This window comes from Melanerpes formicivorus, unplaced genomic scaffold (genome assembly GCF_026170545.1).
Source record: "Melanerpes formicivorus ecotype bairdi unplaced genomic scaffold, bMelFor1.0.p_v2 SCAF_40, whole genome shotgun sequence".
NCBI lineage: Eukaryota > Metazoa > Chordata > Aves > Piciformes > Picidae > Melanerpes > Melanerpes formicivorus.
In genome coordinates, this window is record NW_027142392.1 from 1,539,963 (window position 1) to 1,611,255 (window position 71,293).

The window sequence follows — 71,293 nt, forward strand, 5'->3', positions numbered from 1 at the left end:
CCCCTGCTATGGGCAGGGACCCTTCACACTAGATCAGATTGCCCAGAGCCCCATCCAGCCTGGCCTTAAAAACCCCCAGGCATGGGGCTTTACCACCTCCCTGGGCTACCTCTTCCAGTGTCTCATCACCCTCATGGTGAAGAACTTCTTCCTAACATCCAATTTGAATCTACCCACTTCTAGTTTTGCTCAGTTGCCCCTAGTCCTACCACTGCCTGACATCCTAAAAAGCCCCTCCCAGCTCTCTTTTAGGCCCCCTTAAGATACTGGAAGGGCACACAACATGTCTTCCAAGAGGTTTTTCTTGTCCATGATAAAAAAAAACAACATGCAACTCATAGAAGTACATTTAAAAAATACTTTCTAATCTTAAGTGCACTTCTAAGTTCCACTGATGCCAGGCAGGTATGATCAGAGTATTTCTTTGTTTGTGGAACATCCATGGAGATACATACAGTGAATGTAGCAGGAACATGGGGCCACAATGGTGTTAGACTGGTGAGAAAATAGACTTGCAGTGTTAAATGGATATCAGGGGGAGGAAAAAACCCAACAAGTTAAAAGTCATTGTAAAAATCTGTTTTACCATGGAAATAGTTTTTCAATATCTAAAGCAGAAGAAATTATGTCTCTGGCAGTGCTTGTTGAGAAGTGACCATGAAACTGCAGGCCAAGAAGAAAAAGAAACATCTGTGGCTTGGCTTGGTTTACAGAGCCATGCAAGGGAAAAAAAATGCATACTTTTACCCTCTGTGCTGACTGTGACTGTAGGAGATTACAACCCACAGGCAAAGGGGTTTCTTAGGAATGTTAATTCAAGTCCCGTTCAAAAGGAGCAAGAGGGCCAAAGACCTTTAAATGCAATCATTCCTGTTTCCCCAGGGCCAGGCTAAAGGGCTAAAGTAGCTACTATACGTTGGCAGGAGCTGTCCTGGAGAGAAGCTTTCCTCTCAGCTCAGTTATAGTAGGATTTGGGTAAGCTCTTGTCTATAGTCATGTCCATAAGCCACTCTCTGCACTCAGAGGTGAATGCAATGGCTTCAGGGGTAACAGATGTGGAGAGAAAGCTCAGTGTTAACCGGGCAGTGCAGCATGGGAGTGGCTGTGTGAGTGACAGAGAAGGGGTCTGATACTGGGAGAGGATCAGGGCAGGTCTGCACAAAAAGACTGGAGACAAGGTCCCTTCCAACCCCTAAGATACTGTGACTCTGTGGTTTTGTGAGAGCGAATGTACCTCAAGGTGGGAATTCTTGACCTGCACCTAGTGCCCTTGGTTTATCCTAGTGGGAAGTCTGACAACTTCCTACATGTTAAGCATAGCCTACAGGTTGTTTTACATGGTCTGCTCTGAGAGTGAACTTTTTGGTCATTAAAAGCATACCTTCAGTAGAGTATTATTATGCAGTCAGATAGAGTCGGGAGAGTTCATCTGCTTTAGACAGTATGGCTTGAGGCCCTGCACACAGAAGGGAGGGGGGCAATTAGAAGAGATAGACAAAACTTGCATTCACCTCCTCCATCCCTTATCAGTAAACTGCCTCTGGATTTCAGGCACTCCTCAATGAAAGTTATAATCACAGTGAGTTTTTAATTTATTTAATGACTTGGCCTTTTTCTGAGAAACAAACCTTTGGTTTTGTCTCCGAACTCCTTATTAACTGCTTCTCTTATGCAAATATGCATCTCTCAGGAGTACTGGTCCCTTCCACCCATGTCAGACTGTGAACTTTCTCTAACCCAGCCCTTCCCATTCACAAAAATGCCTCTTTAACCTGAGTTACAAAGCAGTTGACCTTTCCACCTCCACATCCCTCATTCATATGCAAATCTTCCAAGATATCTACACTACACAGGCCATCTTAATGAGTGAATAAAAAGAGCAGTCAGATTTAACTACTTACTAATAACAGGCTTTGAAACTCCTCAACATCTGAAATGTGTTTTAGTGAGCACAGTACTTTGGGCACCTCTGCCTCTTGCAGTGACTAGGCATACAGGGAACCGGGATGTCAGGCAGTAATCCTCACCTCACTAGGTAAAAACTTTGTGGTGAAGACATACAGGACTGTGACGAATATTCCTTCTATAGAAGTAAGCTTTAAAAAACCCATGAAATAGAGCATCCCAATCCCTTTGTGCTCATGTTCTGTAAACTTTGTCCCTTGGTGCAATAAAGAAGCTCAAGACTGTAATTATCTTTAGTTTCGTTGCAGTCTCCCCAGATGAAGAGCTATGGAGAGTGCAACCCTGTCTTCTGAGCAGAAGGCACACCTTGAAGTTTTCTGTGGTGTCAGGCTTAATGGACCTCTAACACTGATGCTTTTGGAAAGACTTTTGGGAACTGCCTGAGAGGGTACAGCAAAGGGCTACAAAGATGATTAGGGGACTTTCTTCTTATGAAGAAAGGCTGAGGAACTTGGGGCTTTTTAGCCTGGAGATAAGAAGACTGAAGAGAGATCTTATCAATACTTATAAATACTTCAAGGGTGGGTGTGAGGATGATGGGGCCAGTCTTTTTTTCACGTGGTGCCCAGCAACAGGACATGAGGTAACGGGCACAAACTTGCACATAGGGAGTTCCATCTAAACATGAGGAAGAACTTCTTTATGTTGAGGGTGGTGGAGCACTGGAGGAGGTAGAGAGATGAGAACACCAGAGAAATGGCAGAGTCTCCATCTCTGGAGTCATTCAAAAGACACCTGGATGTGTACCTGCATAACCTGCTCTAGGTGAACCTGCTCTGGCAGAGGGGTTGGACTAGAAGACCTCCAGAGGTCACTTCCAACCTGTGTGATTCTGTGAAAGGGCTTTTTTGCTTCACTGCCATAACTCTCTGATAAGCATTTTCTTCTCAAAAAGGCATCTCAAGGTGGCTGTGTTTTGTGAGTATGATACACTTGCTTTGCACAGACATAAATAATAACAATGGTAGAAAAGCAGGGACAAAGCTACTCTGGTTTAAGTAATATCAAATTTGCTGCATTGAGTTTCCCTACAATACATCCCAGAGCCATCTTAGAGAAAATGATAACATTAAATAGGCCAGCAAATAGCATTAGTTCTCCTTTTGACATCTGATATTTGGTGATACCATATGTTGATCCCACTTGTTTCCTCCATCTAAATTACCGTTTTCCCCCACTGCTGCTTTTGCAGAGGACAAGAGATCTTAGTTCAGTGGCTACTTGCATTTGTTCTGCCAGGCTCTGTTTTCTGCAATGGCATCATTATATGTCTCATTAAATAGTGAAGGTCAAGCCAGCAACCAAGATCTCCTGTATGTGGCTCCCTGTGGGTGGCTAAATAAATGAAGATGTCAATAAATATTTGATACCTTCTGAGAGATGAGAAGTAGTTTCTTTGTTCTTAAAGAAGATCCTAAGGCAGCACAAACTTTTAGGGAAGCAGCCATCCCATAAGATAGGTTGAAAAGGTCAGGTCTTGAAAACTGATTCTACAACACTGGAAGAGAATGTTTTTGTTCCTGTGATTTGCAATTCATGATTCATGAAGTAATCTTACTCTGACAGGAGCATTTCTTTTTGTCTGCAGAGGCAAGATTTCCCCACCATTCATGGTCTTGCATGTCTGACCATCAGATCCTTGTAATGCTCATCTTAATGAGTAATGCATGCAAAGAGTGGCAGACCTTTCTGCAACTAAAATCCCTGAAAAGATAAGTTGTAACATGGCAATCAGTTATCTGGGTAATCTCTTGCCTTGAGGGAAGTCTTGGGGAGCAGGGACCTGGCAAAATCACCTCTTTGTTAGCCTGTGAGAGGTTTTTCTTTGAGTAGGAGCTACTGTAAGAGATTCTCTTTGGAGCCATTTGGGACTATCTTGCTGTGTTAAATCAACTGTGCACCAAAGGAGTGAAATGGCAGTATGCAGCCATCTGTTTGTTGGGTTTTTTTTTCTGGGGAGGCATTCCACCATTGTGCCCCAGGATACTTTGTCCAGTCTTGTAGATCAGATCTCATAGATCACTGTAGTTCTGGTCCCAGCCCCAGACTACAGAATGATTTAGTTTATACTGTGTGGTGAGCTTTGAAACAGAGCTCTCTGACATCTGCTTCTGTTCTGTCTGATAGTTGGTGGCAAGGGATGGCCCATACTATGTGTTTGAGAAGCTCAGATAGAATCCAGCCTTGGTAGTGACTGCCTAAAACAATTTTGAGGTCAATAAAAAGAGTAATTAAAACTCCAGACTGGGAATGCAGGAACTCCTAAAGTGTAAATTATGCAACACATGCAAGAAGACATGAAACAACATTTCAAAAGATCTGAAGCACGTTCATATAAATGCCCAATAGGAAAAGCTGCAGCTATTTAGAGCCCTTTCAGTGTGTTCAAGCTAAAACCTGTAGTGTTGTTCCTTTCCTTCCATGATTATTCCTTTTCTGGAGGTAGACATTTTTGTGTTGATTTAGGTAAGGTTTACAGTTACGTGGTGAGCTACAGTAGAAAGGATGGACATGTATGTGCTAAATCAGAGAAGAAAAGTTGATTGGTAGTATCACAAAATGTAGGTATTCAGTAACTGTCACTTTTGGTAAATGAATATAAGACTGAGTGTTATTCTCTTGAAAATTGCAGTAGCAGCTGTTTCATTCTGAACATGAGTGCAACCCATCACTACAACACTGCAGCTCCTCTCACTCCTGTGAGAGTTTTCTATCCCAATGGAACACGGAGCTGGCGTTTTAGTTTCCACTGTGTGGTATCCTATATTGCATAGAATTACATAGAATAAACCAGGTTGGAAGAGACCTTCAAGATCATCGTGTCCAACCCATCAACCAATCCAACCCACCTAACAACTAACCCATGGCACCAAGCACGCCATCAAGTCTCCTCCTGAACACCTCCAATGACAGTGACTCCACCCTCTGCAGAGCCTCTCTACCCTCCAGCAGATCAACTCCTGCCCCCAGCTTGGAGTCGTCAGCAAATTTACTGATGGTGGACTCAACGCCCTCATCCAGATCATCAATAAAGATGTTAAAGAGCACAGGGCCCAGCACTGATCCCTGGGGCACGCCACTAGTGACTGGCAGCCAGCTGGCTGTGGCACCATTCACCACCACTCCCTGGGCTCGGCCCTCCAGCCAGTTCCTAATCCAATACAGTGTGCTCCCGTCCAAGCCATAGGCTGACAGCTTGGCCAGGAGTTTGCTATGGAGGATGGTGTCAAAGTCCTTGCTGAGGTCCAAGTAGACCACATCCACAGGCCTCCCCACATCCACCAGGTGGGTCACCTGATCATAGAAGATCAGCTTCAGGAAATATTGCATGAACCTCCATCTGACAAAACCAAAGTGAAATATTAGCATGATCAAACTAATAAGCACTTTCACTGTCATGGGTAAATGGATTCCAGAAAATCCACTGCAAGCTATTGATACTTTTGTTTATAACTGCACCAAAATGGCTCCAGAGGTTTTATACTTATTGATTTCACCCATAATCAGAATATCTGCTTTGTTTTAAGCATCCAAAGAACATCCCTTTTTCTTGCTCTAAAAAAAAACCCAGATGAAATCATTAAGATCATTTTAGAGCTGATTGCCTGGTCTGGCTTTATCATTTTTTAAAGCAGACATTGAAGCCCCATTCAATAGTTTCTGGTTTGGAGTCTAACTTGCAAAAACATTATCAGAGGGAAAAACCTCTCTAATTTAAGTTTACTACTACACTGAGCAAATACTGCTAGGCAGGTCTTACTCAGCCTGATGGTTGATTAGAATAATTAGAATAAACCAAACCAGGTTGGAAGAGACCTTCAAGATCATCGTGTCCAACCCATCAACCAATCCAACCCACCCAAACAGCTAACCCATGGCACCAAGTACCCCATCAAGTCTCCTCCTGAACACCTTCAATGACGGTGACTCCACCACCTCCCCGGGCAGCCCATTCCAATGGGCAATCACTCTTTCTGTATAGAACTTCTTCACGTTTCTAAGTCTACATTCTGAGAGTCATTTGTACCACTGCTGCATATGAAAGGTAAAGAGAAATACAAGCAAATACAGGCTGATGGACCCTGGTTGAGGCTTTTTGGGGTTTGGTTTGTGAGTTGGTTTGTTGGGGTGTTTTTTTTCCTGTAGCAAAATAAAGCAAATCTTTGGCAGCATACCTGAGATTTTTAATGATTTCTCTAGTGATATATTTCTGAAAAATTGCTACTCAACTTTAGGTCTTGGAGAGTGAATGAACTGAAGTTGTTTCGCAGCCTCCCTGTCGTGTAGGTTCCAAAAAAGAACTCTCTGCAAAACTAAAGGAGGCTGAATCACAAGCAATACCAGGCAGCCTGTAACAGACCTTTAGAAGTGAGCGATGCCTTGTACCATTTGCCAAGCAGTGGGGAAAGTGTGAAGATGACTGGGATGATTCAGTGCCCTTTTAAAAGCCCCTGCATGCCTCATCATGTTCCATTTTATAGAGAGCAATTTAACCCCACCACAGCTTTTTGCTACGTTCAGATGAAAACCTGGAAACTGGTGTGACGTTAGAGTAGTACTTGTGGAAGGTACTAGACCTAATCTTGGAAACCTTCAGTCTCCATGAAGTCTGAATGGTATGTGGGGGGAAAGGGTATGGCAAGAAACTGATTTTATGTGCACCTCATGAAAGCAGGAGGTAAACCTCTCTCCATGTTTATGAAGGGTGAAGGCACAAGCGTACTTACTCTAATGAATGCTTGAGTAGAATCTCACTCCCTCTCCTACCCCAGGAATTGTTATCATAGGTATGAATTAATGTTGAATTTCCTACAGTGATTAGAATAAACCTTTATTAGAATAACCTTTATTAGAATAAACCAAACCAGGTTGGAACAGACCTTCAAGATCATCGTGTCCAACCCATCAACCAATCCAACCCACCCAAACAGCTAACCCATGGCACCCAGCACCCCATCAAGTCTCCTTCTGAACACCTCCAATGACGGCGACTCCACCACCTCCCCGGGCAACCCATTCCAATGGGCAATCACTCTTTCTGTATAGAACTTCTTCCTAACATCCAACCTGAACCTCCCCTGGTGCAGCCTGAGACTGTGTCCTCTTGTTCTGGTACTGGGTGCCTGGGAGAAGAGACCATCATCAGCCTGTCTACAACCTCCCTTCAGGTAGTTGTAGAGAGTGATAAGGTCACCCCTGAGTCTCCTCTTCTCCAGGCTGAGCAACCCCAGCTCCCTCAGCCTCTCCTCATAGGGCTTGTGTTCCAAACCCCTCACCAACTTTGTTGCTCTTCTCTGGACTTGTTCCAGCAAGTCAACATCCTTCCTAAACTGAGTGGCCCAGAACTGGACACAGTACTCGAGGTGTGGCCTAACCAGTGATGCAGAAGGGATTTCAAAACAGTAAGATGAGAAAAAAATATGCTTGCTATTGCCTGTTTGGGCAACAAATGCTATTTGCTCTCATCTTACTGTTTTTCCTGTTTTGATAACAACTTTCAGCAAGTGCTACAAGACTCCATTGCTTATGACCAAGCCCCAGTATAGCAGTTACTCCAGCCCTAAAAGCTTCTAAAAGACAGATAAAAGACATAAGAAGTATGGTAAAAAGTAGCTAGTTACTTTAAATGATAAATTACCTGTTTTGTTATCAGCATAACACACTGGGCAATGCAGTGCTGTCTGGATTAAAAGAAACCCTGAGAGCACATTAAGGTCCTTTGTACTTTTATTCCTGATTTCTGGGATGAACTGCTTCAAATACTGAACTGCTGAAAGTTAATGTCTTGAGTTTTCCAGAATGTTGATAATGTTTTATTTTCATGCCCAAGAAGAATAATCTCTGGGTAGAAAATTTCCTGTCAGCTACCTTGAGAAAGTAATGCAGTTACTGCCATCTCTTTCTCTTTGGCTGGTTCCTCTGTGCTCAGTATGCTGTGTGCAAGAGCTTTTACTGTACAACTGACATGTTTAAATATCTCTATTTATATCCCTCTAGTGTATGTTATTTTTCTGTTGCTTTCAGTGTGATGATGAAACTGTGGCCTAGCCAATAATAAGCCCAGATGTGAAACTTGAAGCTGATAAATAGAGACAAAAAGTATAACACCCCTGTGCAGTTTATAAACTCCACCTTTTCTTCAGCACGTGCTTATCGGTGACCACTTGAAATATTTCAGCATGGGAAAGGATTAGGAATGATACTGCTACAGAGTCCAACTAGAAGAAGCCATTCAGTTTGAGCAGATGGCAGAATTTTCACTGGGTGCTCTGACTCTGTTGAAAAAAACCCCAAAAGGATAAGGACCATGGCTCGTGGCACTTCATCATCCCTGAAATGAAACAAACAGCATATAAACATTGATAGAAGACTGCCTGGTGTGTGATTATAGCTGTTAGTGTCCCTAGAGTGTAGCACTTATCAGAGGCTGTGGTTGCTTCAGTTCCAGGGTCTGTCTTTATGGGCTAGAAATAATCTCAAAGTTTCATAGTTTCATAGTTTCATAGTTTCATTCAGGGTTGGAAGGGACCACAAGGATCATCTAGTTCCAACCCCCCTGCCATGGGCAGGGACACCCCACACTAGATCAGGCTGGACAGAGCCTCATCCAGCCTGCTCTTAAACACCCCCAGGGACGGGGCCTCGACCACCTCCCTGGACAACCCATTCCAGGGTTTCACCACTCTCATGGTGAAGAACCTCCTCCTCACATCTAGCCTGAATCTCCCCACCTCCAGCTTCATTCCATTCCCCCTAGTCCTATCACTATCTGAGATCCTGAGAAGTCCTTCCCCAGCCTTCCTGTAGGCCCCCTTCAGATACTGGAAGGCCACAATTAGGTCACCTGGGAGCCTTCTCTTCTGCAGACTGAACAGCCCCAACTCCCTCAGTCTGTCCTCATAGGAGAGGTGCTCCAGCCCTCTGATCATCCTTGTGGCCCTTCTCTGGACACGTTCCAGCACCTCCACATCCCTCTTGTAATAGGGGCTCCAGAACTGGACACAGTACTCCAGGTGGGGTCTCACCAGGGCTGAGTAGAGGGGGAGGATCACCTCCCTCGACCTGCTAGCCACACTTCTCCTGATGCAGCCCAGGATCTGATTGGCTTTGCAGGCTGCAAGTGCACATTGAGAGCTCATGTTGAGCTTTTTGTCCACCAGCACCCCCAAGTCTCTCTCCTCACGGCTACCCTCCAGCCAGTCACTGCCCAGCCTGTATTTGTGCCTGGGATTGCCTCGACCCAGATGCAGGACCCTGCACTTGCTCTTATTGAACTTCATGAGGTTGGCCTGTGCCCACCTCTCCAGCCTGTCAAGGTCCCTGTGGATGGCCTCCCTTCCCTCCAGCCTGTCTGCTGCACCACACAGCTTGGTGTCATCAGCAAACTTGCTGAGGGTGCACTCAATGCCACTGTCCATGTCACCCACAAAGATGTTGAATAAGACAGGTCCCAGGACTGATCCCTGAGGGACTCCGCTTGTCACTGGCCTCCACTGGGACATGGAGCCATTGACAGCCACTCTTTGGGTGCGGCCATCAAGCCAGTTCCTTATCCATCTAGTGGTCCACCCATCAAACCCATGTGTCACCAGTTTGGAGACCAGGATGTGGTGCGGGACAGTGTCGAAGGCTTTGCTCAGGTCCAGGTAAATGACATCAGTTGCTCGCCCCTCATCTATTAATCATCTATTAATCAAGTTAATCATCTTCTTCCACAGTGCCCAATTATGTTGCATACAACAATACATAATACAAGTGTTCTCGTGCTTACGCTATCTGGGCTACATTTCTCTCATGGCCATTTTGCTGTCAGTGAATTGAACAGAGATTTTCTCCATCCAGAACAACTAAGAACAAAATGTCAGGTAAATCTACTCTTGCCTGCCACAGGCTTGGGAAATTGCTTTGAAGTGACTGCAGATTATTGTTTTTCCATTTGGTTTTGGTTTTGTCTTGATGCTGTGACACTAGGAAGAGATTTAACCAGATGATCTGGAGGTAGGACTCACAGGTGACCAGTACAGGCAGGTGAGAAAAGGCACTGATGGCTGACAGTCATTGATAGCACAGATCCTGCCAAAACACCAGCAAGAGTTACACAGCAGACACAGAGCCACCACCACAAAAATGGAGTTTAAGAAGTATGCATTTTCTGGGCCACGTTTTGAAGCCCAAAGCCACTACAAATGGCTTTCTGTGAAGGAATTCTGTGGCACTGGTCTAGTTTATGGTCATGAGAAAAAGCTTAACAGTGGTGTGCAATGAAACCCTACAGAACTCATAACTGGGGGAAGGGCTAAATAAAGGACCTTTGCCTGAGACATGGGAACAGAGGTAGAAAGAGTCTAATTTGGTCATAGCATTATTGCTTGGTGAAATTCCATTGCAACAAATCCCTAATGCACGCCAGGTTTTGCTGATAAATCTATTTTTATTAACACAGAAAATGAAATTATCCCAAGGCCCTGGAGATATCCCCTCAAAGCTCTATATACACGTACAGCATTTTCAGATTCACTGAAAGAAAAATAGCATGGGCATATCTGGAACACTCTCTTGCCTAGCTTCATCCTGCAGTGATTAATTACAGTTGCATTCCATTCCCTTGGATCAGAGGATTTATAACAGAAATACCATGCAGTGTGCCACTTCTGTCAGCTCTGCCTATCCAGACTGGGCTTGCTGCAGCAGGTTTTGCTTGCATCTTAGAATGCCTTGCAAGAGATGACGCTGTTGAGGATATTTTCAACCTTACAAGTTTGCAGAGATCTTGAGTCATAGTCTTCCCAGCAGAAAGGCCCTGTGGTGCAAAGGTGGTTACTTCAGCAGACACTGCATGAGCAGTCTAACTCAGGTTCACTTGACTGTTCAAAGAACCAAAAGCCCTCATTCTCTCAAGCAGGTCTCTATTGATCTTGCAGTCAGTAGCTCATTTCTGACTGTTGAGAAGTATGAATAGTCTTATAGTTAATGTATGAGCCTTGGTTTTTATTTCTGATTGCACAGAGTGAGACTTAGGAGACCATTTTTATTTCCTCCATTGTAAAACACAGGTAATAGTTTGCTGTTGCAAATATTTTGGTTTTATCCATGCTGCTGTCCAGAGCACTTAAGAAAACAGAAAACCACAGCAAAACAGACAGGAAAATCATCATCTGCTAACCATGACAAAGGAGCAAGTTGCAGTCTCTCAGGTGCTCAGCTTGTGGGTTATCCCTACATTGCTTTGGCAATAGCTTTTTTCTTGTCACAGGGTGCAACCTGTTTCCCAGTTCCCAGGTTCTGTGGTTTTGGGATCACAGTATCACAGTAAAACTAAGGTTGGAGAGACCTCAAGGATCATCGAGTCCAACCTGTCACCACAGACCTCATGACTAGAATAGGGATAGGGGACATGAGATGGGTATCTATACCTAAACTACCTGGTAGGTTGAGATCACTGAACTGGGGTCTGAACTGAGAATGGTGGTAAGTGCTGGGGGCTGTGGGAGTTGTGAACATGAAGGTTATTGCATGGTACCTGCAGTAAGGTGCATGGAGGAAAGCCTCAGTGGTACTGAATCAATTCTGCACATGGATTTCAGTGCCAGAAGGACCAAAGCATTGAGAAAGGCCTGAAAAGTGTGACAGTGATCTGTCTCTGGAGCACCTCACTTTCCTCATGGAACGTTGACACACAGTCAGCTTTAGATATGTCTCACAACTTTTTCCTGCTAAATCAAAAGGAAGATAGGGTTTTCAGTCTGTAAGAGGGTGTCACTGAAGGTTGTGCATGCCAATACAGTTTTCCCTTGATGACATTTTGCAGTGCTGACAGCATTCACAGATTCTTTTTAGTTGAAAAATGACATATGTAAGAATCACTTCTTTAAATGAACTCGGGGTTTTTCCTCATCTTAGGAGAAAATCCTCCTGGGATTAAAAAGAATGCAAAGGTCCTAATTTTATTTTTATATTTGATTAATTTTCTTTCTTTGCATTTACTTGTGTGCCTTTAGCATTCTTTACTTGGGATGTTAGAACCAACTGTAGGTCAAAATCCTCGACTTGCTTAGCAGACATCACTGTGAACACACTTTAATAACACTGGGGCTCCATGGAGGCATAAATGCCCTGCACTGCAGAAATAACAGGCTTAGTCCTTTTCCTTTCGTTTTCTAGGCTCTGCTTTCACAGTAGCACAAGTTTTAACAAAGCATTAAATCTTCTTAGCTGGCAGAACAAACAGACAACAGATTTCAAAAGTGGATGGAAGAAGTGAAGTAACTTTTTAATAAACCCATAATTATTCAGGTCACATGGTATGCATGGAGATCCTACCTATTGCTCTCAAGATCCTGCTACCTTGAAGTTAGGCTCTTAAAGTCATTCCTGAATCATTCTTTAAATGCAGATTAGATTTGCTGTCTTAGCTAATCAAGCTTGCAAGTGCCGAATTTCCTAAGAGTCTGGTGTCATTAGCTCTTCAGTCACTGGTAATGCAATGGCTAGGAGTGATGCCTGGAGAACAGGAGGCTCAGGGGTGACCTCATTGCTGTCTACAACTACCTGAAGGGTGTTTGTAGCCAGGAAGGGGTTGGTCTCTTCTCCCAGGCAACCAGCACCAGAACAAGGGGACACAGACTCAAGCTGCGCCAGGGGATGTTTAGGCTTGAGGTGAGGAGAAAGTTCTTCACTGAGAGAGTTGTTAGCCATTGGAATGTGCTGCCCAGGGAGGTGGTGGAGTCACCGTCCCTGGAGGTGTTCAAGAGGGGATTGGACATGGCACTTGGTGCCATGGTCTAGTCCTGAGGTCTGTGGTGACAGGTTGGACTTGATGATCTTTGAGATCTCTTCCAACCTTTGTGATACTGTGATGTCTGCATATGGCCTGCTTTTTGCTTGGCTCCCTGTCCCTCTTGGGCAATTAGCTTCATTTGAGTCCTTGAAATATCTTTTAATAAAGCTTTTTTTTTTTTTCCCAGTCCCAGTGGGACTCTCTAGTTCCTATAAGCAAAACTCTTAGCAATTGTGTGGTGTCTGAAATGCATGGTATTTTTTTGCTGGGGTAGACATATGGCCCACTTTCCCCCTATTGTTAGTAGTGAATGCTTCAAAAGGCGCAGTTTTGAACACGGTGCAAAGGGCTGAAGACAAAGATAAAGCAACTAACTAACCTGAGAGAAAATTCCTGTTTGGCTTGATGTGGATTATTTGTTTTGAGTGATAATTGGTATGTTGGTTTCCTATTTCATAGCCTCTCTAAGACAAAGGGACTCAGAATGAGAAAAATAAACACTTTTTCAAAGGTTTATCTTACTAGGTTGGACTCAATGATCTTTGAGGTCTCTTCCAACCTTAGTGATACTGTGAAGAAAGAAAGGCTTTTCTGTCTCATGAATTGGGGTTAACTTTCATCAACATGGCCAGATCTATTGCAGCAGTTACATATTAGACCCAGGGTCTGACAAAAGCATTATTCATACATTTTGTTATTGTTATGCAACTTTATTAAACACAGTAAGGTGGTCCTCATTACACTAACATAATTACTACTCCAAATGAAAATCATCTCAATATTCCACAAGCTTAGACTTTTTTGTCTTCCTGTCTGCCATTTTTCTTTCTGACAGGCAAAGATATTTTCACAGTCGCCTCTTTTCCTTTAACCTAGATAGCTGCTCAGTGCCTGCAGAATCCTCTGAGAATTAAGAATGGATTTTTGTGTTGGAAGGATCTGACATTTCCATTCACCTGGAGGCTTTACAAGGATTAGATAACTAGATGAAAATAGAACTTTACTCAACAGAAATTAAGATCCTGTAAATGACTGAAGAGTACGGTCAGCTTTCTTCACAGGAAAAGTCCCACCAGCCCAGCCCACTCCCATTCAAACAGAAGCCATCTCTGGAGTGACAAAGGGAGAAAGAGAGTTCAGTAAGGCTACACCTAACCCATTACCTGCTAGTCTGTGGGCTTGTGAGACATTAGGAGGGTCAAGGTCCTAGTATGGAGGTTGAAGCTGTGCAGAAACAATGTGTTACACAGCGCTTCATTGGGGCCCTCTTTGTTGATTCTTATGGGACACTCTGACAACCTTGGAAAGTGGGAGCTTGCACCATTCATGGCTTTCTTGTCCTTTAGCCACTAGAATGGTTATCAACTTAAAGCAAGGAGTGAAAGGACTGAAAATAGCCCTCCATGCATGTGCAGAGCATGAAGGAATAGCGCAGTCCTTGTTTGGCACTCACATCTTTGGAGAACCTTTGTGAAGCGGCAGGACAAACAAAGAACCTTTCCTCTAGCCACCTTCTAGGCTAGAGGTAATTCCTCCATCCTATCCTCTTTCCCACTGTTCCTCAGGATAAATCTCTAAGCTGAAATCCAAAGGAACAGGATACCTGACCCTTTGGGTATTCAGCCTCCTAAGTTCACTCCACATGGAAGGAGAATGACTTTTCCTGAGTGTAGCAAGACAATTGAGCTTTGATTGATGGATGGGTAACTCCTGTCTTTGGTTAGTCACATCAGAGCTTTCATGAGCAGGCCCGATTTTTTTGCCATGTTTTACATTTACATTACACCATATGTGATGTGACAAGTTCTCTTCCAGAGAGGAGTACATCAGGAAACAGACCCAACATAGGAAATGTAGACCAGAAGGTAATGTTTAAGAAGTCACAGCAGGGGCATTTTACTCACTCTGGGACTATTGTATTTTCCATCTGTAGACTTTACCATTTATTGAGTGCTCATTTATGCCTCTAAAAACCCTTTAAAATCCTTCCATTTCAAAATGCTGTCTGGGTATGATTTTCACCACTAGTCAGAAAGTGTTTAAGAGAGTCTGATGCACTTCTACAGAGAGTAGGAGGAAAGGATGTTTAGCACCCTCTTTTAAGCTGATCTGCAGAATGCTGTGCTTTGAAACATCTCCCAGGAACAGATTCTGAGTGAGGATGGCAGGTTTTTTTCAAGCTTGTTTTTATCTTTCCCCCCACCCCACCCCCTGCAAATGTTGTCCTTGCTTTCTGTAATATTTCTGTCCTTTTGGGGGCTATGTTTATTAATCATTAACATTATCAAAAGCCATATTCACTGCAAGCATCTAGAGGCACTTTGGGTTTGATTTTTGATTCAAGGAATATTTTATGTAAGACTGTCATTTGAGACTAATGCAATTAGACTATTTATAGAGACCTTTGGAAGAAACACCATTAATAAAGTGGTGAAGAGGTGCATCATCCCAATCACAATATTCTGATGTGAATATCATCCTATTAAATAGTCTGACTTTTTTCTTCTTGCATCAAGTGCAAGTCAGCTAGTTGAAGAGAAATTTAGAAAGAGGAAAGAGTAAGTTAGTCCCTGACCTTGGAATAACTCCAAAAAAGTATTCTGCTGCTACACAGTTTTGCAAAACCAGGACCACTGGTTATCCTTCCTCCTTGCTTGGGAAAGGACTCTCTACTTCCACTTCCCTGCTTAGGTGCAAGGGAAGAGGCTCAGCTATGGAGCAGAGTGGGAGAGAAGATCCCATGAGCTCTTAGGCTAGCCTGCCTTTTCCTCTCTTTGCTGAGGGGGACACAACAGCAAAGAGGATCGTTCTCTGGTCATGGGTTCCACTTCTTACACTGAGGAAACCTGCAGATGGGTTCTCTCACCTTACCAGAGTGAGCTCAACCTTTGGACCTAGCCTTTGGGGTAGTAGATCAGTGTCCAGAAGAGAGGGACTAGCTCTGCTTTCTGTGAAACCTTGGCTTGGCTGGCATGCCTCTCAGAGACACCCTTTGTGTAGCGCCATGGAGAAAGATTTCTGTCTGTGTTATCCCTGCTCAAAAGCACCCAAGTGTCTCGCAAGCTCCTTTTCCCTGTTTGATCCTGGGGCTTTCCAGACAGAAGGTGGCCAGAAGCTTGCTGCAAATTTTCTAGGTCCTTGAATACTGGGTGGTGTTACAAGACTCATTAAAACCTACCCTTCAGGTAAAAATACATAGTATCCACTTGTGTGCTCTAAATGCTTATTTATTGCATATTGTCCTGTGCTTTTCTTATCTGCTTCAGGGTGTGAACTCCAAAGAGCACACACTGCCTGTTGTTGTAGATATAAGCAGTGCCACATACCACACAGGATTATAAAAACAGGGCTTAGAGATTGCACCTTTCAACATGTCCTGAGGATATCTTTTTATTGTTAATATGCTGCAGTGTAGTGACAACCTCGCCAGACAAAAGGGACTCTGTTCTGGGATTAGGAGCAACACAGCTACACTATGTTAACACCAAGCCCTCATGAGAATCTGTGTCTGCGACCTCTGGCTACATAGTTATGTTGCTTTGAGTTCTAAAGCGATCATCCTGAAGACCTCAATGTTGGATGAACATGAGAGCTTGGGGAATCACTGTAATCCACACTGAGGTGAGGATGAACCTAAAATGTCTTTAGTTTGTGGCTTGGATGAAAACCAGCAAGACTTTTGTCTAAAATTTGTCATGGATCCCTCAAAAGCTTTGTTGTGTTACCACTCACTGTTTCATGGGGAGCCATGATGGTTTCAAACACTTGCCTGCTGCAGTCATACCTTTAGCAAGTTGGTGGCTGGGGAGTCTCACAGCCTGGGGGAATCATTCGATGGTATGAAGGCAGTGCAGCCCTTTGCTATCATACTGAAAGAGGAAGCAGGACAGCAGTGGAGTGTCCAGTTGCCAAGTAGACTTAAAATATATCAAACAGTGTAAGCAACTGTCACCAGGTGCTACGTGACTGCATGAGATGCTGTGGTTTGGAAGAGGAAGTGGCTGATGTTATAGGGTCCATGAGAATTTTCCAGTAAAGCCATGGCCTGTCCTTTCATCACTGCTTGTTTCCATGATACTAGATGTGACACAGCTGTTGCTTGCAGGGCTTGCTTTGATGAATCAGAAAATCCTGAAGCTGTCATTTAGTGAGGGATACTCTTCCATAAACTATCTGCCCTTCTATAAATATTGCTGACTCCATGCAGGGCATTACTATCTTATCTCCCAGGGAACATCTCTAATCACAGCCTGCACGCCCATGTCAATCTAGGACACTGCCAACCCTTCGAAATAGCACTGGAGAAATCATAAAATGTTCTAACACATGGAGCTGGCAGGCAAGTGCGAGACAGGATCACAAACTGTGCAAAATGAACAGTTTGTAAATGAACAGGCTTCCCTCTTCTCTCCCACCAAAGTGCTGGATGAGTGTTTGATGATTTCAAATCACCACACTAGCCTTCTTTCTTGCCTTTTTGTTTCTTTTTTTCCTTCTAAACAAATTTTCCTTGAATCAAGACCACCTCCTCAAAATAACACAGGTACCTGCAGCAACTCATCTTCTGTTCTATGATCAAAGTGGTATCTTTTTTTCCTTTCTCTTTTAATGCTATGTGTCCATGAACAGTTTTCCAGTTGAAACAGGCTGTGAGTGTGATGTTGGAATGGGTGCTGCTCTACTTCTCCTATGGAACAATTACAAGACCTAATTATAACCTCTTCGTACAAACAAATAGGAGCACAGAGGTCAGGAAGAACAACTGGATGGTTCTAATCACCTTTATCTTAATCTAACTCACCGTTCAGGAAACAGAATAATAATGCCAAGGAAACTTTTGTTAGAATGGAATGGAATGGAATGGAATGGAATGGAATGGAATGGAATGGAATGGAATGGAATAGACCAGGTTGGAAGAAACCTTCAAGATCATCGTGTCCAACCTATCATCCAACACCACCTAATCAACTAAACTATGTAACCAAGCACCCTGTCAAGTCTCCTCCTGAACACCTCCAGTGATGGCAACTCCACCACCTCCCCGGGCAGTCCATTCCAATGGGCAATCACTCTCTCTGTGTAAAACTTCCTCCTGACCTCCAGCCTGAACCTCCCCTGGCGCACCCTGAGACTGTGTCCTCTTGTTCTGGTGCTGGCTGCCTGGGAGAAGAGACCAACCTCTGCCTGTCTACAACCCCTCTTCAGGTAGTTGTAGAGAGCAATAAGGTCACCCCTGAGTCTCCTCTTCTCCAGGCTAAGCAACCCCAGCTCCCTCAGCCTCTCCTCATAGGGCTTGTGTTCCAAGCCCCTCATCAACTTTGTTGCCCTTCTCTGGACACGCTCCAGCAAGTCAATTTTTTGGGTTGGCCTTCACACAAACATCTTCTTTGAAAAAAAGCAATCCCTTGCACAAGCATCTAACTGCACAACATGGATGTGTGGTACGACCATGTACCTTTTCATGCTGAAGGAGGCTTCTTTCTATGTGGATTTGGGGCAGCTGAGTTTGTTCACTTAAAAAGAAAGCCAAAAAAAGGGAACAGTGTTCCCTGCTAGACCACACAGGTAAGACAGAGTAAGGCTCTTCCTGTACACCATGTATATGATTTATGAATGCCAGCTTGCAGTGTGTGGCTAAATACAAAAGCACTTCTTATGCAGCAGAAGCAAACATATGGCGCTGGCACCGTTCCAGGTAAACAGGCTCCTGCAAACAAGATAAATATATGACTGATGTTGGTTGTCTTTGCTGTTATGTATAATTGATGGAAGCAACTTTGAAGTGCAATGGTGTATGATACATAAAACTTTTTGTTGTGGCAGTGGTTAGGTTTTTACTCTAGCTGTTAGGCAGAGGTTCACATTCTTTGTCACATACCAGCTTGGACGCTATTTAAGCTGTACAGGTACCAATGCAACTACCACTTCTCAAAAGGTCTTAACACTCAGGAGGGTATCATAGCTGTAAACACATGTTTAAAAACTGAAAAGCTGGTGCTCCTATATTTGATTTTTTAGGGTTGGGAGTTCTGTAACATTTAGTCATTATACAAAGAGTAGGGTTGCTATCTTTGAGAGCCGGAAAAAGCTTAGTGTTTGTGACCGCTAGCAAGCACTTTGCTTCAGTTTCACCACAAGGAGCCTGCTTGCTGAAATAAATTAGCCATAGGTCTCAAATGACATCTGGGCATGGTCCTCAGCAACAAGGTCTAGGAAGCCCTGCTTGAGCTGAATCATTGAACCAGATGACCTCCAGAGATCCCTTCCCTCTTTAGCCATCCTTTGATGGTGAGTTTCCTCACTACTGAAGCAAGTCATGTGTCTCACATCTATAATTCCCGTTTTATAGAGATGTAACCTCCATGATATTGTTTAGAGGGCAAAACTCTAGCACTCAGGCCCGTGGGTGACAATTACTAGCCAGAGGAGTATTCAAACCACTCAGTGTGAAGAACCTGTTGCAGAGGAGGCAAGTAACTTTGTAGGTCCATTCAGAGAAGATTGAACTTGCAGCAGATGACCTGGGGCAGGAGAACATTGTTTTCCTCTTCTGGTTTGCAGCTTGTATTTTTTTTCTGTTTGGTGTGTAGAGGGGTGTTTTAAATGGGGAAAGCTTTTCAAAAGAGGAGCCCTGACAAGAGTTTTACATTGCTCAAAATTAAGACCTCCTTCTGCTGTTTATCAGAGAGCTAGTTAGAGTCCTAACATATCCATATAAAGGTGTGAGAGACTAATAAGTTTGTCTCTCTTGGTGTACTCAACAAAGATAAAATCACTTGCTGTTTGCCCAGACAATATGTATTGGGCAGAGCCACTAATGACTCTTGGAAGGTGCAAAGATAACATTGCTCACTGGGCCACAGCTGGCCTACAACAATGACCCAGCCATTCATATGCCTTCAGGGCAAGATAATCTCCACCCATCAAGTACCCTGGGCAGGGTGACACAATGGTTTTTACCACCTGTTTCCTGATGTGTAAGGAATGTGGGGGGGCTTGTAGACAGGGGAGACGGAGATCCACACTCCCCATCCAAAATCTTACCCAAACACACAGCAATACACAGAAAGATTTCTGGGGAAGCGATACCTGGATATTTACCTAAGGATTATTTCCTGCCCCTGGAATTCCTGAGGGACAATATTTGAATACATACCTAAGGACTAAAAACTGTATAAAAGACTTGAGCAACTACTGGTTTGTAGAGAGGAACAGAGGAGGAAAACGGGGAGAAAAACGGAGATGAAGGAAAACACAGGAGACGGGCCAGGCCGCTGAGAAGGGAAAGCCAGGACAATGCTGCTGCGGAGAAAAGAAGCTGCAGAGAGGACCACAGCTCTTCTCCAGCCAAAGCCTCAGCACCCTTTCTCTAGAGACCCAGGCTGCCCAGAGGAGCCTCAGCACCGTTCCTGTACCAACCCAACATCTCCCCAGAGGATCACAGCTCTTCTCCAGCAAAAGCCTCAGCACCATTTCTCTACAAACCCAACATCTCCTGCAGCACCTTTCCTCCACAGACTTTAACTGTCTTGGGGGGGATGAGGGGTGTGGTAATATAATTCCTTTCCTCTTCTCTCTCTCTCTTCTCTCTCTCCTTCTCTATTTTCTCCCTCTCCCCTTCTTATGTCCACTTTATTTATGTAATAAATAGTCTAGCTGTTGATACTTTGACCTCGTTTGTGCCTCTAATTTCACAACATGGGAATGTTCTAAAAGAACTTGAGTCTCTTTCCCTCTCCGGACCGAGACAAAAGGTTTGCACCTATTTTCAGTGCCATTAAAACCAATACCCAATATCCTTTGTTTAGTAAATATGTTTAATGTGCAACAACGACAACAGAATGATGGCTTCTTCCCTGGATTAAAACAACAGCATAGAAGCAAAAAAATATAACTATAGATTTATTAGAGAACTTATCTAAAATACAATATTATTTGACTCTTTAAATTAGAGCATATATTATTTCAATGAAAAGATCCTTTGCATTATTTCTATGGTCATCAGAACTTTTGAAGGTAATACTTAACTGAGAACATGGTCAATTAAAAAAAGTCCAGCACTACCATTAAGACAAAAAAATCAAGGTTGTTGAGAGCATGGGTAAAAATGTAAAACAGTCTTAAAAATATTTACATGTCAGTTTCTTAAAATCTAAAAAGTCTAATTCTCAATATTAATTTTGCTTTACTTTCTGAAAATACCTGTGTTTTTTTTCTCTCCTATATCATCTCTAGATTCTATATTCCTGTGCTTTTCACAAAGCTTCAAGTTACTGTTAGTTATGTGTACTAGCACACCAGTGGATGAGGTTTCTTAAAAATGGCTTATTTCACTATCACCTTATCCTCCCCCAAGTAGCCAATGCAGCCACACCAAAGTGTCAGTTGCAGTAATAGTCACCAAACTACACACAGCCACCACCCCCCCTGCACTCCCCCCCCATATGCATCTCCCAACCCCACACCTTAAGAAGCCTTTTTCCTATTTGGCCAAGAGCCTTTCACATTTCATTAGCTGGCATTTTAGATGCAGAGCAAAAGAAGGAATAGATCTGGGAGACGAGATGTTGCCAGGGCACACACGGCAAAGGTCTGATTTGTGCTTAGCAAAGGGGCTTCTCACAAACACAGCAATTTCTAATCACACTCAACGCTGAGGTTACTGGAAGGAAGCTCTGACTTCTCTGCTCTTCAAAGGCTGACATGGGCGCCAGTTGTCCACCATATGGCACACAGGCTCATTCTCAGCGTTGAAGCAAAGGCCACGGAGTTTGCACATCTGTGGAGAAAGGCACAAACATCCTCAAATGCATACACTTCTTCTTTCAGCAGCACTATTTGAATTGTACACCTTGGGCCTGAGTCAGAGGTCCAACTCAAAGTTTTGATAGTGCTCATGGTCTAGATCACCCATGCATCTCTTGCATTTCATCCACACCAATTCCTGCCCCTGACACAGGCACTTCTGTCCACAAAGTATCCTAGCAAGAGCTAAGAAAGCACAGAAAATAAGGATCTAGGCACACATTTTCTATGAGCTCAGTGCATCTTGATCAAGACCTGAACTGAAATCCTTTCAGAATCCTTTGCAAGAGCTTTGGCTCTTTTGGAAGGTGGATTCTTCTTACCCATGGGTCAAACTAAAGCAGACAAATTCATTCAAGGTTTCTCAGTCTTCAGACACTGTGAGAGGGAAAGCTGTTCCACATCAGTAGGAGCATACTGGAAAGTTTTAGTGCTTGTTCCTAATGTAAAATTGGTGTTTGCACAAACAGTAATAAAAGCACCTTGATGTCTAAACGGGCATCCCCAAAACCAGTAGAAAGACTGTGCCAAAATAATAACCCACCCCAAATGGGATTTCACAAGGACAAACTGCTGACAAATATCTGGAGGGGGGATTCAGGATTTCACACACACTAAGCTGCAGGCCAGGTTGTATCTCATTCAGTGGGGAAGGCCCCAGGTATTGACCAGCCCAGGAGAGGACTTTGCCTTCAGAACCAACCAGAACAACGTTCAGAAGTCAACCTCTGCCAGGAACTTGCGTCACCACAGTAAATGATAATGTCCTCATTACACCCTGTGTAACATCCAGCCATTTTCTGTCTTTGGAAAAATCAACTTCAATCCAGTGTCAATAATCTCCTTTATGGTTTCTTGTTTTGATCAGTTTTGGAATGAAAAGGCAAGCTGCCACACACAGTGGAAATGCCAGTGGTAATAAGGTGGGGGAGGGGGAAGGATGGGAAAAACAAGTGGTGTCTTTTACCACTAATAGGTGGTTAAAGTATGTGTAGTAGGAAAAACAACTGTTTTAGTCAATGGGCTCCTGTCCTTTGATAAAACTGTATTTGCAAACCCTAGGCTATCAAGAGCAATACCAGGAGTTTAGAACAAGTAAACAGTGTCAGCTTTAATGCTCCCTTGCAGTTTATTAATGGTAATCCTGATTATAATGATTGTTTCCAATAGTTCATCCTTGCCATTTACTCTATCTTTTATTGTGTTAAGTCCCACAGCAGCTCAGTTGCACATTTTTCACACCAGCTGATTAAACCCCTTAGAATTATGTGTATATTGTTAGCATGTCTACCATTGATGAAAGGGATTTAAGAGTTTGAAGGGTAAACTAACGCCCTTCAGGGTTAGCTTTTTTATTTATAGGGTCTAGATTCTATTTATGTCTCCCAAGCACACAGATGGTGAACCCCAGGATGGAATCTTGCCTCTGTCTAATTTCATTAATGGATGGTGCAGAAAGCTAGAGCCAGGAGTGATTTAATCTGCACGAGCTCCTTCCTCCTAGGAGGACTCTATCCACCACAGGCTGCTGAACAGAATAAAGGGTTTTTTTTCCAGCCAGCAGACTTCTGGAATCTGCAAGTTTTCCCTCTTCCAAACAAGGCAGTTTTGTTAGGATTGTCACAGTTCTGTATGGGATTTCCCAGTCTGTTCTGAGCTAAATAGAAGTTATAAAAATGAGCTCGAGCTCTAAGTTCTGGCAATGCAGGGAGAGCAACAAACTGATTATGGCTCTACAGTGTGACTCCGGGGATGCGGCAGGCATGCTCTCCAGATGCTTGGTAGATGGAGTATCTTCAGGGCAAGTATACCCAGATAGGTGATGTACACACACAGCAAACCTGCTGATGCTCACAACACATGCTAGACTAACTCTGCACTTGCAAACAGTCCTTTTAAGCGTGCTGCAATCATCCCAGGCCTTTACCACATAGCAGCTCTAATCATGCATCTGGAAAGGCTGATTAAGTTTTTTAAACACACCCAATTTTCCCTGGACTGAGTTCAAATGAGTGCAGCTTTATGTTTTACAGCAGGCTCTACTTCTACACACAGAGGCAGAGCCCTGGCAGAAAGGGCTAACCACTTCTGACAGACATTCTTGACATGTGATGCTACTCGAGATGCTGAATAGCTGTGCAGTAACATAAACTGCCACTTCAAAGATCACCTGGAGGGCTGAATTGAAACATTCAGTTTGACTCCAGTACACATCTACTGGCACTATTCACCGCAGACTCACCTGCTCAGGGCTCACAGTGATGGGCTCCTTCAGAACATGCCAGACCACACATTCCAGCAGTGGGGGAGTGGTCAGTGAACCAGGGTATGTCCAGTAGTCTCTGCATGCAGGAAGCAGTCCAGTGGGGTCAAAGTTTGTGAAAGAAGCTTGCTTTCCCTACAATAAAGGAAGATGGTGAGCTAGCATCAGGGGAGAGACCACATACACACATTGAGTTTGCAATAGTAAAACCTCCTAGGAGAAAACCTGTGTTTGGAGAAAAGTAGAAATAGGGTTTGGCATGAAGTGTTGAGGGTCTCCTACAGCAGATTTGGGATTAAAGATTTTCAGCAATATATTTTTTATGTTATGAAACTTTTAAGGCATTTGTTTCTCATATCCAATGTTTAATTTATGTTCCTGCTCCTAGCAGTATGATTTGACCTTGCTTGAAGGAACAATGAGATTTCAGATGCCATGTACACTGATGGCACTAGAAATTCAGAACCTGGGAGACATGTTGGACAGTCCCTTGTAGTAAATGGCAGCAACCATTTACCTCAGATGGAGTCTGCTGACACAGATGACTTCATTCTTTACCTTTCCTGTCCACATTTCTCACTGGCACATGCTTTTACCCCTATGAAGGTACCTAGTTACTCAGTAAGTACTTTTAGTTCCTCATTACTCAGCACATGCTTCAGATAATATTTAAAGTACAGAAAAGGTGGTTGTTTTTTTTCCACTAGGAGTTACAAACAGCCTCACCAAAGTTCTTGTTTGGACTCTCTAGAAACAACTAAGAGAAACATGCCCTCTTAGAGGAAGGACATTCATCCCACAGATGAGGGGAAGTGCCTTTTGCATCTGCCTCCACTGACTAGGAAGGATACCTCGAAGGGTAGGTTACATTAGGAAGATGAATCTTACCCTACAGGTTTATAATGCAGCTAAAAGACAGAGAAATGTAGTCACAGAGATGCAAAGTGATCAGTGTCCATCATTCCCTGCTCTCTACCACAGCTTCATGAAAACCTCTCTTGCATTTAGAATTACAAGACCAGTGCTGGCAGCAGAAAGGGTTTCTTTGACTTTTGTACATGCAAGAGACTGGGTTGAAGTAAAACAAAATAATCTACATCCTGAAGAATACAGCACAACACAGTTGTGACTGGTGTCAGCCACCACAGACAGCAACTATTACCTTGGTTTGAATGGAGCTGAGAGCATCCACAACTTTCTGTATTTCAGGCTTGGCATTTCCTACCTGTAACACAAAGCATATGGGAAGAACAGAACCATGCACTCTTCATGATACCTTTAGCTTTCTCTTGCTGGTCTAAGGAAACATTTCCCCAGCACCATTTCATCACGTAACAGGAGTATTACAGCAAAAATGACTGGAACTGTCTCTGCAAAATCATGCCAGTAGGCAGTCAGCAAATAGTGGGTCAGCCAAGGACACTGGGCAGAATCAAGTTATTTTCATTCACAATGTGTGGATTTATTTTTTGACTTGAGCTGTTCTCTTTTCATAGATGTCACCCTCATAATAAAACACAGCGAGGCCAGGACACAGTGCACGGTGCTGGGGCACAGTCACCTTCCCCAACTAGCTGTGAAGACAATTCAATGAAGACAAAACGTCTTGGATGTTTAACAATGACAAGAAAAGGAAAAGAGGTGTTAGTCAGGCTGATCCTCTTACAGATTCATGCACACATGGGCTGGCCAGTTCAGCACATGGCCTTTCACTGAGAGGAGTTACGGCACCATCACTGTCATGATGAAGGGAAGACTACTGCTCTAGGGCTGCCACCATGATGGATGGCAGTCATACCCCAGGGCTAGGTTACAATTTTTATATGCAGAGAAAGCCAAGAATTTGGAGCACCATCTAGTTAGCTAGATGGTCAGACACTATAGCATAATGCTGCCTTGGTTTATATTCTAGCCTCTTAGGCCCCCCTACAACACAACGAACACACACAGAGGAAACATTTTAACTAACCTTCATGAAGATGCCCACCACAGCCAAACCATCAGGATGTTTCACAGCTTCAGCAAATTTGCCATATTTTACATTCCAGTGAACAATATGGAGCTAGAAGCAAGAAAACAAGAAGCACTATGAAAAACGTGTTCTACCCGCAATGGTGTACAAATGAGGATGCAGGGAAGCAATGCATTACATTTTAAAAGCAGCTGGGGTTCTACTGCTGAGATTTGAAAACCTCTGAAGACAATGAAGAAGTTGCAGCATCATTCATCTACTCTCAAATTTCATTTATGCAGCGAGATTTCTGCCATGTATTTTACTTCTCACTCTTACTCTCAGAGGAGTGCTAAGTGCAAACTGTGGCTCTATCGCTCTGCTTTTAGTCTGGTGAAACTCTTGTTACCTTCACCATGAGTGTTTCCTGCATGCAGCCTGCAGGATTTTGATGTAGTAGTTTAATGCTGTATATCCTGGAGTTCTTAACACTGAAACACGGGATTTTCAGCATCAGAAGCAGCAGAGCAGACACATTAACTACAGATTTGCCCTGCAATCTAGACAGTTTTTAAAGGAGAGTCCTGTCCTTTTCTGGAAACCTGCTGAAAAGAGCATTAAATGACTCTCCAGCTTACATTAACCAGCATGTTGCTTTCTTTTTCTTTTCCTAGTTATTTCTAACTTAAGTTCATCTGGCTGTTTCCCCACATCTGCAAGTTAAGTTGAGCAAGTGATGATGTCACTGTGAACAGATGCAAAGCAATACCAAGTTTCCCAGAGAAGACCAAAGGTACTTCTCTCATGAAAAAGTGGAAAGTCAATGAATTTGTGGGACCACTACTTTTTGTCTGTCAATGCAAATCACAGCTATGTTCAGTCAATGTGTATTGATGAAAATGTGTCCTTAAAAAAAGTCTGCCACAGTATTGTGAGGAAGATTACCAGACAGGGAACAAAGAAAGGTGGGATGCGCGGAACTAAAGTCACTTCATGCCTGTAGTGAAACTGTAATAGTCTTAAGTGCCTGTACACTGCCCTGGTTAGGCCACACCTCATGTACTGTGTCCAGTTCTGGGCCCCTCATTTTAGGAAGGAGGTTGACTTGCTGGAGCGAGTCCAGAGAAGGGCAACAAAGTTGGTGAGGGGCTTGGAACACAGCCCTGTGAGGAGAGACTGAGGGAGCTGGGGTTGCTTAGCCTGAAGAAGAGGAGACTCAGGGGTGACCTTACTGCTCTCTACAACTACCTGAAGGGGGTTGTAGACAGGCAGAGGTTGGCCTCTTCTCCCAGGCAGCCAGCACCAGAACAAGAGGACACAGTCTCAGGCTGCACCAGGGGAGGTTCAGGCTGGAGGTCAGGAGGGAGTTTTACACAGAGAGAGTGATTGCCCATTGGAATGGGCTGCCCGGGGAGGTGGTGGAGTCACCATCGCTGGAGGTGTTCAGGAGGAGACTTGACAGGGTGCTTGGTTGCATGGGTTAATTTATTAGGTGGTGTTGGATGATAGGTTGGATGCAATGATCTTGAAGGTTTCTTCCAACCTGGTCTGGTCTGGTCTGGTCTGGTCTATTCTATTCTATTCTATTCTATTCTATTCTATGGGATATCTGGAGTCTTGAAGATACTGCAGAGAGTGCCTGCTCTCACTTTGCTACCTGCACTCTTTCCAGGTTCTTTGCTGTCAAAAGGGTTTGCTCCAGAATGCTTCTGTTCTTTCTACAAATGTTTCTTGATGTTAAAAATTGAGGCCAGGAAAAGGAGATGCAGGAGTATGGAGGTGCTGCATTCCAGTTCTTCATAATTTTCAGGAAAGCAGGGAAAAATAATTAGGGATAGTTAACACTGGGTCTTCTGCTTCTGTAGGCTCTTTGACATCAAGTAGATATTAAAAACCAAAAACTGCAAGAGTCCTCAAATTCTAATCCCTGCTCTTGCAAGGAGCGGGTCCTGCAGTAGCACTGTACCAAAATCTTCTCTGTTAATCTCCACCACCTCTTGCCCTATGAAGATCAGTACAAAAGCTGCTACTGTGGTGGGTCATTAAAAAAACCAACCCAAAACCAACTTCTTCTACACAAAAGACTGAGGAAAGTAAACCAAGACTTACCTCTGCATCGTATTTCACACCATCCACAGTGTGCTCAGATCCCTGGCCATCACAGGATCCCCAGTGAATGTGAAACTGGGCCAGCCTGTAGGCTCCATCCAGTGCTCCTCCTTGCAGCACTGCAAAGCAAAGAGCCTCTGTTAGTATCTCCCACACTGAGTTACTGAGTCTCACTTTGAACTGGAAAATCCATCTCAAGTCTTCCAAGTTCATCACTCTGCATGCTGCCATGCTTCCCCAGGCTCTCCTCAATGGTATATTGCTGCAATACACCAAAATCCATAATAAATGTATAAAAATGTGACTTTACAGTGAGCATCTCATCAGCAATTTAACAGGCATGCCAATATTAGAGGTGACGAGGGGAGAGCTAAGAATGCAACTTTTCTGTCACCAAATACATTTTAAAAGGCCAAGAAAGAATAGCCTTTGCAAGAGGCTCAGAGAGTTTTTGTAAGGAAGTGCAATTGAAGACAAAAATCATCTTTCACTTGCTAATGTACTTCTGTCCCTTCACTTTAGCCATGTAGACCTTAATCCTGCAAATCCCATGGCAGATTGGATTGAGTGAAATGCTTTAGGTTCCAAATTAAACACCTGCTAGCCTTGGGTTGCAAAGTGAAGTGCTAGGCACAGTGTGTGAATTCAGGTCTCTTGTCCCTCTCAGCCCTCAAGAATGAGTTTTAAAAATGGGGGGTGCCTGCAGAAGCAGATTTTTTTATGGTTAAACTAGAGATTGGAAATGAGGCATTTACTTTACCCCACCTGGAGTACTGTGTCCAGTTCTGGAGCCCCTATTACAAGAGGGATATGGAGGTGCTGGAACGTGTCCAGAGAAGGGCTCCAAGGATGATTAGAGGGCTGGAGCACCTCTCCTATGAGGACAGACTGAAGGAGTTGGGGCTGTTCAGTCTGGAGAAGAGAAGGCTCCGAAGTGACCTAATTGTGGCCTTCCAGTATCTGAGGGGGGCCTACAGGAAGGCTGGGGAGGGACTTCTCAGGATCTCAGGTAGTGATAGGACTAGGGGCAATAGAATGAAGCTGGAGGTGGGGAGATTCAGGGTGGATGTGAGGAGGAGGTTCTTCACCATGAGAGTGGTGAAGCCCTGGAATGGGTTGTCCAGGGAGGTGGTCGAGGCCCCGTCCCTGGAGGTGTTTAAGAGCAGGCTGGATGAGGCTCTGGCCAGCCTGATCTAGTGTGGGGTGTCCCTGTCCATGGCAGGGGGGTTGGAACTAGCTGATCCTTGTGGTCCCTTCCAACCCTGACTGATACTATGATACTTCTGCTCTCCCCTGGCTGAGATCATTCCTGCTATGGGACTGCTGTAAGTGGAGAGCTCAGCCACACATTCAATTATACAGCAGCAAATTCCCCTGAGCACCCTTATTCTGCCTGCTGGTTTTAACTGTGTACTTAAAACTGTGACCAATCACCATCACGATATGCAGGATCAAGCCCCGTTGCTGCAGAATGTTCAAGGCACAGAATGTCTCCTCTAGTGCAGCAGAAAGCACAGAACAGTAACAAATAGTTCTATTAAATAGAGCTCTTTATCCAAGTTATTAGAGCACGGTTTCACACTGCTTTGTGGGTTGGGTTTTTTTCCTGCCAAGTGCCTCAAATTCATAATGAAACCTCTGAGGTGTTAATATTTATTTAAAAATATTTTAAAGTGTAATTTGAAGAGTTTTATGTCTTAGAGATCAATTTCTCTAGATATACATAGAAATATATATAGTAAAGTGACAGAAGAGTGTTGACATCAGGTAGTACATGTAAGTGTGCTCTGTGCATGTGGCACAAACAGAATGGTTCTGGGGAGTAAAGATGCTTCCCTCTCAGTCTGTAGTTAGTCTAGACACCATCACAGAACGTGCATGTGTAACAACACACATCAAAGGCAGATAGGAAATGGTCACTGTCTGTTCAGGTTCGAATACTCCTGATTAGATGCAAGCATGGGCAACGTGGACACTTTGCAATCGGGTGAGGAGGATTTGACTAAAAAGAACCAAACCACCAGGATTACATGAAAATTAAGATATAAACCACATGAATTTCCACTGTGTGCCTTACACATGCAAAATTTGGGTTCAGTGGACAAATTCAGCAGTTGTCTGGGGCTCTTTTGGTAAACATATTTAGAAGTCTCACAACATGTATTTCTATTTGTGTTCCACTGCAGTCTTTGTCATTTCAATACTGTAGCCAACGCTGAACAGCCAACAGACCAAGACTTGCCCTACCTATTGCCAAGCTCTGTGATACAAAGAATGGCTACTTAAATAATTAAACAGGAACATATCTTATTCTACTGTTATGTTTCTCCCATGTGCTTAGCTGCCAAGAAGCATGACCGGTTCAAGCACAGGACTACAAATCAGAGTACTTTTTCCAGGCTGGTGACTGTAAACGTGCAGTAGTTCCTTTGGAAAATGAAGTAATCAGTTGCTGTGCCTTCACAGAAGCAAAATCACTTAATCCACACAGTATCATGTTTCATTTAAGGAATAAGATGCCATGGAGTTGCAGTGTTTCAGTTCCTTTGCCTGATGGACTTGCTGCTTGTTGCAGGTACAAATGGACTGAGGTTCCACCATTCCTGCACCTCAGAAAGCACTAGCACAGCACAGGTTAATCTGCCATTATTAACCAATGGAAAGCATGCTGAAAAGCAGAACCATGCAATCTCCTTAAACCCACTTGAAGTGTTATTTGCCTATGCCAAGTTTGCTATAGTCTCACGAAACTCAAAAAGAAAAATCTCTTAATAGTTTTTGCTTACTTTTCTCATTCTGTGGTTCTCAAATCCAGCACTAGCTTATTTTGACTCACAGCAGAGCATTCAAAGAAAGTAATAATTAGATTAGTGTAAATGAATACAAATTCAGTAGGCTTAATTACAGAACAGCCCTTCTTGGTTTAGCTTACACGAGGCCTTTTTGGGTTTTTTTAACATTTCTCACCCTTTCCAAAGATGCAAAATTAAACTTAAAAGGCAAAGTAAAAATATTAGAGCTTCATTCTTTTCCAGAATAAGAATGTTTTAAACCATAAATAAATGCTACCAGCTTTTGCATCACCAAGTTCATCAAGAATCACTTACTCTCTGGGAACTTCCCCATCCTTGTCCTATGTGATGTGAAAAATCAATTCAGGCCACACTGACAATGAAGTCCAACCTTCCCATCCCCCCCCCCCCTTTTTTTTTTTCTATTTTCTGAGGGGTAGGGAAGTCTTGTTCCATATTTCAGCATCTGATTGATCATTACCTCCCTTCCTCTTGAAATTACTAGTAGTGAAAAGCATCCTGGATATACACCTGTGGTCCCTTTCATTACACAGCACAGCTTCAGATGCAGGCTGAAGACAGCACAAGCCAACCTGGAAAGGACATTTTCTTACAGATTCAACCTACTCAACACAATCTGTGTCACAACCTGGTCTCCATGTAGATGTGTAATAGCCCAAGAGGTGACAGCCTCAATATTTCAGTTATTTGAAATGTTAAGAGTGAGACAAATTTTCACCTACTTTGCTTAGACTACAAAACAGTAACTTCTTCTGCCCTTTACTGGAGAAGCTGTACTAGTAACATCCAGCAACTCTGCTGCAGTGCTATTAAATCATCTCATAACACTTTCTAAATTAGGTGAATGCAAGTCTTAGCAGTGCTAATTTGGAAAAGTCAAATAACCCCATGAACTGTTCCATTTATGTCTGTGGCATTTCTTACATGAAGGAGGTCAACTCAGTTTGTCTCCATTACACTTTCTTAGGACATTTGGCAACACACAAAAATCAAAAGAGCATTCTGCTGGATCTGGGTCAGCTGTTTACTGAGGCCACACAACATACTGTCCTATTTAAAGGCAAGTCACTGGGCAGTTGCCCTTCCCATGAAGAAGAGAACAGCTTTGTCAAAACTACTGTGGGCCTCTTCATACCTTTTTTCAGGAAGTGGCAGCATGCACAACTGTGAATTTTTGCAGGAAGACTGTGGAATTACTGTTATTTAGTTACCTCCTACAGGATGTTCTTTCTACACAGAACAGGGCACTAATAAATCTCACAAAGGCAATAAACCTGTCAAAGAAGTGATCGAAATGGCTGAACTACAAGATAGTTTCATCAGTTAGAGTGAATTCCTCCCTGTCATACAAATTGGTGTGGTAAGAAAAATACTACTCTAACATTTGTACTGAAAAAAATGCAGAATGAGAGAGTGGTCTTTAAATGCAAATTGCAGACAGCAAAGCTCCTTCCAGGAACTGAAATAATGGGTCCTCTACAGCACAACAAAAGTCCAAAGCTCCACATCTAGGGTATTTAGTTCAAATTGAGACTCCACCAAACAAAAATCCCAGCAGGCAGCAGGACATTTCAACCATTTACTTTTGATGACAGGCCTCTTGCACACTTATTGCTTTGGCATACAGAAAGCCACAGTTTCTTCATCAGTCCATGGCAGATGTGCACATGTATGTGAAGTTGTCAGGTAGATGGTTATGTAAATACCTGCACAGTCTATACATTAATGTTTTGTAAGCTTTCATGTATGCACAGACATCTGTATGACAGAAAATAGGCCTGAGATGGATACAGATGAAGCATTACTTGATAAATGCAATCTTGAGCATCATGCACTATTAATGGCACAAAAGAGGCTCTTACGAGGATGCTCAGGGATTAGCCTTGTGTTCTTATGCAAGGATGGGCTTCCCTGCCTGACAGACTGCAAAGTTCAGATAGGGTGAACTGTCACTTGTGTGAAACATGGAGTGCAGAGCACCACATTTTGTGAGATGTTTCCTTCTTTATGTTATCTCTTTCGGACATTCCTCCTAGGACACCGTATCATGACAGGCAAGAGAGCAAGACAGCACGCAAGCTTCCAACTGTAGGCATCACACTCGCAGAAAACATCTGTAATGAGGTTCAGCAAAAACTACAGAATTGGTATCTCAAGAAAAAAACCCACTCTTGCTAGAGGGCTAGCCTGATAAGGCAACAAGGATGTTCCACAGAGATAGATCAGAATGAATCGGGTGCCAAAATATAGAAGGTCTGCAGACATTGGTATCGACAGCAGGTCACTGATTCTGACTCACCTCAGTTGAACTATTTCATTCAGACTGGCTAGCAGCCAGAGACAAAGTAATTTAGGTTCTTAATTTTGCTCCCACTCCCTGGAATCAGTCTTTATCTCTCATGCAGTCTTCTAAAAGGAGATTCTCTGATAGTTAGTTATAAGGTGCTACACCGAATCCCCGATCAGCCTTCAGTCCTCATGTTTCACACCATGTGACAATGGCTTTGTAAGAACGGAGCTGGAAGCATGAAAATGCTCTTAAAAAGCAACAACTGATTTAATTTCTGATTATAACAGCTATAATACTAATCTCAGTGACTGCTTACAGTACTGAAAAGTGTTCATACCATGTTGAGATCTAATGAGGGATGAAGAAACATAAGATGTGAGTATTGCCTCTAAGTACACAGCAGTCCCTTGTGCCTCTAAGTGAATTAACACATCTATCAGCTGGGTAGAGACGTCACGGCGACATTTGGCACACAGCTTCATTAATCTTAAACTATTCCAAGTGGTCCTAGCTGATAACAGCTGACTAGGTGCTCCTGGTGTTGCACTAGAAGTGCCTCTAGTGGAAGAATTTGGAAGAAGGGGAGGAAGTTGCCATGATTCTTAAATGCACAATCCATGTCAAATTTCTGCTCAGAATTTGCATGTTAAAAGGGGGAAAAAAAAGGAATCTGATCGAAGTGAAGAAAGGCATTTTGGGCTCTGCAAAGAAACGAAGGCCTGACATGTGCAGGACTGATCTCACGCCCTCTCATCTTCCTTTTCTGTTCCTGGAAGCACTAGAGCTTTTCTTGTTATTTGTTTACATACTTTACAGCTTCTGATGATCCCGGTTCACAAAAGACTTAATGATCCTATAGGACCCTGACTAGTCAAACCGTGCACAGCAGTACTTGTGGCACATGAGCAGCTGTCCGAGTACAGCCATCAATTCTCCAATTTAGGATTCTGAACGGTCAATAAATATGTCTAGTGTAGGCTATAATGCATTGTGGACCTTCAATCCATGACTGGATGCTGAGAACATGCAATATTATTCTGGCATAACTAGTATTAAATCTTTGGAACTGGGAAATCTAAAAATAGACCAGTGGCAGTGACTTTGATAAAGTGCTGTGCCTTAAAGGCAGCAGACATGCTTTTTTTCTTCCTCCACTTACCAGCTGAGGTGGAAGCGTAGGAAAAAAGCAACAGGGGCACAACTTTCAGCAGTAACTCAGTGCCAGCCAAGCAGTGCTAACGTGCTGGCTCTTGACTAACCCAGTGTAACAAAAAGATAGGTTTGTTTATAGTGAGTCAGAACTCCAGGCAGCTGAAGCATCCTCATTAATATTTACAGTTATAGGAAGCAGTTGTATATTACAACTACTGTAGTTGTATATTACAACTAGTGGAAGTCTCCCAAGGGGTGCTAGTATCAAGGCTGATGCAGGATTTAATTTCCTTGGGTCTCCTCATAATTCTGAAGTTCTACTATGATTTAGTATTTGCAAAACTGTCAATTTTACTTGGGACTCTCTCCTGGATTTCACTACTATCTCTACCTCAGTGGCAAGAAACGAAAAAATTAGGAGCCTTGACCACAAGCAAAAATTACCAGTACCTTCAGTATCACAGTATAACTTAGGTTGGAAAGGACCTCGAGGATCATCGAGTCCAACCTATCAACACAGACCCCATGACTAGACCATGGCACCAAGTGCCACATCCAATCTCCTTTTGAACACCTCCAGGGACAACGACTCAACCACCTCACTGGGCAGCCCGTTCCAAGGACGAATGACTTGCTCGGTGAAGAACTTCCTCCTCACCTCAAGTCTAAACCTCCCCTGGTGCAGCTTGAGATTGTGTCCCCTTGTTCTTGTGCTGGTTGCCTGGGAGAAGAGACCCCTTCCTGGCTACAATCACCTTTCAGGTAGTTGTAGAGGGCAATGAGGTCACCCTTGAGCCTCCTCTTCTCCAGGCTAAACAAACCCAGCTCCCTCAGCCTCTCCTCATAGGGCTTGTGTTCAAGGCCTCAAGGTCTCTAGAGCCTTAGACCACAGCTGCAATTCACTTCTGTCAGGTTGTATAGGTAAATGGTATTTTAATATTCTGTTCTAGAATAAATTAATTGCCAATTGACTTCTTCCTTTTTATAAGCTTGGGCACACAACCAGAAAATACAGAACACAGTGCCAGCTGCTGTGAGCCTTTCTCCTGTGAATTTCAGATTTTTAGGTGAATTTTGAAGTTTTCCTGGAAACTACATGGAGAACACATTATTAGTATGTCACAAAAATCCTCCTTTGGGCTTTTGAGGTTTCCTTGAACAAAGTCACTTCCTGTGGTTTTACGGCCCTGAGAAGTCGCTGTCTAATTCTGTCTTTTAAAGTGACACATGTCCTTACAGCAGACTAGAAAATGTTTAATATGATAAAATAAGTACCATTAACATGATGCTCCTTTACTATAAAGGTCCTAAAAGGAGGGGAGTTCAATTTAACACATATCAGCACCATTTACTTACTCACGTGGAAAGCTCCGGACCCAGGACACCAGAGTGGATGAAGCTGAATTTGCAGTTTTGTTCCTAGTGCCATTTTTCTCATAATGTATTTTTGCCTTTACTTAAAATTGTAGAAATCTCTAAAGAGGAATGCTTACAGAGACTTGCACTTTCACTATTGTTAAAAGACAGTGGACATGAGAACTAAGAAAGCAACTCCAAGAACTGAAGAAAAAGAGACTAAGTAGAACTGGAAGAGGAAGTTCACTGTTCATTTTCCACATACAAGTCCAAGAAAACATTCCAAAAGACTACAAGGCAACACGACAGAAGGTACAAGGATATCTAAGAGGAAATAAAGAGAGCTTCAATAAACAAAAGATGTTCATAAATAAGGCAATGCTGGCTTATGAGTTTCCTTTCCATACTCCATTTCTATCAACCAGAAACTGTATAAAATGAAGGGGATTCACTTTAGAAACCGACTGAGTCTTTATAAGTGTACTCTGGAATGCAACAGCTGTCACACAATCCAAGAAATTCAAGAGCTGTACCACAAGGAATGAAATTGAATATTTTGGGGGCATTTGCTTAGGATGAAAATTTTTCTAAGCCTGGTTAGTAATATCTAGGCATATGAAAAAAAAACAAACCAAAAAACAAACCAAGACCAAAAAAGAAAGCAAAACAAAGCCAGGTTCTAGATCTATAACAAAGATTTTAACATCACTTCTTTGCTAAAACATTGAAAAGGAAAAGAATGTATAGGTCATAGGTAGAATTATAACATGAAGCAAGAGTTATGTCTATGAAGCTCCACCTGAGAGCTTCTGAAGAGCAGAGAACATCTGTGAAGATGTATCAGTCGCAGAAATTGCATATAGATATTTGTTGCTTAAGCAACAAATAAGCAAAGCTTTTCTTCTAGATCCTTACTATACTACAAGTATATAAGTGGGGTATCATTAAGAATTCCTACCTTTAATTTTCACTTTTTCACAGGAAAACCAGAAGCTTTACACTACATACTCTTGCATGCACTCACGTAACAAGTACCGATTTAAGGGGAAGAGCCTTTTACTTGGAGGGAAAATATTTTACATCAAAATTTTGCCTATTCTGACATCTACTTCTTGTTTCTTGTGATCAATATTACCTCTTTTCTGAATCAAAGCAGTAACAGTTACATTCAAAGAGCTTTATGCAAATGTGCATTTTACCTTTCTTACCTATTTTTACTACAAAATTACCTGCGGTTTTTATTGCAAGATCTCATTTTGCATACTGCAGAGACACAGTCAAGCAGACATTAACACCTAGAACTGTTGCTCAATTTACTTCACTGTCATTAGTGATGAGTCTGAAAATTCTTCATGAATGGATCTCCTTCTTTGCATGCAATTACATCTTGAAGATTATTCACAAACAATCTTATGACCTCATTTTGTGCCTAGGGCCAGAGACAACTCATTACTGTATATAGGGCATCATTGAGAAGCAAGCAATCCAACCCATGGGAAGTGCTCACATGGTTTTGTTCCATTATCTTCTGTGAAACTACCAGCACCTCGCATCATCTCACAGAGTTTCTCTCTGTGACTGTTGCATGCTAACCAAGAACTTGGTTACAGTTAATTTCAGATTCAGAAATAGGCGTGCACCAAGCACAGTCAAGTCAAAGACAGCTCTATTTTGTGTAAGGAAAAGTAGGTTACCTAGTTAACTGCATACAAATGAAGCCATTAAGTATGCTGCCAGGTAGATTCTATGCACTCTAATTCTCAACAGGAAGTGTGATACTGAAGGATCCACCATTACCTGTCTTCATAGACATCTGTTTAATGTCTTTTCTAAAGAATAATCAGTTTCTGATTCACTAATAGAGCTAGTGAGAATATTCCTACTTGCAACTCCTATCCTCCCACTCTGAAAGCTGTGTCACTGCTTATCTGTCAGAGGATCCCTGCCACAGATGTTCTGGTTCTGCGCTGACTTTCCTCATAAAAACCATTCTTCCTACAGACATTTCTTTAGATTTCTATATGTTCCTGCCATTTTTTCCTCCCAAGTTTCCAAATACAATCTAATTTTTTACAGTCTTTTCAAGTTTATGCACACACAAAGTGAAGACATAATAGTTTTGCTACACTGTAAAGACTCAAACCTGTTTCCTTTCGGCTCAATGAAAGCAGAGTGAAAACACAATCCCCTTATTTGCATTCTGAATCATTTACCTTATTCCCCAATGGTGCTGTTAAAATGAATGTTCATTCAACTCCTTTAGTTCCTCAGTGCTTCAGAAAAATCATAGGATTGTTTAGATTGGAAAAGACCTTTAAGATCTTCAAGTCCAACCTTGCAAACACTAATGGGGATGCTCTACGTGAATTATACACAGACCTATGTGTATTTATACACCAGTGAACTCCTAAGGCTGACCCTTAATACTCCTCAGTATAAAGACTACAATTAAAACACAATGCTAACAGTCTGTTATGCTGTTCTCTTACATTACCTGCAAACCCCTCTCATTTTCAGCAGGCACAAACCACTTGTTTTCAGTACCATTCCCTAAACTGCGCTGCCAGCAAAACTCTTGGGGAAAACAGAGCACTAGCTGAAACACGTTAAATCAGACAGCATCTAGAGATGGCAGTGACTTATGATGGGACTGGTTTTGCTATCCCAGTTAAAAACTAAAGGCACATTTCTTGTAGCACAGTGATGAATTCTGCAAATTCACCCAGATGAAGAACTACAATTAAAGATAACCTACAAAGACTTGCAGCTTGGATTCCATGTGCCCATCGCTGCGACCATTCCTTCCCACAAGGATTACTAGAAGGTCTGCAGGATTCAGCACCCAATTTCACCACAGTACAATGAACAGGGAGATGCTGTGGAACGACTGCCTGCTAGCAAACTTGGGAGGAATGTGTCACATGCATAATCTTCATCTAGAAAGCCCTGTGTCAAGAAATGTCAGGTGTAATACTTGTTTAAATGACAAAAGAACGAAAGAGGTATTTTCTAATCATTCCTCTGTTTCTGTACTAACCTGGGAGAATATTGGCTTCTGAAATATGAAATAATATTTTGATAACTAAAGAAACTATTTCCAAACTATTTCCACTTCAAGTTCTCAACTGTAATCCTTTGTTATTCTAAGGCTGATTTCTTCCTGCGATGTATTTTGCCTCTTATTTTAACCATTTGGTCGGTAGCTCCTGATGAGGTTTGCCTGAAATCGTTCTTGTCAAAGAATTGTATTTTCTTTTCCTCTCCACAGCTGAGCCCTTATCCAAGTCCTTCTGATTAAAAATAAAGCAATTCACTTTCTGGAGTTTAGAGCAGGGCAGCTCGAAACTGCCCAGATACATTTAGTTTGTTCTAACAGGAGCTCAGATTCCTGCTAGCCTAGAGGAGCCGTGTAGGATGCCGGATCCTTCGGGGCTGAGTCCTGATGCTCCCTTAGCCACAACACTTGGGTATTTCTCTGTCTTTAAGAAAACCCTATGGCCTCAGTAGACAGCAGCGTTAGTAGTAGTTTCTCCCATCTCCAACCCTGCACATGAAGATGAGGTCTCACCTGACTTGTCAGAAGAATCATCAAACTCCACGTTGAAAGAGTGCCCGTTGTTGACGATGTTCCTGGCCGTGCCGGCATCATAACTGAAGCTCAGCGGCTTCAGACCGGGGTCGTACTTGGCGGACTTGCTACTAATGTCGATGGGGGACTGGCGCTCGCCGTTGGCGATGGGGAAGTGTTCGTGCCAGTGCGCGGGTCCTGCAAGACAGCGCGGAGCAGCTTGGTGGGAAGAGACACGAAGCTCGGGGGATACCAGTGACAACCCTAGCTTTGGCAACCGGGATGTTTAACACCAGCATCAGCCGCTACTCTCTGTGCAAGCTGCCAGTGCTGGCAACACAGGCGCCGAGGGGAGATCCCACCTGAGGACCAAGGCAGCGACCCGGCAGCCCATGAACCTCGGAGGCTGAGATTGTACTGGGGCGTCCTTCCAGAGTCCACCCCGTTCCCCCTCTTCCTTGCGCCACTCCCGAAGCAAAGGAATGACGGTAGGGACGCAGGAGATGCTCCAGCACACGGCGCCCGGCGCGCTGCTCGGGCGCAGGTGGCATCTCAAGGTTAAAAGGGGGAAAAATGCTCTAGCCAGCTCATTCCCGCTCCGGACAAAGACTCGGTGCGACGCGCGGCGCGGACGACCCGGGCACTGCTTTGGGGGACCTGCCGGCAGGTGGCCCGCACCGTGCCGCACCGGAGCCCCTCACGCCCCAGGCACTCACCATCGTGGCTGCCGTACCCCCAGTGGTGGGACATGGTTCGCGGCCCGGCTCTGTCCGCGGAGGCAGTCGCAGCGCCGTGGCCCCGGCTGCCTCTCAGGGGCTTTTATAGGCTCCCGCCAACTCCATGCCCTTCTCCGCGGCCGAAGAAAGGGGAGGGGAGCGCGGACGGAGGCGGAGGGAGACTCCGCTGGGGGCGGAGAGAACCGTCCCTTATAATCCGCCATCCGCCGCAGCCGCGGAGCTGTGGCGGGCGCCGGCCAGCAGCGCCCCCCCGGGAACCGGGCGGCGCGGAGCAGCACGGCTTCAGGCAGGGCGGGGGCGGCGCGCTCTCCCCTTCTGCTGTTCCCCTTCGCTTTTCCCCTACCGCATTGCGCACCTGTGGCCGCCCGGACGCTACGCGGGGCGCTGCGGACACCCCCGGGCGCCGTGACCTTGGGGAGGCGGCGGCGGGCAGGGGGCAGCGCGGCGGGAGCGTGTGTTGTGTGTATGTGCGGAGGGAGCGGCGCTGCGGGCGGCTGCTGCTCCCTGCCGGGGGTGGAAGGAAAGGCCCCGTGTGCCAGGGCAGTTGGTTCAGGCGGCAGCGGCGGGGAGAGCTTTGGGAGGGATCAGCGGGGATTTGGGGGCGGAGAGCAACGCGCTTAGCCGGGGGAGCTGCGGGCACGCTTCAGAAGAAGGAGAACGGGCTTTCGTGTCACTGGGGAGCGCGTGTCTTTGGGGGAAGCCGGCAGGTAGAGCTGTACTCCTATCATCTCCACATTTGGGAAGCACGTACTTACCGTGAGAGCGGCTTAGCCACCGCTCCCGGGGATGGACGTGAGAGAATAAAATTGAGCAATACATGTTTGAGATGTTTTTATATTGCTCAACGCCCCGGTGCTTTATCGCAAGACGGCAGGGATCAGACCTTGCCAGCCCTTTGCCAACCGGCCGAAGTCGGTGGTTCACCGACCCGCGGCTCGCACCCAGCTGCGCCCGCAGATGAGCCTTCCTGAGGGCTCCGAGCAGTGTTTGGTATGGCAATGACATTGTAAGTGTACTGTTAGCTTATCCCAATTTCTTATTTGGACGGTTTATCCAAATGTGGTTTTAATCTTGAAACAACAACAACAACAAGAAGAACAAAAAATGGTTCCAATTCTATTCTGTTGTGAATCAGCCCTGGAGGTCTAAATTCGATTGTTAGGGAGGTCGTTATACATCTAGAATCACAACAGCAGAATGACTGCACCGTTTACATTCAGCCTTGTACAACTCGTCATTAGTTTTTATTTGTTAAGAAGGGGGAGAAAAGTGCGTGCATACAATGTGGATACTTGGTGGTGGTGGCAGAAGGAAGCAGTTGGGAAATTGCTTATAAAAATTAAAGGCATTTCTCAGAACCCTTCGTGTGTAAGCAGAAAATATTTAATGCTTATTGCACATTAACACAGTGTGTGTCCTTTTACATTTGCAAGCCTCTTAGCAAGATGGTTTAACAACCCCAAAAGGGAAACGCGGAAGGCAAAGCTGCATACACAGGAGTGGCGCTGGCATGTGAGCTGTAGAACAGCAAATGGGAGTGCAGAGGTTACACATCTATTAGGAATTCCTGGTCTGCTCATTATAGACACTTTCCAGCAATAACTTTTAAATCTGCCAGTTGTGCTGTCACAGATCAATACAGGCAACAGTCCTTGAAGGATACAGCAGAAAACATCCCTTTTTGTTGTAGGAAGGTATAGTGTGCCTGCACATTTCAGAAGGCTTTCTTCCATTCAATTTTATAATAAAAAATAATCAATTCAGCCTGATTCCTCTGTGCTATCAGATGTCAAGTTTCCACTGACGTCAAAGGGAGCACCACATAAAGGACAAGTACAGGATTAAGCATGACACAATGTTTGGCATGGTAGGCTTTCTTAAAAGATCTACTTATGGCTCTTACCAGGGAAAAGAGGTCAGTCAGCAGCATCACTGAGGGACTGGGATTTTAATTACATAGATCTTCATTTTAATACAGTATTTCTACCAGGTATGTGGTACAGGCTAAGCACATAAGAGACATACATCCAAAAAGAGAATGTCCATTGTTTTAATGTCAAATACCTGTTTGCTTTGATCATTCAGCAGTTAGTGTTTGCAGGCTTGAGCCCATGCCAAGGAGCTTCTATTGAGAGCTTGGCTCCTTGATTCCAGGCTCCTTCTTTTGTCTCCTGCCTGCATCAGACTCTTTTAATCTGTGATTGTGGTTTTATGGCAAAATGCAGTGCCTCAAGGAAAGCCATAAAATTAGCTGTGCAGAGAAGATGAGTAGTGGAAACAGCACAGTCCAGGTGACACTGCACACTGGTGAAGCTGCTCAGCAGTGACAAAAAGCAAGGCACACTCTCAACAAGAAGAGGATACTATACGCATCAGCACAGTACGTGCACCAGCTCAAGCATCTCACATAAACCTACACTGAGCTCCATGAACCTGCCCCTCTGCCACAGTTCTGCTGACACTGGTGGAATGACGCATGCTAGTGAGGCCTACTTGCACGTACAGAATGTGTAGGAGCAGTGCCTAAAGCAAATGTTCACAAATCCTGTGATGGCAGGAGCATTATAAATACATTTCAAGCAATACAAATACAGGGAACAGATTAGATAATTACTGTAGCCATTTGATTACTCATGAGTTTGACATTAACATTTTGGGTAGAAAAGATGCCAGTGTAATCTTGTCTCCCATTTCAGTCATTACTGGTACCACACACTGCTGATTTCTGGCCACTGCCGATACAAGCTGCTTTGAAACACACGTTCTGATGCGCTTTGAAATATAACCCTATTTTAAGTTACCTGCTATGTAATAGTGAACAACCTTGACTGACAACGCAAATAAGCTAAGTTTCCAGGCTAAAGCTATTTGTTGTGATTCACTAACATTTCATCCACTGGTAAAACTATGTGGTGCAAATCTAAGGTCAACAAGAGCATTTTAGTGTTTGGTTGTCCCAGAACTCACAGACATACCAGTGTACACACCTTCTCATTCCAGGCTAACATACTGGTTCACCCATAGTGTTTCACTACCTCACAGCCTGATCTTCACAGCTCCAGATATTGTTTCCCTGTTTGTGTGCTGCCATGCTTTCCTCTTCACACAGGGAGGTGTCAGTGGTCACCATCCTGACTTCTCATCTATGTACCTTTTTGCAGATATGCTCCATTAGTTTTGCAAAATACTTCCTTTTGACTTCTGTAGTTGATGTTATACCATGTGGTAAGCTGGTAGCAGCTCACACTATAAGGCTTTTACCAGGACACATATAAGAGACACATATTGCAAGGCAGCAGCAGCAGGAGCTCACCAGTGTGACTCAGTACAACACTGCACAAGCAAAGGATTTAAAAATGGTTTATAAACTAATCAAAGCCTTCAGCTTCCAGCTGGTCACAAGGCAAGTTACTTCCTACTCCTCTGAGGACTAAATCTTGGCAAGAGATGCCAGTGTTCTTTGCAAGACGTAGGTGGTAACCCATATGGTCACTTTAGAGTTCCTGTACACCAAAGTCAGCAAGTTAGAGGTTTTTCCTTTGAAAAGTTCCCAGCAGCCAGAAGGTTATTGCTTCCGAGATCTTCAGTGAGTTTGCCTCATCCAATGCAGAGCCCTCACTGTGAGGGTGCTATGCAGAACACTGTGGCTTTTTAGGCAGAGCAGATTCTGGAAATTCCAGCTCCATGTTATTCTCTTATCACAGTATCACAGTGTTGCCAAGGTTGGAAGAGACCTTGAGGATCATCGAGTCCAACCTGTCACCACAGACCTCATGAGTAGACCATGGCACCAAGTGCCATGTCCAGTCTCCTCTTGAACACCTCCAGGGATGGTGACTCCACCACCTCCCCGGGCAGCCCATTCCAATGACTCATGAACACTTATTTTGGACTAAAGGCTGGGCAAGCCTCTCTTGCAAGTACACATGACATCATAGGCTGGTTTTGTTTCCTATTCCTATGCCTCCCATTGACTTCATCTTTCTTTCTCTTATTCCAGGAACATATGAGATCTATACACACAGACACACACCCAAAAGGTACAGCTTTTCAGATTGTTGCATGATGCCAGTACTGGTGTTTTTTTAAACTCTGTTTGAGGGAGGGGACTGCTGCTCTGCATCCAGCAGTGATGAACAGTGACTTCACTCCTAAAAAGTGAAAATAAACTCACCTGCTTCATTATTAGTTTAGTAAGATAGTTAAGTATGTGGAGAAGGAAAATTTGCTATTAGAATATATGGCAGCAATATATTGTTGTTTGAAAAAGAAATTCTATCTACTGAAAGTGAAAAAGGAAAGCTCATTATGGGTACTATGTATGGTCAAGGCTTTGTATTTACTCAGCCAGTGGTTAAGCCTAAATTGATGGTTTAAAGAATAGCTGCTGTTCATCCCACAAAGTTCAAATCAGTTCAGCATTTTCACTGGCATGTGGAAAGAAAGGAAACTGTAAGACCAGGCTTGTAGACCAAGCTAAACTGTTTTCAGCACAGACTGTGAGAGAAATAAAGCAAAGGTGATTTTGCATCAGTTTTCTGCATTTTGACATGTAGGGTTGCTGATGACTTCCTCACCCACTAACAATTACTACCAGGATGGCTATTTCAGATATGATATCTCTCTAACAATTTAAAGTGAAGATAATACTTCATCTCCTACTCAGCTCGGAGCATGACCCCAGAATGTCCTTTTCAGATTAGGGGCTAATGTGGTGTGACAAGGAAAAGTAGTTTGGAGCTGGCTGAACCAGTTCCAGTCATTTCTTTAACAGGAGGTTCCTGCAAAATGCAGCCCTTGTGAGTGGCTAACACCACCAGGCACACCAACCACATTTCAGGCTTTGTGTTGGAATATATAGAGACTGCACGCTCACTCTGTCTGTGAAAATCTTCTATGCGCTCTTCCGTCCCAGAGACCAGTAATACTGATTGCACATGCTACCTCTTCTGCTTGCTTTGGATGAAAACCACTGTGCAGTTACAGTGCAAACAGCCAGGCTCAGTAAAGACATTTGTGTCACCCCTGCAACACCCCTTGGAAATTATCCAGACACACTAGTGGCAGGAGTTAGCTTTGCCACAGCTTTTCTGTGGAAAAGATGGGTTTTGGTTAAGTGAAGTTGGCTACCTGCTGCTGTCAGAGCTAAACTGTAATTATCTCCAGAAACAAGCAGTGGGATGACAAGATTTTCAAACAGGAAAAACAGGGAGGGAAAAAAAAAACCAAGTTCTTCATGGCTTTTCACATTTTTAATATTATAAGATAACTTCAGTTACTTAAGACCCATTAAAAATAATGAAAAGATTGATGTTAGAGGCTCTTGAGTTTCAGACACCCTACAAAGCCAAGGACTGTAAACTACTTCTACAAAGTTCATTTCATTCTTCTCTGTGCAAGTCATGAATTTTATTCTTTTTCAGAAGAAGTGGAAAATGGAGGAAGCATCACTACAAAATTCATCTCTGTTTTACAGCCAGAGGAAGACCCTACTTGTAGGTGGAATGCAAGGACCTGGCCTTCTACAGGAGTAAAGACAAAATGGAAGGTTTGAATTCAGACTGATCTAATCAAGATGGAATATTATGATGTTACCTGACTACTTCTAATTTATAGGGTTTTTTCTTTATGACATATCTCTGAAAATGGACTTTTCCATTCAAAAATCAAAGCTACTCTTTCCATATGTCATCCTTTTTAGTGGCATTTCTCACATGCACCTCTAAAAATTTCTATGCAGTTAGCATTAGCATTACTCAATCTTCTGAAGGGTTCTGATCAGATTAACATTCTCCCAGGACCTAAATACTACACAAAACTTGATGATGGAGCTCATTGTAAAAATTGTGGCCTTCCAGTATCTGAAGGGAGCCTACAAGAAGGCTGGGGAGGGACTTCTCAGAATCTCAGGTAGGGATAGGACTAGGTGGAATGGAATGAAGCTGGAGGTGGGGAGATTCAGGCTGGATGTGAGGAAGAAGTTCTTCACCATGAGAGTGGTGAAGCCCTGGAATGGGTTGTCCAGGGAGGTGGTTGAGGCCCGTCCCTGGAGGTGTTTAAGACCAGGCTGGATGAGGCTGTGGCCAGGCTGACCTAGTGTGGGGTGTCCCTGCCCATGGCAGGGGGGTTGGAACTAGATGATCCTTGTGGTCCCTTCCAACCCTGACTGATACTGTGATACTGTGATACTATGAAATATACAAATAACTATACATTGTGTACCAAATTGTCAGCTATTACAAATATCAACTGCAAATAAATGATGCACAGCTACCACTTATCTTATATCAAAGCATTACATAGACTCTGTTTGCCTTTAAATACTGAGTATCTCTCTATCCTGGACTGGCAGCAGGATAGTAACTTGGCAAAACATGAAACTCATACTGAATTCAGACTGTAAGAGTTAATTACATCTCAGTGCCATGGTTCAGAGGAGAAATTGTCCTGATCCCCTGACAGAAAACATACAGATTTCCCAAAACTAAATTACTAGCACTGAGAACAGCTGAACCTTCAACTTCTTGGTTGAGCTGATTTCCACATTTCATTCCATTATCAAGACCCGGAGTTTGGTAGTCATAAGTTTGTCTGTCATCAGTTCCCTGGGAAACAGAATGGCTGACCAGTTGAACTATGGCTGTGGCTTTGAGTAAGTTTAGCATGCAAATTGTTGGTTACAAAACATGGTGAAGAAAACCTATATACAAGAAGTTCACAGCAGTGGAGGCACTGCACACAGTGATGTAGTGACCCAGAAAAAGGTCCATGACAGTGCTGTGTAAGCCATTATAGCTCTTTCAGTGGCAGTGACGTGTTGCAATTGCCAGTGCTAGGGAGGAATCCTGTCGAAAGGGATGAAGGCAGAGGGGAGGTAATGCCAGGGTAAAGCTGTGTACAGCCAGCCTATAATGGGCAGTGCTGCAATGACATTCATAGAAAGGCAGTAGCACCATTCTGTGACTTCACAGATCGCTTAATATCGTCAGTTAGGCCTGCTGAACAACCTTCTTCAGTGGGAAAGTATTAAAAATGGCTTGTTTTTCTAGAAGATATCACATGCTTTGCCAGCTGAATACTTTCTTCCCCTTTCCAGAATACAAAGCAATACTGAAGGGCAACTCATATAGCTGCTGCACTGAGTAAAAATAGCTACTGAGGTTGACTGTGCAAAGTCATACAGTCTCTGCTTTGTTTGAAGGAAGTGCTCAGATGAGGCTTGTCGTTAGCATGGGGATGGTTTCACAATATGAAGGGGAAGTGACTAGGTGGATTTGCTGGCAGTAACAAGGCAAATCACCTTCTGTTTGATAAGGTGTCATGGGTTAAGTTGAATATTTACTGTTTTCAAAACCATCCTGCCTCTTTCCAGCTCGAAAATGAAAATGCTGGCTGGAGCAAAGTATCATGGGGCTTGAAGTTCAGATTGTAACGTGGGAGGCTGTTCTGGTTGCTGCTTTTGGGTTCTGGGCTGTAGGTGTTGGCTCTTTTCCACAGGGATGGTGGCGGCATGGTTGGGAGTTGGTTAGGACACAGAGTTTCTGCTTTACGCTGTTTTTTCTGCATTTTGCTGTGCTTTTTTCTGCAAATAGGCTAGGCTAAGGTAATCCTGCATAGTAGTATTAGCTAAAGTAATTGTGCATTATGTTATCACATTTATATTAAACTCTTTTTATCTTAACTCTTTATCTCAGCGTGGAATTTTTTGATTCCTTTTTGTGTGGGGGTGTCACTTTTCCTCCTGTGGGGAAACAGGCAGGTTAACCCATGACAGTGTTACAAAAGGAAAGCAGCAATCCTCAGGCTGTTGTCTTGGCCAGACATGTCTGCTGACAGTGGGTTAAAGACTGTCTGTCAATGAATCCAAATCAAGTTGTATGAGGTGAAGGATCTCTCTGGTAACCCCCCCAGTGTTACTGTATTCATATACTGTCAATACTGATTTTAAGAAAGCAAAAAGCAATTTTTGGTCAAACAATGGAACAATTTGCATAGCAATTATCACTATACAAAAGCAGGAAAAGGAAGAAGTAAAATCTAGACGTTTGCATAGCTTCCCTGAGCTTATTAAAACCTCTTACACAATCAAAAACACAGACTGAAGATTCCTGTAAGTCTCTCTTGTCCAAGAGAAGTTAAAGGTCAGTCAAGCCTTTCAAGCACTTTGGAGTTATAAGGAACATCAAAAGAGGATGCATCCTAAGAGTACATCCTTCTTGTCCTGCTTAGGATGTGTGGCATTATGATCTGTAATCTCCAAAACAGGTCCTCAGACTCAGTTCAGACTGCAAAAGTTTGGGGTTTTTTCATACAGCTGTGTAGAAGAATTAATAGGAACTGTTCACGCTTAATGATTTACCAACTGATGGCCTACTCGGAGCAACACTTTATGCCTATACTTGCTGTGGAACTGGAAAAGAGTGTACCTCTCTTTTATTATCCATTAAAAGAACTGCATTTTAAGACATTAATGTGTTCACTTAATATGCAAGCACTTTGAATGACAATGTCATTACATACTGGTGATCTGCAAAAGGGAAGAAATAATTTCTGGTGAACTCTCACAGCGAATATGTGGTCAGTATAGCATCAGGCTCTCTACTAGACAAAAACTGTAGCAAGATATTGTGCCTTCCTCTCTGCCAGACAAGTGTGAAACCTAGCTATTTAACAGAGGATAACTCCTTCTGCAACCAACATGGGCTAGTTTATAAGGTGATCTAACAAGCTGATGTATGATGTAGCATACTGACTGCATTGTCACAAAGACATTACTGGTAAGAGTTACACCACAATAGGCAAAACGCATAACACATCTCAGTGCATGAAGAACTAAGCAGCTTCTGTTAGGGAAAGTGAGAATGTAAAAAGAAGACCTGTATCTGATAAGAAAGAGCTCCAAGAATCTGTGAGCCACAACTCAAAGCTTCATTTGACTGGTCATGAGATACGTAGCAGATCCCATGAAAAGCTCAGGGAAGGAAGAATTCTGGGGGTGGTTCAGGTGTGACAGCAGCTTCTCACTGTGAACATGGCCAGGCTGTGTTTAACTGAGCTTTCTCTGAACTTTCTGTCTGAATACATTTTTGTGCATTATCTGTATAGTTTTTAGCCACTAAACACCTTTAGCTCATAATCAAACTGGATTTTCTCTGAATCACTCATCTCCTTTCCAGAAGAACAGCAAGCATATCACCCCTAAATCCCTCCCACTTTTATGTTTTACTCTTAGAATAGGTTTTGTTCAGCCTGGAGAAGAGAAAGATCCGAGGAGACCTTATAGCTACATTTCAATATCTGAAGGGAGGGACTGTTTAGAGGGGTTTGTAGTGATAGGACAAGGGGCAATGGTTTGAAACTGGAGCAGGGTAGATTTAGGTTGGGAATAAGGAATAAGTTCTTCACAATGAGAGCGGTAAAATACTGGAGCAGCTTGCCCAGGGATGTGGTTGAAGCTCTGTCCCTGGAGACATTCAAGATCAGACTTTATGTGTCCCTGGGCAGCCTGATCTAGTTGGAGGAGTCCCTGCTGACTGCAGCGGGATTGGGCAAGATGACCTTTGAGGGTCTCTTTCAACCCAGTGCAAAATAAAGTAGTTAGGTATACAGGATAATTGTATCCTGGTCTTCATTAAAATTCTAGGCACTGAATTTTGTTAGCACTTGAAAAGTTGATTTTATCAATGGCTTGAGTGCAGGCTTTTCATATAAACTTCTGTCCTCTGGCTTGGAAGAGTTAGGAAGAGTGACCCTCACTTACCTTGCTAGCCTTAGGTTTGACCAGATCTAAGACAGAACTCAGGAAAGGAGTTTGTAGTATCATGAATCATAGAATTGTTTCAATTGGAAAAGACCTTTAAGATCACTGAGCCTATCTGCTCTACCTGTTCTATAGCCTGTGTATGAATATTTCCAGGCCCACATCAAGCCTATGTAAGTGCTGTGCTGTATTTATCCATCGTTACGTACCAGGAGGAGTTTATATAATGGCAGCAGCATGTGACTGCAATGACCTAATTAAAAAGGAATTATTTTTACTTAAGAAGACAGATAAGAGACAACAGTGTATCCTTTAGTGTTAGTGTAATGCTAAATAAACTTGACCACATGGGATTTGGCTCTGGAACAAACTAAATATTTTGTCTGATTACAAGGCATGTAATAGCTTGTGGGTCTGCTATCGATCTGAGACATCTCTGTTCTATGGTAATATTTGTGCAGGGGATGAGCAGGGTTTTAGATAAAGTGTCCTTAATATAAGAATCAGGATGATTAAGGTAGCAGCATAGGCACACAATAGAACTTTTATTACCTTTTGTCCTTACTGGCTCCTACTTGAATTTCCAGGATTCATGGGCTACCAGCTTTCTCTTAATAAATGCTAGCATTAGTATTTCATGTTTTCTACGGGTATTGTCCTTCAGTTTTTTCTATTTACAAATTAAGGTTCCTCCAGAAAACACTATTTCCCCCCCCCCCCCCCAAATATCCACCTTTCCCCTGAAGCACCTCAGTCTCTGTCTTAGTCCAACTCTTGATTCAGTCTTTCTGAACTGACGTGTTTCTCCTCACCATACAATCTAGAATGGCTAGTTTAAGGGCAGGCATTTTCCTTTCTCCAAATTCTTCACTACATGGCTATCTCTTTCCTTTAAGGGTGCCTTTATTTCCCTTTCCATTTTGACTCTCCTTCTGTAGCTAATTCTTCCAAACCATCTAGCCCTGTTGTCTGTCTTTTTCTGTAATCATTCAGCAGTTCTTCTTGCTATGTTCTTCACTGTCACTTGATGGATTTCTGATACTACCAGTTCATGCCTTATTTTTCAAGCATTTTAGCTTGGCTTTTGATCTTCCCAGCTGTATCCCACAGAAGTCTGCTAGAACTAAATATGCATTTCAGCTTCATTTCTGCCTCCCATTTGTCATAGTGTATGTGCAGTTTTTTGCCTCTCCTGGGAGGACATCTAAACTCTTCAAATAAAAGACATGTCTACACTCTGAGCACTTTCCCTGCTAAATGACGTCTATATGCCTCACAACTAAGATTTCAAAGCCTTTATATGTCTACAAGAATAGCAGCCTGAGTTAGCAGACTTGCCTTATGGGGTAATAAGATCTGAATTAGCAAAAAAATCTTATGAGAATATACCTGGGTTAGAAAACTAAAGCCAACCTATCCCCCCCTCTAATTTCTCAAGTTAAATGTAACAGAGAGAGGAGTAAGCAGGATCAGGCAGACTGTTCACATATCTGTGTCTTGCAGGTCCTGTACAAACTGGCTATTCATTTCCCCTCAACAGTCCTCTGTTTACTGAGAACTGTATAGCCATACCTTGGACTGGTAGTTATCTTCATTCTTCCTCAAAGACTTTAATCATTAATATTAATTCTTGTCCTCTCAAATCAGGGAAGACTCCCAGCCTGAAACTCATTGATGGTGGAAGTATATTAGATTTCTAGTAGGAAGGTGGAAAGAACAGCCCTGGAAGCTCCAGGCATCACTGGGCCACGATCTTGCAACACCAAGTGCAGCTGAATATCTACATGTTGCTCTGTCAATGACATCAGCAAGGCAACATGCATTACACACATCATGAGCCCTTCTACAACTTTTCACCATCTCACTATCATTTTCTAGCAAGTCTGATGCACAAGAAGAGGATGTTTCCAAACAGCAGACTACAACCACATGAGATCAGAATGCATCTAATCAGAAACAATATGCTTACTAAGTTTTTTGCAACATTCTGCTCCACAAGGGACATCTTAACAATTTGAGGGAGAGGAAGGATAGAAGTTAGAGATCTTGGAGAGGAAGAACCACAAGAGTGAAAACTCCACAAGCTGTAGGTTTAATGGAGTCAAGCTTCCTGTTTTCACAAAAGTTGTCTATAGGAAAAGTTTTCTCCACTGTTGCAACTGTCCATGGACAAGCTCTTTGTGAGGCTATCATTTTCTAAACCCGGTGAGAGCCAGTGGGTGCAGAGGAACTCAGACCATCATGACACATTGGTCTGTTCAGTGTGTCACATTTTTCAGTCCTACAGTTATCAGACATCACATTGGGTTGCATGGAAAATGTCCAGGAAGACAGGATGAATAGAAACAAGATAATGTTAATAAAATGGTTCCAAACTCATAAATCACCATGGCTGAAATAGAAACAAGATCATAAAATGGTTCCGTGGCTGAAATGCTCCTTGTGACCCACTCTTAGGAAATCCAGGTACTATGGTCAGCAGGTTTCACTCTTTGTTCTTTTTTGCAGGTCCAAGCACCATGGCTTTTCAGGCCTACAACCACTTCTGGCTACACAGACATTATTGGATATTGCAAAGGACAGGATTTGGGGTTGCTGGGTAACCAGAAATTCCAAGCACTTGGGGAAGGGAGGTACAAACAACGAAACAATGAGCTCGTGCTGTGCTATACCAGGTGTGCTAAACATTTTATCAGAGGGCAAAGAAAGAAAAAGAAAGGCTCTGTACACAGGCAGCTAATTATTGCTGTTACATAACTGCTGTTAGGCAGGCTGGCTGCAAGCCTTTGTACAACCTCAGCTTCATCAACTTGGGGTTAATAGTTTCACTTTTGAAACAATTAGTGTGTCCTGTTCTGCTTGTATAGTTTCACTGGCTATTCTTGCTGTATTTATTTGCTTAATATACTTTGTTCTCTTGTACAGTTTTAAGCTGACAATGAAAAATATATTTGAGGCTAAAAGTCTAATGAAAATTTAAGGAAAGATCAGTGCCTTGGAATATACATTTGGAAGTGCCTCCATTACATGCAGTCTGTAAGTTATTTCAGCACAAACCCCCAACCAACCAAAAATAAAACAACAAAGTACCACAATATGCAGATAGAAAAAGCAAGAAAGTATTTTCTCCATAAAATGCAAAGACAATGCAAAGAATACAAAGACATACCTAGCCCCAGTTCCTACAGCTCCATTTTCTGTTTCCTGCATAACGTGAAAACTAAGCAACACACAGATAAAATCATGCATCAGATGACCATTGTCAATACAAACATAAATGGATTTGCATTCAGTCACTCAAGGACATCACCTTGTGGTGACACTTCTGACATTCCATGTCCCTGTTGCTTGGCCTTTAACAAATACTCACTTGTATAAGCTATTTTGGGTACACTCAAAAATTATTGGTGAACAGACCCCATCAAATCAGGTAAACCAAAAGTAACGTAGCATAGTTTCTCTTTCATAAACAATAAAAGGGGAAAGAGTGATAAGAAGCTCACTGAAGCACAAGGTCACAGCTTTAGGAAAGGTAGGGAAGTCATATAGGCTAAAAAAGCCATACAGAAGAAAATCATGCTATATGGAATTAGGCAGCAGCACTAGAAAAGAGCTTCAACTCTTACACTTTATGGCATGTTAGTTTGCTCCCAATGACAGGAAGAAAAAAGCAGTGACTTGGCTAGCCCCAGGTGCAGTCTGGCTCTTTCTGGTTCTCCTTCTGCCTGCCCTGAGAGACGCTGCAAATGAAGGCAGGCTTGAACATTTCTCCCTTGGCTGTGCAAAGGTCCCATGAGGACAGCTTCTGTAATCACCTACCACTGCTGCTGCAGTCTGCCAGGGAGCAACTGGAAAGATACTTCCTACAGCTTTACTAAGGGTGCTCCTCAATTTAGATCAAGTTCAAATCAATCTATATTATGCAAAGGAGATGTTGACTCAGAATTAGTCATGAAAGTATAGAAATATGATATAGAAATATCTAATACAAATCATACCTCCACTGTTTGGGAATTAATCTTGATTCCTTTTTCCTTCCTTAGATCAATGGATTTAGATAAATATTAAAAACAAACAAACAAACAAAACCAACCCCAAACCAGGTAGAACTGTCTCTTGTGTACTTGCTGAAACACAACAGAACGTCCCATATTGAATCCCATCTGCATAAGCCTGGTTCTGCTGCAGCCTGAGTTTCAGAGCCACTGCAAGTCCATGGGTTTTTTTGCCCTCTGACCTGTATCAAAGACTCAACAGCCCTTCTGCTGACTAAGGCTTTATGTTTGAAACCATACCACCTAAGAGCAGTGACTCTTTCTCCTGCTGATAACAGAGTTTGTAAGGTTTGTTTCTTCTTTCAGCATGGAAATTTAATTACTTGGGTACAGTGTGCATAGAACAGGTCATACAGATTAGGAAAGAGCATATGAAGGGCTGCAGGAAAATGCACAACAGGACTGACCCAAGAAGACCCCGAAACAAATGGCACTGAAAACTCTGGCATATTGAGAAGAGACAAGCTCAGCTGCATTTGCCTGTCTGCTGCCTCTGTTATCACTGCTGTTCAGATGTGCACATAGGCATCATTTACGTCCCCTCTCTACTGCAGTGGATCTTGTGACTGCATCCAGCTGTATCAACACCTCTGTATGGATGAGAAGTTTCTCTGAGAGGTGAAGGGTGAGGACTGCATTTGTGAAATTACACCCAACGTGTGGATAGTGAGAGAAAGAAAGATTACGTCAAAAATGAACACATAGCAAAAGCCTGTACACAGGTCCTGAAATTACCACCTAGTGAGTTCAATCCCCATTAAACTCCCTGCTTTCAGCTCACAACACAGTTACGCCTCCCCATGCCCCACGGTTCTTAGCCCTACACTTGTCACACTATCTGCTGTGAGCAGAACCCGGCTCCCCAGCCTGGGCCACCAGCAGACAGCAGAGGGCCCCACCGCAGCAGGGGCGAAGGCTCCTGCTTGTTCGCTGCCACTGCTGCGTTGAAATGGCACCGGTGGGTGTCGGGTAACCCCCCACGCCTAAGGGGGGGCAGAGAAAGGTGAGGACGACAGGCGTGCTTGTGCTTGAGGCTGCCGGTTTGACATTCACGTCTCCCTTTATTTAAAGTGGACTTACTACCACAGGCTGCAGACACAGGCAGGACAGACTAACGTAAAGGGTTACTGTAACTCCTCAGGGCTGCCTGTGCGCCACGTGGGTAGGCCACACCGGCTCCAAGAGCCAGCCTCACCGGCGAGGCGCTCCCACGGGAGCACCGAGCCAAGGAGAAATGAGCGGAGCCGAGGACAGAGCCGCCCGCGGCCGTTGCCCACTGCTGCCGCCTGGCGGCCGCATCCCGGCCGGCCTGCGTACATGTATGGCAGTTTATGAGCCTCAGTTACCACCAGTTATTGGTCAAAGCTTTAAAAAACTCCAACGACATATAACTAAAAACAAAGAGCAATTGTTGCCCATCTATTTCAGGTTCCTTATTAATAGCTGGCTAAGACTAGTGGCATTTACAAAGCTGATGATAAGATTAAAAGCACCCCAGAGCTTCCGGAGACACTGGTTTTGAGTTGCCATGAGGCATGCAGCACTCGGCTCCGGGACACTATAGAGGGGATTTAATCTTTTACTGGCCTGTGTAAGGCAAAGTTGTGCACCCTATATGGACATTCAATATTCAATGCATGATCTTCAACACACTTCATTAAATGTTTTCTTCTGGAAATAAAAAACAAACAAACAAACAAAAACCCAGAGAGCAAAGTTTCTTTGATATGTGACACTTCACACTATGAGTGTGATATGAGTGGGCTGGAAATTTGTTGACTGGGGGCAAGAAATGTTTCTCCACACTTGTTTGTATGCTGAAAACTGCTGCAAAGATTTTACTTTTTCAGTTTGACCACCTCTAAGACACCACTACTTTTATCTACCTACCCTTCCACATTTCAACTGTCTCCTGTGGTGCTTCTCATCTATCATTCACCATTTAGCACTTGCTAAATATCTGACCCAATGGACCAATTCCAATCACATATATCTAAAAGTTTATCATTTGTAGTGGCATAAATATTGATCCCAGAGATAAAGATAAAAAACCCTACAATGTGAGATCAGGCTTGCTGAGGTTCTAGAGAACATGAATCTCTTAGAGAATGTCCTTGGAAAATGGATGTCTTAAATCATGAGCTCACATCTCAGAACCCAAAGCTCACAGGACTGTCTTATCTATACACTCTCCACCCAAATACAAGACATAAGTTAAGGAAATAGAAAAAAATCCCACACTGGAAGGGTTAAGGCAGGATTACCTAGCAAGTCCTTCACTTCAGTGGTGAGCAGAGGCAGAGTTATTCTACTACTACAGCATAGCACATATATCATTATTATTGACTATGGCCTTAAAGCAAAATGGTGATTTGATCAACCTTTTGAGCAGCTGCAACCAGAGCTGCCAGTTTATTTCATTGTTATGAGAATGTTTAAAGTTCCCCAACTGGTGTGATGGAAGCCAAAGTCAGCACTTTGCATCTCTTTCTTAGGACTCTTGCTAAGGACATTTTTCTCAAACCTCATTTTCAGTGCAGTCCATGCCTGCTGTACCCACTCACAGCCACATTTCTCTGTATTCAGGGGGGTACAACTGCCTTTGCCACCAGTGCCACATGCAGAGGTGGAATTGCAACAGCTGGCCTCCAGACTGGGTTGGTATGTGGTGCTGAGGGAACAACTGGTGTGATCATGGAGCAACTGTTGTCCAGCCCTGAAAATCTGCCCCAGTGTCTCAGCTCCACAAGAAGAAAGGCATTATTCCCAAGGCAAAGTCCTGAGTGCTTAAAATCCTGCCAGAAAAAAATATTCCTATGAAAACTCAATCAGGGCCTGGTGTTAGATAGCAATCCCTTGACTTTGAGGTCAAGGAGCATGTACTTATTTGCTGTGTGTAGAGTACTTAAGTACCTGCTGCAAGTGAGTTATGCCTTCCAGTTGAAGGTGTTGCCACCATACATGTAGGTAAGTATATGAGTGACAGATGACAATATCTGAAATAATGAAACCCCAAATAAATGTGATGGTGCCAGCTACATTTATCAAATATCCAGAAAAGTTGTCATTTTTCTGTCTGTATAGGCCAAATGTTCTTCTGGGCACTATGAACATCTCTGGCCAGCTACCAGATGAATGATAGCTTTCAAAACCTACTAATGACAGTGCTGATACAAATAGCACTACCTCAATTCCAGCTGAGATCAAGAATGTGCTGCAGAAAATTGGACCAACGGACCAGCATTTATCTACTGGATTCTAAACTATTTTCATACTGAAATGAATATACTAAGGTGGGCAAGATGACAGGATGTTGACATTCTTGTCCCTGAGGCAGCAGTGACTCAGTAATGACTCTGCTTTCGTCTGAGCCACAGATAAATCTGTAGCTAAAGCTGTGTAACGTAGATAGCTGAAGCAGAAATATGCCTCTAAACAGATCTGCGTTTTGCAGCCAGAAGCTGATGAGGTCATATTGGCATGCAAAGACAAGGTTCCAAATATCAAATACCTTCAGTACCATGGATAAGAAATGGAGAAATGCTGGGTGAATGCTGGTACTTAAATCCAGCTGTGCAATAACGTGTGTTAACTTTTCCCTAAAGATTGCAGGTCACATCATTTTTGCACTTGAGTGATATCATTGTCACCAATTTTTCCTAAAAACAAAAGTCATATTTTTATGGTGTTACTAATAGGAACCAAGATTTTTATGCAGTGGCAAAAATGCTGCCCCTCACTTATTTGTCCACTGCCTATTAGTCATTGTAAAACAGAAGTTTTAACTGAAAGAAATGGAAATTCATGTTCTCACTGTGTCAGAGTATTTAGGTTTTGAGCACTTATGTAGTGCAAATTTCAGTTAACAAGAATTATCTGAAGAGAAACAGCTGCCAAAAGTTGTATTTTACAAAATGGCAAAAGTGTTGGTGTCCCTGCACTTTAGCTAGCCCATCACTGACAGTCCTCATCCACTTTGGCCCAGGCCAGAGGTCAGAGGTCTACACCATGTTGCCTGGTTGGCTATTCAGAGCCCTACATAAATTTGGATAGCCGATCAACCACAGCCATACATGATTTTGACTGGCCATCCAGTCAGAGGACTATAAACTGCTTTGACTTACCAGCCAGCCAGAGCCCACCACCAGAGATATAGACCACTGGCTGACCCAAGTCAGCAGTAGCAGCATCCTGAACAGACAAAAGGGAAATCAAATATCCTGTGCCAGAGGAGGTTTATATTGGGTGTTAAGAAGCATTTCTTTGCCAATAGAGTGGTCAAATACTGGAAGAGCCTTCTTAGAGAGGTAGTCAATGCCCCAAGCCCATCAGTGTTTAAGAAACATTTGGGAAATGCCCTTAACTACATGCTTTTAAGTTTTGGTTAGCCCTGAAGTGGTCAGGCAGTTGGACTAGATAATTGTTGTAGGTTCCTTCCAATTGACATAGCCTTGTCTCTTCTCCTCAGTTTAGAATGAGGGTTAGAGTTTCGGCAAGGAGAGAGAGCAAAAAGCATGGAACTGACTTTGGAGCGGGGCTGCAAAGTGGTGTACAATGAACAAGGAGGATGTGCTGCAAATATATTACTTTTTTTCAGGAGGGTCATCTTCAGCAGTCAGGGTCAAAGCTCAGCTGTGGCAAAAGTCTAGGGTTAAGGTTTTAAAAGATGCCGAGTTTCGAGCTGAAGCCTCCCCCTTGCACTGGCTTCTGCTGCCTCTCTCCACTGGCTGGCTATGCTTTGTCCCTCTTTCAAGCCTAAACCTTGCTCTAAGCCATGCTTCTCCTGACAGCCTTCTCCTCCAAACTTGCATTTTCGGCGCCATCCCCAGGCATGCAGATGATGATTCATAGCAGCTGGCCCTATGCTCTTGAGTTCTGCTGTGAGGTCTCTTGAGATTTCCAGCATCTCTTCTCGGCTCAGCACCACAGTCAGTGTCAGTTCAGCCAGAGGGAGACAGCGCTAGGCCACACGGCTGTCACTGGAGGGCAGAAGAGTCCGCAGGAATTCAGGGGCAAAGAGCCAGGACGCAAGGGCTGGGCAGTCATCGACATCGACTCACAGAATCGTTTCAGCGGGAAAAGTCCTTTAAGAGCATAGAGTCCAACCGTTATCCAGCTCTACCAAGTCTGGTGCTAAACCACATCTCTGCCTCTTTGAAACACCTCCAGGGATGGGGATTCCACCACCTCCCTGGGGAGCCTGTTGCAGTGTTTGAGAACACATTCAGTGATGTAGCTTCTTCTAATGTCCTATGTAAACCTCCCTTGGTGCAGCTTGAGGCCATTTCCTCTCATCCTGTCACTTGTTACTAGGGAGAAGAGGCTGACGCCCTCCTCACCCCACCCTCCTTTCAGGGAGTCTCCCCTCAGCCTCCCTTTCTCCATACCAAACATCCCTAGATCCCTCAGCCACTCCTCAGAAGGCTTGTTTTCCAGAGCCCTCACCAGCTTTTGCGCCCTTCTCTGGGCCTGCTCTAGCACCTCAACGTTCTTCTTGTAGTGAGGGGCCCAAAACTGAACCAAGCATTTGAGATGCAGCCAGTTAAGTGCTGAGTACAGGGGGACAATTCCTTCCCCCTGCTTGTAGCACTTTCCCTGAAAAAGGCCAGGATGCTGGCCACCTTCTTGCCCATGTGGGCAGACTGAGCTGGGCTAACCCTTTTTCAAGTTCTGATCATATTTCAGAAGAAGGTCATGTCTCTTGTGGCTGATGTCATAGAAAGTGAGGCAGAAAATGAGTATTTGTGTGACAGTAGTGAAAGGAGGCCCTGAAGGTCCCAAACTTGTGCCTCTGGAACAGAAACAAAGCAGACAGGTGTGAGCTGGGAAGTCAGTGTCATGTTGCCAATACAAGAATTCTATGCCATACACCACTGCCCATCTGGGGCAAGGGAGAGGCTGTCCCACACCACTGTGTGACCATAGCCACCTTCTCCTCACCACCAGCCTCCCCAGCTGGCAGCAGCCTCATGCCTGCTTCTGTGGGAATGGGTCTGGGTAGAGGTATGCAGCTGCACAAAGTCAAGGAGGCTGGAAGAGCAGAAAAAGCAAAATATTTAGACTTATTAATGAGCAATTGTTCCATGTGAGTCACCAAAGTATGTATGCTATCACAGAGTGGGATTTGTTCTCCACTGGGAACTGGCTATTTGAGGTATGAAGTTAAGAGTGAGGAATTACTAACCCATCCCTTACTTTACTGCAGTTCTTATGTTATTTGATATGTAAGGATTGTCTTATTTCTCAAAGGTGTGCTAACTTTGGGAATTATCACCTAACACACTTTCCTGCACAGAACTGTAACAAAACATAATAAAATTGTGTGCCAATTGGTTTTTCACATGAGGTGAAGAACCTAGATTTGGGTCAACACTCTGGGAGAGCACTGGCACCGGGGCTATGTGTGCACTTCCCTTTCTCTCACACAGCAGCAGGAAGGGTTTAGGAGCTGCAAAGACAGCAGAGAACGCACTTTGGGCATCCCATTGCTGTACTGCTGTGTAACTGGTTTTAATATTATCTAAAGCCTGTGATGGTGAAGTAGCACCACCCTGTACTGCATAACTGCCAAGGGTTTCTGATAGTTGCGTTCTCTTCAGAGTCAAGGGGTGATTAACATCACCACAGGTGGCTGCAAATGTAAACTACTAGTTTTTTGTACTACACTGCAGGTCCAGAGGAGGGACACAAAAGTGATGAGGGGGCTGGAACACCTCTCCTATGGAGACAGGACAAGGGAGCTAGGGTTGTTCAGCCTGGAGGAGACTCCAGGGAGACTTAATAGCAGCCTTCCAGTACCTGAAGGAGGCCTACAAGAAGGTTGAAAAGGGACTGTTTACAAAGGCCTGCAGTGATAGGATAAGGGAATAGATTTAGGTTAGACAACGGGAGGAAGTTCTTTACCATGAGGGTAGTGGAACACTGGAACAGGTTGCCCAGGGAGGTGGTTGAGGCCTCCTCTGGACAACCTGACATCATGGAAGATGTCCCTGCTGACTGCAAGGGGGTTGGACTAGATATTCTTTGGAGGTCCCTTCTAACCCAAACCATTCTGAGTTATGATTCTGTGATCCCATCTGCACAACTGTCCTTCCAGCTGGCTTACAGAGCTGAGCCTGCCCTGCTTCTCTGCTGGCTCTTCCTTGAATATAGTAGGCAAATGAGAACTATTACCCAGTCTTTCTCCTATCCCATTATCTGATCCAGCTACACCAAATCCCTGATGACTATTCAAGGGAAGTCTGTCCTGGAATGTACATATTGTTATAATTATCTGAGCCTGAATCTGCCCGACTTCTTCCATCTCATCCTCCATCTCAGGTTGCAGGATCTATAAATCAGAAAGGAAGGCAGGTGTAGTTGTTGCTCCATAGTTAGTTGTGTGTCTGTGACTTTAAATAAGGAAATACAATTATTACATAAGTTACTAGAGACTTCCCTTAAAAAATGCAGGATTGTCACTGAGGATATCTATGTGCTTTAATATACATGCCTGTCTTTATGTATATATATATATAGGTATTTGTGTATTAACTTATTAAATTGCAATGCATGTGATCCACATGAAGTGAGATGATGAATGTGGCCATACCAGTGTGGTAATTCTGCTGGCAACAACATGATCTCTCACTGCTATGTTGATAAGTGAGTGACAAGAAAATTTATGTCTCGGGTTTGTTATGCCTTGCATGACATAAATCTCTGTACATGTCAGTACCAGGTTGAAAAAAAAAAAAAGAAAAGACTAAATTATAGTTAAAAATTGATTTTAGCTCATTCTTTCCATCTGGTGATCACATAAAATCTTTTCTACCTAGATTTTTTTTTTGTGTTATTGTTTTTAAATGAATTCTGCAGATAAAATAGAGAGGCTTTAATATCTGGACTGACAGTTACCCCAGCACCTAAGATTTCAACACTGTGTAAATGAATATCCCTGTCCTAGGCTCAGAATTTTGCTGTTTCTTGCTAGACCCAAGAAGAAGCCACAGAGCAAGCATTTTTTTTTCAGCAAACCTAATACAAACTGCAGGGGAAAAAACTTCTTCAAATGCAAGTTTTGCCACTGGTGTTTAAAAGGACTGCTGGGACGCTGTACATGTGAGACCTTGAAGTTTTCCAGCCAAAAGGTATTCAGACTTAAAATTTTTGCCAGCCAAAGTTAATATGCTAATAGCTCAGTCCTGGAAGAATCTCCAAGAACTGAAGCTGCTGAGCTCCTGAAGAAAAGTTTAAAGTACTCAGAGTTCTAGAGAGAGCAAAAAAGTAACAGGAAGCTCAGCTCCTTTAACAGGACAGCTGGGTATTTCACATAGGTACAAAGAGACCTATGTCCCAGTTATGTGTACATTATGCTCAGTGACTGCTTACCTTAAATCATTTCTTGAGCCAAGCATCGTCATGACTCTACATGCCTTCTCCTAAGACAAGTTTCTCTGTTCGGCTTCCAGATGAGAAGAACCACCTGGCAAAGGCCATGAGTACCTTAGTGCCTTGAGCCATTGGGCTCCACTCATAGGCTGAACAATTTTGCAATACCAAACTAGTATTGTGTTAGTGTGAGATCTGTTACAGTCCATAAAGACTGTAGGAAATGCATCCTGGCCTGGCTGGACAGAGCAAGGCTCTGGGAGACACTAAAGTATCTGGGGTGAAACCCAGCTGTATCATAGTATCATAGTATCAGTCAGGGTTAGAAGGGACCACAAGGATCATCTAGTTCCAACCCTCCTGCCATGGGCAGGGACACCCCACACTAGATCAGGCTGGCCAGAGCCTCATCCAGCCTGGGCTTAAACACCTCCAGGGACGGGGCCTCGACCACCTCCCTGGACAACCCATTCCAGGGCTTCACCACTCTCATGGGGAAGAACTTCCTCCTCACGTTCCAGCCTGAATCTCCCCACCTCCAGCTTCATTCCATTCCCCCTAGTCCTATCACTACCTGATATCCTGAGAAGTCCTTCCCCAGCCTTCCTGTAGGCCCCCTTCAGATACTGGAAGGCCATAATTAGGTCACCTCGGAGCCTTCTCTTTGCAGGTCAGCCAGAATAAACAAAGGAATATATGTCAGTTATGTGGCTTGTATCTAGAGCAAATATACACTTAATCTGCTAGTGAATCACCTTTTTCACACAAAGATCATCAGTGATCCCTCACAGAACAGCTGCTCAGACACATTCAGCTCTGGCCTCAGAAACCTCCCACACCAATGTCATGAGTAAAAAGCTATAAAAGAGCTGGTCTGCCAGGTTGGAGGGTTAAATGGCAGCCTCTAAGTGCTTGCAGTTGGGGAGATTATGACTACTGATATTCATTCCTCTTTCTAATTGGTCTTACACAGAAACAAATAGGAGAAAAAAATGTATAAGAAAATAAAAAATAGGTAACCTTTACAAGAAGTGAGTCATTTCCATCACACTTCCTCTTTCATACTGCTGAAGGATGTGCCTCAGCTAAGAATCTGCCTTGGTTTTATTATTTTTTGTTATGAAAAAAGAAATGTATTGGAAAGTGTCAGCTCCCAAAACACTGATTGAGAAAGATCTGCCTATTAGCAGTCTCTTCTAAAGAACCTCATTATTTGTATTTCCTTACAAGAGAACTAGGCAAGGGGAAAATGAGTGATTAAAAAAATCTCAGTAACAAAGAACAGGAATGTACCAGTTTCAAACAAGAATCAGTAACTAAAATGAGCTCATTCTTTGTTATGTGCCCTCGATTAAATGCATTAATCTCATGCTCAGTCTTTGGCTCATCTCTACAATTATATCACAATTTGAATTCATACATTTTGGGAAAACACTAAGCCCACAGAAACAGTCTCTGTATCACCTTACATGAGATAGAGACATTTCTGTGATCATTAAATGTCCTGTGGACTGCCTTGTGCTTTTCTGTTCTTTTAATGGCCAAATGTTCTTGTGCGTATCCATGTGTGCATGTATCTGGCAGTTGGTCCCTCCTAGGCAGGTTTGAAGCTATTGGCCTTATTTGAAAGAGGAAGAAGTTGCTTCAAAGTTTTTATTTACTGTAGGAGCAGTCAAGAAGAAGAGAGGAGGCCCATGCATGGTCCCTCTGGAGAAGAGCTACAACCATTCTTGAAGGTCAGGGAATCCACCTAGGGCCTGCATCTCCAGGTGCAGCTGTGGAGGACACAACACTTCAGAGGTTTTGCTGTTCAGTCATTTGTTTCAAAGACAGGCCAGAGCAATTAATTACACTGAAAATTCTCACGGCAGCCTCTGGAATCTGTGTGTAGTGGACTTTACCCTGGTTCACTGCCAATATGAATATGAATGGCCCAATAGTGTTATCTTTCACCCGAGATGTACAAAAAGCCTAATCAATACCAAAGCAGTAAGGAAGAGTTTAAGGCTTGGTTGGGCACCATGGAGCAGTGCTGACAGGTTTGTCTGTCTCTCTGGGTTTTGCCTTTATCATTAATTGGGCATAATGAAGACACACCACCTTTAACTGTACATACACGTGCCTTTATGTTTCCTGGAGTACCTCTGCAGGTATCTCTTCAGATACTCTTCCTGAAGCTTATTATCAATAAGTTTTGAACTAAGACCTACTTTACCCATTTTCAAAGAAGTCTATTAGGAATGCTAACATGCATGCCAACTTAATGCAGGAGCTATCATTAGCTGAGTGACCAAACTACCCAATTTAAGCAGAAAATGGATAGGTCAAAAGTCCACAGTTACTTTCAGCCCTTTGCTTCTTTCATTAAATCCATCAAGGATTTAAAGCAGCAAGTTATCTAACAAAGCAGCTTCCAGAAGAAACTTGATAGCAAAGGTCAGGGCATTTCAAGCATGAACAGGACCACTGATGAAAGGTTTATGAATGTTCAGCTAAGCAACTGGCTTTTCACGTCTGGACACATCAGAGTCATTAAAGAAAGCAGCCCCTTCTCAACTGACAATATTTCTATGTCATTCTCAGCAATCTGAATGGGAAGGAAGGCAGGAATAGTTTAGAGGTGAAGTTTTCAAGACTGGCTAAATAAAATGGTGATTTTTGAATATTCCTCCTAGATGTGAATTCCTTCAGGATACAGAGGATGGCAGTGGAACTGGAAAAGAAGAGTAAGGATTTCTGCCTTGAACAGATGATGCCTAAGAACATGATCCCATACAATAATGCTAAGTGGTAACACCCTAAGAAATGTGCTTTGAAGGGGTGCTAAGATTTAGTTTGAAAGAATAATAAAAGCTAATCAAAGAACATGTTGGAACTGCTAGAAGAGAAGCCAAAATTGGGAGAGGGGAAGTAGGGCAGTTCTGAAAGGCAGCAAACAGGAAAACACATTTCAGCAACAGCATGAGGTACACTTCTAGTTTTCAAGAGGCAGAATTTGACCTTTTCAGAGTTCAGGAATTCTCATCACTTTCACCAATGAGCAGTGAATTCTTCCTGTAGGTCAGTTCTGCACATCTCACTGTGATCATCTATCTGCCCACTCTTTGCCAGCTCTTCCCTGAGACCTTCCACATACGCAGTTCTTCATTGCCTTCCTTCTTGCATAAGCAGCGGGATCCACTCCTCCCTCTTTAGCCTGATCAAAGCCCATTCAGAGGTAATACTGCAGTTTGTAGGCTGGAGAGTGGAAAAGGTAATTAACGGTGAGCTCAGAAAGAAGCAAAGCTGCTCCAAGCTGATGAGTTTCATTTGTTCCTGGAAAAGGAGGGAAGGGAAGCTGTTTCCTCAGCTGCTTTACTCTGAAATACAGTCAGGTGTGGCAAAACAGATCCTGGTATGTGTTTTTCATATGTACTGATACACAGACAGACAGAAAGCTATGAAACCAGAGAGGCGAGAAGCTCAGGTCTATTCAAGGGGGAAAAGGCATTGAGACAAGGCTGTGAAACATTATCCAGAGCAAGCCAGACTTCTGCATGTTCTATTAGAGGCATAACACATCCTCTAATGACCATGGCTAGGGATTAGCTGCATGCCCTTCTGGAGGGGTGGCTTTCCCAGCTGACAGACCAGAGTTCAGCCCCAGTGAGCTGTCACTGCTGCCACACAGTCAGTGGACAGGACAAGACAGAATGCCAAACAGGTCTTGTGATCCCCAATATTCCCCACTGGATGCTTTATTACAGAGCAGAAAAATATGTGGCCATTAGGCATAAGGACTGTCTTTGATGAAACAATGCAATGGAAAACCTTTCTTTTTATTTCTTTCAACAAAACAACCCAAATCCCAGAATTTCAGGAGTGAAGTTGGCAAGTCTTATTTCGCAGCATTGCTTCAGATATTACTGCAGATGGAGTTGTTTAAATTTTCAAGCTAAGATGAAATGTGAACTTTTTAAAATTCAAATTAAATCTGAGACTTGGGCAAAATAATTCAGACTTCTTCTTATGGTCTTAACAGCTAGGCACAGAGTTTGCAAAATAATACTTTACTTAATATAGAAGAAGAGACCTAAATATAACTCTTTGTTTTCTAGCCCACACATGAAAATCTGGCGTCTTCCCTTTTCACCAGGTACTTTGGAACTGAGGGCTCCCTGGTCTCATTGTGCATGGTGGAAATGTGCAGGTGAAAGTGAGATGTGGGCATGTTACTGCTACAGTGACCTGTGGTGACCCAAGTTCAGTCATACTAGTAATTGATTTTTCTTCTACTTGCAGAAAGCAAGGAGAAATCTCTGTAAAATAACAATGAGCACAGCCAGAGAGAAAAAAATTGCATCAGATATAAACACAGTCTAAATGCTGACTCACAGCACCCATTCATCCACTTGCTGCCTTCAAAATTCTTCCACATCTCCCCATACTTCCACTGTACAGCTCAATCTGCAGTGCCCATGAAGTTGCCCTCCTTTCTTTGGCTTTTTGGTTTCCTTCTACTCCTACACTTTCCATTTCTTTCTGATGCCTCTTGAACCATTGTTTTCTTGATCTGTTCTCATGACTTTAGAAAGTCCCTCCAACACTGGAAGGGGGTCTGTAAAACAACTGCCAAAACCTCTATTAATGCACTTCCTCTTACCTGCAATTAAACCAACAGCCCTGAGCCTAATTTAGCCTTCTACAAATAAAAAATGCAGGTATTATGAAACCAACTGCATAAAAAAGTCAAATGACACTTTCTTGAGATTAATTCTACTTGAAGTAGAGGAGGCTTACCTCAGCTTCACTTACACAACCCAGGCAGCTCCTTTCCAGAGTGCTTGGGAAACCACTGTATCACTAAAACTCACCTAAGGTTGCATGTTCCAGATCTGCAGTATCATAAACTGCAAGGAAAATAAAGCCTCCTCTAAGCTGTAAGATATGCAGCTCAGTTTAATAAAGCAGATTATAAAATAACTTTCCATTCACAGCAAATCACAGATTATAGGAAAATAATTTTTGCTTCAAAATTCCATTTTCTCATGAAGCAACAAATAAGCAAACAGATCTCTCTAGGTATCTCTACAGTGCAGAATGCCCTGGAGAAAAACAAGCAGGAAGTAGAATGGTGCTTATAGCACTGCCTTCTCGCATTTTTAGGCATCAGAAAATTACCATTTTCACCTGAAGGCAGGAATCACAGAAGGCAGAGGTTGGAAGGGACCTCTAGAGATCATCCAGTCCAACCCCACTGCCAAAGCAGGTTCATCTAAGGCAGGCTGCCCAGGAATGCATCTAGGTGGGTTTTGAAACTCTCCAGAGAAGGAGATTCCACAACCCCTCTGGGCAGCCTGCTCCCGTGCTTGGTCACCCTCACTGTAAAGAAGTTTCTCTTTATGTTGAGGTGGAGCCTCATGTGTTCTAGTTTGTACCTGTTGTTCCTTCTCCTATCTCTGGGCACTGCTGAAAAGAGCCTGGCACCTTCATCTGGACACCCACCCCTCAGATATTTATAGACATTGATAAGATCCCCTCTCGGCCTTCTTGAGACTAAACAGCTCCAGTTCTCTCAGTCATTTTTCATAGGAGAGATGTTCAAGTCACACAGTCATCCTTGTAGGTCTCTGTTTCATTCTCTCCAGCAGATCCTTGTCTCCCTTGAATTGCAAAGCCATAAACTGAACACAATATTCCAGATGTGGACTCACCAGTGCAGGAAGCACTGGGTATTCTATCAGAGATTGTCCTACATGGTCAGTGATCTTCTGTGACTTGCACTCCTGCTCAGGATCACATCAGTTAGCATACACAGGAAACTTCCTGATGTTATTTGTCATTTACTTAGATGTTTATGAGGAAAAGAAATCTCCATGGATTACACATTCCTCTAAATATAAACCACAATCCAGCAGCATATTCTTATTCCTACAGTTAATACTGAGTCAGGTACCGGTGGTCAAACACAAAGCTATGTTTTGACTGTCCTGGGATGACCCAGCTGTGAAAAAATTACATTTAATCAGATATTTTTAAAGTAGCTGTAATTTCAGACATAGAGACCTGCATAGGCTTTATTGGTGTAAGCTATCCCTCTGAGTACATGGAAGTATGTACATGTAAGACAACGTGCCATAATCATATGTGCATGCAACACAAACAGATGTTAACTCTTCTGAACCATTTCACAATGTGGCTACACATGAAGAGTGCAAACCTGAACAGCACAGCACAATCCAGCTGGGGAATTAGGTGGGAAATACTAAAAATGGCTAAATTTCCTGGCCAAAACACATGGTCCAGAAACTTTCACAGTGGGAAACCTAGAGACAGGGTGCATAACCCCTGTCTCATCATCAGTCTCAGCAACATCCTCCTGTCCTAGTCCACAGCAGCAAAGACTCTGGCCAGAGCAGCAGCTGCTTTACATGTCCAGAGCTCAATGTAAATTATCATTCATAACAATGGGTTTAGATACAGACAGAGGTTTTCTGCTCTACAAACAACTGGTGAAGGAGTTGACTGACACAAAGTTACAAGAAAGCTATGGCCAGAAAAGGGTGATCTCATTGAAACAACAGATGTGCATGTCTCAGTGATAAATGCTATTTCCTTGCTGGCAGACACATGAAATATGAGCACTCTTGCAGCTCAAACATCTGAAAAAGACACCATCCATCATCATTTTCCATGAATCTGTATTATGGGGGACATTGACAATACTTTCCTTAAAATTCTGTTAGTTTTACATGTTTCTAAGACTGGAATAAAACATACAGAACAAAAATTCTTATGTGTATTTATTATTGTTGGAATTGTTTAATGCAGTAACAATGATATTTTCAGTATAGGTTTACAATCCAGTTTCGTTGTTCTTTATGCCAAAACAAGAGATAAGAACATCCTGACCAGAAAAGTCAGACTGTGCTTTCAGATAGTCATGGACAAATCTCACTGACAGCAGAATCAACTATATTTGCACGTGAAGTGAGAATCTGCTTCAAAAGCCACTAAAAAGATGAAGAGCTCTTGCTCACTTACCACCCTTTTCACACAGAAGTCACTTGCATACAGGGAGAAAATATATATTCAGGATATGAAGACCAAAAAGCCATGTCACTGAGAGCTACAGCATTAAAATGTAACTTAAGTCTATTAATATGGACAACCAGTTGTGACAGAAACAGGAACAGCTCTTCCACCATTCCTTAGTTTTAACTATGCACAGCCTGGTGAATGAAGTTTTCCAAAGCACACCTGTTTCACCTGGCCATTGTTTTAAGAAGTTAAAAGCTCAGTTCTTTATCAATGGTTATGAAGCAAGTTTCTATCCTTCCATCAGATATGAAAAGAGTGCTGTCATTAATTTCCAAGGCCTTATGCATCCAATGGTGCAGCTCGGAGCAGGGCATGGACAATGCTGAAAACACCTACTGTACAATGTGGTTTTATGCTGAAGACAATTACTTAACTGCCACCTCTTTAGCATGGAATAAGCTAAGCACCAAGGGACATGTGGGCAGTAAGAAATAGTTTTGTAGTTATTAGTAGCATCTTCTTTCTTCCTTTGTACTATTAACCAAACCTAATGTTAAAGCAGTTAGGAGGAGCCAAGCAGATTCTCTACTTCCATTTTTTGCCTAAGTAAATGATATTGTCTGGATGTGAAAATTCACATTTCACTACTCAAAGTTTCAGCCCCTGAACCTACAGCTGGAGCTTTGTCTAAATGCATCAGGGAACACAAACCCAAACCATCTCTCGGTTCTAGAGGTCACCTCCCTCAGGGACACCCAACTTGAGCCGGGTCCTAGAGGAATGATGCGCTCACCATCCTGAAATACCGAGGCTGAGTTGGGCGCCAGTTATCAACCAGAGGCAGATCAGGTTCATTCTCAGCATTCTTGGATAGGCTGCGAAGTTTTGCCATCTGTAGGAAAGCAAAAATCAAAGTGTCCTGATGGAGATCCCTTCAGATCAAATCTAGAGCTCAACAGTTAAACCAAGGAGCCTCACATAGCCCCAGAAGCTGGGGAGAAAGTCTCCTGCTAAGTTATGAAGATGTCCTTCACTCCATCACCACAAGAACAGTTCCCTGACAATAATCATCTTAGAATCAGACAGGACAGAAAAAATGGGTTCTACCCAAACAGGATTGTGAAAAGTGATGTCACTCACTTACTGTCTGCATAACTGTGCATGGCCAGAGAAGCACAAATAGAACAGCCTATGCTCCAATAAACCTCTCCTATGCTATCCCTGCCTTAGTGTCCAATTGTTGAGAAACATCTGGAATTGCAAGGTTTAAGGGTCATTTATAAACTACCTGTTCATTTCCATGGTGGGTCTGCAACAGAGGATCTATTCTGCTGCAGGCTCATCAGGAGAAGGATGCAAACATTTCCCAGGTGCACACTTCAATGTATTCACAACTGACTTCAATACATTGATGCATTTAGCTTTTATGGTACAGACTTCAAGTCTTATAGAATCAGAACTTCTGACTGGGCTCTAAAAGCTGGGTTTACTGTGACTATATTAATCCAAATTCATGGACTGAGCTAGTCCAGGTATCTCCACATTAGTCTTCACTGCACAGCTCAGAAAAGACAGCTACCTCAGTTTGCCTGAACAATAATGACACCACATTTACAACCAGTACAATACAGAATCACAGAATGGTTTGGAACAGATCTTAAAGACACCCAGTCCTAAACCCCTGCTATGGGCAGGGCCATCTCCTACTAGACCTGGTTGCTTAAGGCCCCATTCAACATAGCTTTCAACACTTTCAGGCCTGGAGCCTCCACAACTTCTCTAGGCAGCCTGTTCCTGTGCCTCACCACTCTCAATCTGAAGAATTTCTTCCTAATGTCTAATCTAAATGTAGCTAAATGTAATCTAAATGATCTAAATCTTCCAGTCTGAAGCCATTAGCCCTTGTCCTATCACAATATGCCTTTGTAAAATGTCCTCTCCAGCAGGTTCCCTTTGAATACTGGAAAACTTCTATATGGTCTCTCTGGGGCCTTCTTCAGCCATCTGCTGGATTCTTCATCTGAAATTAAATTTCAGATGAAGCACAGTTTGTATAGAACAGTAGGAGATTAAAATAGTCTATATACTGATAAAGTACTATTGGAGAAGAGATTGCTGGGGTTTATTATATGTGGAAGATCCACCCTACTTAGTAAAAGCACATTTCAAAATGCAGTCTATATTCATGCTATTGCTACATAAAGGTGAACAAATTAGTCTGTGACTGCATAGAGATATTTCACTGTTAAATTCCTACCCTTTCATTAAAAGTAATCTGAGCATCCTGGCCACCCACTCTGCA

At 43.2% G+C, this 71,293-nt stretch overlaps 3 protein-coding genes across 6 annotated transcripts in view; 1 reads left to right on the plus strand and 2 right to left on the minus strand.

Annotated features, from left to right (window-relative positions):
• Positions 1 to 20,541: 20,541 nt before the first annotated feature.
• LOC137451212 (carbonic anhydrase 2) lies at positions 20,542 to 39,850 on the minus strand. Of its 2 annotated transcripts, XM_068158529.1 has the most exons (7): positions 39,766 to 39,850; positions 39,050 to 39,247; positions 27,871 to 27,989; positions 25,780 to 25,872; positions 24,973 to 25,035; positions 23,790 to 23,945; positions 20,542 to 21,521 (listed from the first exon to the last, which is right to left on the minus strand). In XM_068158529.1, the coding sequence occupies exons 1-7, from the start codon at positions 39,797 to 39,799 to the stop codon at positions 21,402 to 21,404; spliced, it is 783 nt and encodes a 260-aa protein (XP_068014630.1). In that variant the 5' UTR covers positions 39,800 to 39,850; the 3' UTR covers positions 20,542 to 21,401. The 2 variants fall into 2 exon arrangements, with proteins under 2 accessions (XP_068014630.1, XP_068014631.1); XM_068158530.1 differs by lacking the exons at positions 39,050 to 39,247; positions 39,766 to 39,850 and adding an exon at positions 30,657 to 30,675.
• Positions 39,798 to 52,496, plus strand: LOC137451210 (uncharacterized). 3 transcript variants are annotated; one of them, XR_010989745.1, is made up of 4 exons: positions 39,798 to 40,792; positions 43,787 to 43,826; positions 45,210 to 45,334; positions 52,055 to 52,496. XR_010989745.1 is itself a non-coding variant. In XM_068158527.1 (4 exons), exons 1-4 carry the CDS (start codon positions 39,798 to 39,800, stop codon positions 52,301 to 52,303), a joined length of 1,110 nt encoding a protein of 369 aa, XP_068014628.1. In that variant the 3' UTR covers positions 52,304 to 52,496. The 3 variants fall into 3 exon arrangements, 2 of the variants coding, with proteins under 2 accessions (XP_068014628.1, XP_068014629.1); XM_068158527.1 differs by having other exon boundaries at positions 39,798 to 40,493; XM_068158528.1 differs by having other exon boundaries at positions 39,798 to 40,493; positions 45,213 to 45,334.
• Positions 52,497 to 68,039: 15,543 nt separating this feature from the next.
• The window catches only part of LOC137451213 (carbonic anhydrase 3-like), a 13,549-nt gene continuing 10,295 nt past the window's right edge, over positions 68,040 to 71,293 (minus strand). The window contains exon 7 of the mRNA XM_068158531.1: positions 68,040 to 69,883. Within this exon, the coding sequence (XP_068014632.1) occupies positions 69,764 to 69,883 (120 nt within the window). The 3' untranslated portion in view covers positions 68,040 to 69,763. The remainder of the gene's footprint in view (positions 69,884 to 71,293) is intronic.

Excerpts from the sequence above, each read along its gene's own strand:
- LOC137451212 (XM_068158529.1), bottom strand. The coding sequence starts at position 39,799 with ATGTCCCACCACTGGGGGTACGGCAGCCACGATG. Across the intron at positions 27,990-39,049 it reads TGATTCTTCTGACAAGTCAG|TGCTGCAAGGAGGAGCACTG; the intron begins GTGAGACCTCAT and ends TTTGCTTTGCAG. Across the intron at positions 23,946-24,972 it reads TCAGCTCCATTCAAACCAAG|GGAAAGCAAGCTTCTTTCAC; the intron begins GTAATAGTTGCT and ends CCTTTATTGTAG.
- LOC137451210 (XM_068158527.1), top strand. The coding sequence starts at position 39,798 with ATGGTTCGCGGCCCGGCTCTGTCCGCGGAGGCAGTCGCAGCGCCGTGG. Across the intron at positions 40,494-43,786 it reads TCTTTGGGGGAAGCCGGCAG|GAACATATGAGATCTATACA; the intron begins GTAGAGCTGTAC and ends CTCTTATTCCAG. Across the intron at positions 43,827-45,209 it reads CACAGACACACACCCAAAAG|AAGAAGTGGAAAATGGAGGA; the intron begins GTACAGCTTTTC and ends ATTCTTTTTCAG.